The 71,838-nt window shown below is 46.9% G+C and overlaps 2 protein-coding genes and 1 long non-coding RNA gene across 6 annotated transcripts in view; 2 read left to right on the top strand and 1 right to left on the bottom strand.

The window, feature by feature from the left end:
- LOC140732649 (uncharacterized) overlaps positions 1–10,045 on the top strand; it is a 14,164-nt gene extending 4,119 nt beyond the window's left edge. Inside the window, exons 2-6 of the mRNA XM_073055346.1 lie at positions 1,761–1,807; positions 3,952–4,203; positions 6,074–6,220; positions 8,760–8,808; positions 8,975–10,045. Coding sequence (XP_072911447.1) covers positions 1,761–1,807; positions 3,952–4,203; positions 6,074–6,220; positions 8,760–8,808; positions 8,975–9,035 — 556 coding nt within the window. The 3' untranslated portion in view covers positions 9,036–10,045. The remainder of the gene's footprint in view (positions 1–1,760; positions 1,808–3,951; positions 4,204–6,073; positions 6,221–8,759; positions 8,809–8,974) is intronic.
- Positions 10,046–25,544: 15,499 nt separating this feature from the next.
- Positions 25,545–43,982, bottom strand: LOC140732699 (uncharacterized). Of its 2 annotated transcripts, none has more exons than XR_012100113.1 (2): positions 43,865–43,982; positions 25,545–25,800 (listed from the first exon to the last, which is right to left on the bottom strand). It is a non-coding gene; the product is annotated as an uncharacterized lncRNA (long non-coding RNA). The 2 variants fall into 2 exon arrangements; XR_012100116.1 differs by having other exon boundaries at positions 43,805–43,965.
- Positions 43,983–53,043: 9,061 nt separating this feature from the next.
- LOC140732591 (uncharacterized) lies at positions 53,044–58,718 on the top strand. 3 transcript variants are annotated; one of them, XM_073055327.1, is made up of 6 exons: positions 53,044–53,484; positions 54,445–54,987; positions 55,749–55,824; positions 56,114–56,473; positions 57,762–58,160; positions 58,411–58,718. In XM_073055327.1, the coding sequence occupies exons 3-6, from the start codon at positions 55,782–55,784 to the stop codon at positions 58,530–58,532; spliced, it is 924 nt and encodes a 307-aa protein (XP_072911428.1). In that variant the 5' UTR covers positions 53,044–53,484; positions 54,445–54,987; positions 55,749–55,781; the 3' UTR covers positions 58,533–58,718. The 3 variants fall into 3 exon arrangements, with proteins under 3 accessions (XP_072911428.1, XP_072911427.1, XP_072911426.1); XM_073055326.1 differs by lacking the exon at positions 54,445–54,987; XM_073055325.1 differs by lacking the exon at positions 54,445–54,987 and having other exon boundaries at positions 55,674–55,824.
- The last annotated feature ends 13,120 nt before the right edge of the window (positions 58,719–71,838 follow it).

The raw sequence follows: 71,838 nt of genomic DNA, 5'->3' as shown, positions 1-71,838 counted from the left end.
AGGTATTAGACTGTTTCACCTGGTCGGATCCTTGCGGAACACCGCTGTGGGATCAGAAGCACCGGCGCTCCGGTTGCTAGTTCAAAGCGAATGTCCAATGGGTCCAGCCACAGACTCCCGGTCCGGAGTCTAACGCACGTGGCTTCCTTCAGAAGGGCGTCCCGCTCCGACGGGACGCACTTTCGTGTCGTCTCTGGGTGTCTCCTTGGTGCGTCTGAGGCCCCGCCTCGGCAGCCCACCTTTATACGTCCTCGCAGGATCGCTGGTGTCAATCTCCCTCTCAACCAGCCCACTTTGCCCGAGGGCTTTACACGTGGTCTCCATGAGACAATGGTCAGAGTCACTTTATTCTGCTTCTCGAGAGGACGTGGTCTCCTGCACGTCTCTCCCCCTCTCCCGGTCAGTTGACCCCCCCTTGACTAAGGCTCTTGCGATTCTCACAAAGGAGGGGGCTGAGCCCATAACACTTCTGAATCAGGTTTATTATCATCGGCACGTGTCGTGACATTTGGCAACTTAGCAGCAGCAGTTCAATGCCAATAATGAATAATAAGTAAATACGGTATACCTATGTTGAATTGATTAAAAATCATGCAAACAACAAAAGCAATATACATGTTAAAAAGTGAGGTACTGTAGTGTTCAAGGGTTCAATGTCCATTTAGGAATCGGATGGCGGAGGGGAAGAAGCTGTTCCTGAATCGCTGAGTGTGTGCCTTCAGGCTTCTGTATCTCCTACCTGAAGGTAACAGTGAGAAAAGGGCATGCCCTGGGTGCTGCAGAGCCTTTACAATCGACACCACCTTTCTGAGACACCGCTCCCTGAAGACGTCCTGTGTAATTTGTAGACTAGTACCCAAGATGATGCCAACTAAATTTACAACCCTCTGCTTCTTACAGTCCTGTGCAGTAGCCCCCCCCCCCCGATAGCAGACAGTGGTGCAACCCATCTTTCTCCCCACCCTGGAGAAAAGACTGTGGCTTAGCAACGCCCCTCATTATTAAAAAAAAACTGAGGTACCTCTCAGCCCCTTGGCTCAAGAGAAAACACTCTCATCCTGTCCTTATCCATAACTAAAACCCTCCAGTCCCAGTAACAGCTTCATAAATCTTTCCTGTACCCTCTCCAGCTTAATGACATCCTTCCTATAACTGGGTAAACAGAACTTCATAGAATTCTCCCAGTGTGGTCTCAGCAATGTCTTGTACAACTGTAATATGACATCCCAACTCCTGTGCTCATTTCAGTCATACATGATGCCCAGTGTGCCAAACACCTTCTCACCACCCTGTTTACCTGTGTGACCCCATCAGTGAATTACTCTCCTATAACGCTGGGTATCTCTGTCTACAACTCTCAACTGAGAGTGTGTCAGAGGGCGAAGATGTCCTCAGAGTGATCTCCAGGCCCATGAGACATCTTGTGAGGGCAGGGATCCGGATGACAGTCTAGACTGAGGCAGTGTGGCTGAGTGCTCGCCCGCATCACTGAGCCACTGTCTGACCAGCCACTGCCAGCCGAGCTGCCTCGCCGAACCGTTAGCTGACTGACTGTGTTCTCTCAAGAATTTTACGTCTTTTGCTCCTATCTGTTTGCTGTGTCTGTTTCCTGTGTTTTCCACATGTGCAGTGGGTGAGGGACGGGAGTGTTCAAATATCCCAGGAGTCCAGACTGGCACCTGTTGCCCTGTCCCTGCACCTGGACAGGTGTGGTCCAATTCCATAACTCACTCCTGACCTCAAACTTTCTCCCTCCTCAGATTCCTCGCAGTCTGTGTCTGGGTGATGACAGTCGGATCTGTTCTTGGTAAGTTTACCCCAGTGTGGAGGAAGCTTCATTTGGTCTGAGCCCGGGAGTATGTGATGGGATGGTGGGGAGCTTCACTCTGTGTCCCACCCTTGGAGTGTTATGGTCCGGTCCGGAGCCCGCATTCCAGGTCTTGATCCGGTCTGCGGACACCGGACTCCGGGTCTTGTAGCTGTCCTCTTTTCACCCTTGAGCGCAATTAGTCACACCTGTGGGTCATTGTGGCTTGTTGGGGCTCAAGGAGGTGCACCTGATGCCCATCATCTGGCAGTGTATATAGGGGGCTCCGGGACTGAGTGCAGTTGGGGGTTGTCCTGCCTATCATGTTCCTCTGGTTGCCCTGGCTTGGAGGACCCCTCATTAAAGATGAGTTCTTTGAGTAAGTCTGGCAGTCACCCTGGACCTAGTTCCCTTCCTATCTCTTGCCTCCGTTGGGCAACACCTGGCTGGACAGCTGTTGCCCGGTGGGGGACTCTGCCCCTTTCCATCCCTTTCCATCCCTCGCTGCTGACGGGTTGTGCCCCGCAACCTACCCAGGTGCCCTGTGACCTGCTCAGGGCCCCATGTTCCTGCCTGGGAGGTCCAGGCCCTGCCTAGGAGTTATACAGCCTGCCCAGTAAACTCCTAGACTCTGCCTGAACTCCAAGATCTGGCCTTGCCTGTACTCTGGGATCCTCCTTGCCTGAACTCTAAGACTCTCCCGGAACCCCAGAATCACATTGAACGTCACGTCCCTCAGGCACACCATGGTCTCCACATCTTGTCTATCGTTTAGTTGTTCCCGTCCTGCCCCTAGTACTTCAGTGCCTGCATCCTGCACTTGGGTCCAGCCTCCTGTCCCCTTATGACAGGGAGTGGGCATTGGGACAGTGTGAAAGGGACTTCACTCTGTGTCTGACCCCAGGAGTGTGTGATGGGACGGTGTGGAGGGAGCTTCACTCTGTGTCTGACCCCGGGAGTTTGTGACGGGACGGTGCGGAGGGAGCTTCACTCTGTGTCTGATCCCGGGAGTGTGTGATGGGACAGTGTGGAGGGAGTTTCACTCTGTGCCCGACCCAGGGAGTGTGTGATGGGACGGTGCGGAGAGAGCTTCACAGTGTGTCTGACCCAGGGAGTGTGAGATGGGAGTGTGTAGAGGGAGTTTCACTCTGTGTCTGACCCCGTGAGTGTGTGATGGAATGGTGTGGAGGGAGCTTCACTCTGTGTCTGACCCCAGGAGTGTGTGATGGGACGGAGTGGAGGGAGCTTCACTCTGTGTCTGACCCTGGGAGTGTGTGACGGGACGGTGCGGAGGGAGCTTCACTCTGTGTCTGACCCCGGGAGTGTGTGATGGGACGGTGCGGAGAGAGCTTCACTCTGTGCCCGACCCCGGGAGCGTGTGATGGGACAGTGCGGAGAGAGCTTCGCTCTGTGTCTGACCCTGGGAGTGTGTGATGGGAGTGTGTAGAGGGAGTTTCACTCTGTGTCTGACCCCGGGAGTGTGTGATGGGACGGTGCGGAGAGAGCTTCACTCTGTGTCTGACCCAGGGAGCATGTGATGGGACGGTGCAGAGAGAGCTTCACTCTGTCTCTGACCCAGGGAGTGTGAGATGGGAGTGTGTAGAGGGAGTTTCACTCTGTGTCTGACCCCGAGAGTGTGTGATGGGACGGTGCGGAGAGAGCTTCACTCTGTGTCTGACCCAGGGAGCGTGTGATGGGACGGTGCAGAGAGAGCTTCACTCTGTGTCTGACCCAGGGAGTGTGAGATGGGAGTGTGTAGAGGGAGTTTCACTCTGTGTCTGACCCCAGGAGTGTGTGATGGAATGGTGTGGAGGGAGCTTCACTCTGTGTCTGACCCCGGGAGTGTGTGACGGGACGGTGCGGAGGGAGCTTCACTCTGTGTCTGACCCCGGGAGTGTGTGATGGGACAGTGTGGAGGGAGTTTCACTCTGTGTCCGACCCCGGGAGTGTGTGATGGGAGAGGGTGAAAGGGTCTTCACTCTGTGTCTGACCCTGGGAGTGTGTGATGGGAGAGGGTGAAAGGGTCTTCACTCTGTGTCTGACCCCGGGAGTGTGTGATATGACGGTGGGGTGCTGAAGGTGGGAACGTAAGGGTGATGACCTCCCCCCGGCCCCAATGACCAGGAACACACTTTTCTCGACAGGTCAGCGTGGCATCTGCCATTTCTTTCCAGACACCAGCTCCTTCAGCTGCCCCTGTTTTCCGACTGCTGCACAGAGCCTGCACCTTCACAACATTGCAGGACCCTTCAGAGATGTCTGCATCAGGGGGGAGTGGAACGGACTATGCTGTCGAAACGCCACCCTGGCCAGAGTGGATGCTGACCGTGTTATCCTGAACTACAGCCGGGTTATCCCCCGCACCATCTACTGTGAGATCGGCCCCGGCACGACAGGTAGGTGCTGGGGGAGAGGGTCCGATACTCTGTGATCCCACTATTCCGATTGTTTAATATCCGTGTTTCCCCTGTCTCCCATCTGCATATCCACGTAAGCCAGTTTGTTCTCCCTCTTGAACTTAGAACTGTTAATTAAACGCCTAACTAACCTAATCCTGTCATAAGGTGGGCGTTGGGACCGGACCCAAATGCAAGGCACAGACACTGAACTACCAGGAACAGGACTTGGCGTGAGAAGGAAACGAGGAAAGTGGGGAAGAAAGGACACTGGACACGACACAGGCCCCAGATGAGACAAGGACTCTGGGCCTGGGCTGGGACTTGACGAGGATAGCGGAACCAGGACATGGAACTGGGAACTAGGAGTCTGGGCTTGGACTCCGAGCCAGAGACTGGACAAGGACCCAGAACCTGGGTCTTGATTTGGGCTCGGATTCCAGAACTAGGCAAGAACAAGACGTGGCTACAGGACAAGGAGAGGCAACAGGACTGGACGTGAGACTCCTGGACAGGACAAGGGAACCCCAGCTCAGGACAAGGGAACCCCAGCACTGGGCTGGGTGAGACACATGGACAAAATGAAAAGACAAAGCTGTTGCTTGGACAGGACAAGATTCTTGGACGTGACTAGGACTGGACGAGAACCCGAAGCCTTAACTTGGTCGAGGAAGAGACAGGAATACAGAGCCACGGTTGAGGAAGAGAGAGGATCATGGAACATAGAGCCGAGACCCCTCCTTGGGTACACGATGTAGGGCTGGGACTCATTACACAGAATGCAGAATACGACAAGATGGTTCCCAACATTAGGTAGCGGCAAACGGCTGGACCTACCTAACAAAGGCGTGGACACAAAGATAGTTCCCAACGCTAGGTAGCGGCAAACAGCTGGACGAACCTAGCGGAGGCATGGACACAGAGACAGTTCCTCATCTTACTCCGGTGGTTGAACTTGACAGCAGTGAAGGCGGGGGTTACAGGTAAGGTGAGGCTCCAGGCGGAAGGGGAAGGGAAGGGGAAGGGAAGGGAAGGTGAAGGGAAGGGATTTGGACAGGAACAATCCAGCAGCCAGAGGCTGAATCCTGAAGCTATTTATGAAGCCAGACCAAATGAGAATCAGTTGCCTCAACAGAAACTGGGGGAAACCGGAAAATCTGGAATAAGGGCTATCGACCGGACCGTGAACTGGAATGCGGATTTCACAGACCAGACCATGACAAATCCCTGCTGTCTACACAATGTCCACATCCATCCATTCTCTATACATTCATGTGTCTCTCTACAAATGTTGTAAGAACATCTGAACTCTGGTATCCGCTTCCCCCATCATCCTTGTTGGCTCATTCAGCAGTCCATCACTCACGGTGATTTCCAAAACATTAACAGTAAAAATCAAATAAAGTTACCAATTTTGGTTAAATGTCTACCCTCTAGTGTTAAGCATCTCGACAATGGGGGGATGATGTGGCTGTCTTCTATCTATCGAGACGAGGGGCATGGATGGGGTGAATAAGGTTATGCAGAGGTTTAAGCAGCACTTTCACCCGGCAGAAGGTCCATACCTGGAATAAGCAGCCAAAATATGGTCTTTATGCAGGTTCATTAACAAGAAATAAGTCACTCAGAAAGGGACATGGATTGGAAAGGTTTTGGAATAAATGCAGGCCAATAGGACTGGCTCTGTTGGTTTGTGCCCCAAATGGCCTGTTTCTCTGGTTATGATTATGTCGCTGTCCTGGGACAGGCTCATCCCTTGCTCCCTTTGCACCGAGCTTACAGCTCCTCCCCACAGGACTCGTCCGACCTCGGAGAAGTGCGGATCTAAGGTAGCAGCTCGGTTCTGAGGTGTACCCGCCGTGTTTTGCAGGTGTGGAGTGTCCCAGCCAGAGGATACAAGCAGACCGGTTGTCTATACCACCACAGATGACATCTCAGAAGCCAGTGACCACCGGGACAGACGGAAGAGAGGTGGAGGACACCACTACGAGTGCAAATGTGTGGATAGTAATTCCAGGTGAGCCTTCCCCTTCCGTACCTGAAGACTGAAGTGAGCTGTTCTAGGATGTAGCAACAGAATGAGGCCATTCAGCCAATTGAGTCCATTGCTCCATTCTGGCATGGGTGATTTTTCTCAGTCCTATCCTCCCACCTTCTCCATGAGAGTCAAGAATAAATGTTGGACCATGGAAAATTAGGCTGGAGAAGTAGTAATGTGTGACATAGAAATTTGCAATCAAATCAATAAGTATTTTGCATCTAACTTCACTGTGTAAGACACCAGCAGTATGCCAAAAATCCAAGAGTGTCAGTGCAGAAGTGAGTGTCGTTGCTATTTCTAATGAGAATGTGATTGGGAAGCTGGAAGGTCTGCAGGTAGATACGTCACCTGGACCATGGACGATACACCAGGGTTCTGAAGACATTGAGGCATTGGAAATGATCGTTCAGTTAGCCCGACTTCACTGGTTGGGAAGGTTGAGGATGAGGTTTCTGGATACTTGCAGGCACATGATTAAATAGGCCAAAGTCAGCATGGGTTCCTTCAGAGGAAATCTTGCCTGACAAATCTTGATGGAATTCTTTGGGAAATAACAGGCAGGTTGGACAAAGGAGAGCCAGTGGGTGTTGTTTACTTGGAATTTCAGAAGGCCTTTGATAAGCTGCCACACATGAGACTGCTAAAGATGATAAGAGCTCATGGTATTACAGGAAAGATTCTGTTATGGATAGAAGATTGGCTGAAGGGCAAGAGGATAAGAGTTGGAGGGGTGGAAAAAGGAGACATTTCTGCTTGGCTGCCAGTGAGTAGTGGTGTTCCACAAGTTTTAGTGTTGGGACCACTTCTTTTCTCGTTGCATATCATTGGTTTGCTTCAGGGAATTGATTGCTTTGTGGCCAGGTATGTTGAGTTACGTACCCCGTAACTGGGTGTCTGACCAGCAGAGAAAGAAGAATCCGTTGGAGTCTGGTGGTACTATATATCAAAAGTGTTTATTAGTAAAATAAGCAAAACAATACCAATAATGCAATTATACATATAACACAAGTTAGCAGTAATAAACCTAAAAGTGTAGAAAGAATAATCAATAATAAACAAACTCCATCGATGTCTAGGGGTAAATGAATTGTCATAGAAAAGTACAAAGTTTCTTTCAGTTCATGAGTGCTGATGTAGTTATCGTTGTTGTATTGAAATCGCTTTGTGGCCAGGTATGTTGATTACACAAATAGAAGTGGAGGAGTAGGTAGCGTTGAGGAAACAAGAAGTGTCTTGGAAAGGTCTTGGACAGATTCAGAGAATGTGCAAAGAGGTTGCAGATGGAACACGGTGTAGGGAAGTGTACGGTCATGCACTTTGGTAGAAAGTGTGGACTGATTGTTGCCAGACAGGGTGTTTGAGTATCTCAGAAACTGCTGATCTCCTGGCATTTTCACACACAACAGTCTCCAGGGTTTACACAGAATATGTGAAAACAAAACAAAACAAAATCCAGTCAGCAACAGTTCTGTGGGTGAAAATGCTTTGTTAATGAGGGAGGTCAGAAGAGTACGGCCAGACTGGTTCAAGCGCACAGGAGGGCGGCAGTAAGTCACAGTGAGACAGTGGTGTGTAGCAGAGCATCTTTGAACGCATGAGATGTCAATCCTTGAAGTGGATGAGTGACAGCAGCAGAGACCATGTACATACACTCAAGTGGCTACTTTGTCCATCTAAAGACTTGGCCTCAATCTGCAGATCCAACACGTTCGGAATGACAAATTTCCTCATCTTATTTCCAAAGTGACTTCCCTTTATCCTGTCACAAACAAGAGAAAAACTACAGATGCTGGAATTCAAACTACACACACAAAATGTTGGAGGAACTCGGCAGGCCAGGCAGCATCTATGGAAAACAGTAAACTATTCCCAATGAAGGGTCTCGGCATGAAACGTTGACTGTTTACTCTTTTCCATAAATGTTGCCTGGCTTGCTGAGTTCCTCCAGTATTTTGTATATGTTCCTTTATCCTGTTACTGTTTCCTCAGATCCTGATAGAAAAGTCCCCCCTTCCCTCATCATTCAGAACTCCAGCGAACACAGGCCCAGAAACATCAAACACTTCCCAGCAGTTATTGTGAACTTCTGGACTGCCCATCCCCCCAAATGCCACCTTTCATTCAAAGTAACTAGAAACACACTGACCAACACAATATTCCAAATGAGCCCTCACCAGTGTCTTGTACAACTGCAATGTAATGTTCTAGTTTCTGTACTCTGTGCCTTGACTGATGAAGGCCAGTGTGCCAAACACCTTCTTCACCATCCTGTCTACAGGTGACACCATGTTTACAGAACCCTGTACCTGTGATTTATAAACGGGATGGAGAGATACAAAAGGCAGTGAAGATGGGGAGTAAGTGGGACTATGGGATGGATGGAGGTATGGCTGGGATGGGTGTGGATGGTGATGCAGCCATGGGAGTGGGGAGGAGGTTGGGTATCAGATCTTTTCATATCAATCGAGTTTGTTTCTGGTGAAACCAGTCTAATTGTAACATTTCCATTCTACAGTGGTGCTGCTGGGAGTCATTATGCTTGCTGTCCCGGTTCTCAATCTGTGGTAAGTGACCTTGTTATTTCCTGGGGAATCCTAGTGTTCAGTTCTCTCAACTACGACATCCTCGCTCACGGCCTGTCCGATGCCCTACATCGCGCACCGCCTCTGACCCATCTCTGTTGCTCGGTGAACAGACTCTCAGTGACCTTCCCCTCTGTTGTACCTCCAGGAGACAACGTCAGGAAATGTGTCCAAGAATGATGGCCTATCTGGAGATGCGCATGGGGTAGGGGGGCGGGATGTATACCGCTGAACAAGTGTATGTAAATATGGAATAACAGAGTGCCACGTGGGTGGCGAAAAGTGTGAAAATGTAAAGACAGCAATGGAAACAGTTGTAAAGGATTGAAAGTCATTGCATGGTTTATTGTATATAATTTATTTTTGAAAAAGTATATTTTGTTTAATAAAAAAAACTCAGTTGGTAACAAATCACAGATTTGGCACCCTGTGGTCCAACATCAATCAGAAAAGTATCTTCCCACCACTACCTTCGATTTCTGATCACCAGCCAATGTTGGATCCAATTATCTGGCTCACCTTGGACTCCAAGTGCCTTCCAGACCAGTCCTCCATATCCAAGATCTTACAAAAGTGTATGCAGATAACATCTACCTCACTGCCCTTATAAATCATTTTATTTACCACCTTAAAAAGACTCAGGCAAATTAGATGGACAGGAATTAACTCTACAAAGATGAGCTAAAGTGCCTGTATCTGGAAAACTCTGTGACTTTCCCAGCCAAAAGCCAGTCAGATCCACAGTTGTCCCTTGTAGATTGCACATCTCCCAGGATGTACCATGTATAAGGGAATCTACAGACCCCTGTGTGGGCATGCACCTCTGGGTCAGCTCTGCAAGCCCAGGTGTGGGATTTGAATGCATTCCAGGATCTCCTGGAAGTAATTCCTGCCTCTTTCCCAAATATATGTGAATGACAGAGGTAATTTTATTGGCTGTGAACAAAACTGACCCCTGGTGTGAGAGGGATCAGTGTTATGATATGAATTTTAGTACTTATGGGTTATAAATTATTCTTGTATTTATGACAATACAGTATTAAATTAAAGTATTCAACTGGATTGAGGGACTGTGGAAAGAGATTAGGAATAATATCTTTTATAATTTTTTGATCACGTGTGCCGAAATAGGCAACAATCTTCTAAAGTGAACTCTCTTGTGTGCCATTGTAATTTTGAGCAGAGTTTATGATTAATTTGTAACAATAAATATGTACTTTTTCCTTAAAGAATGTTGTGTTCGTTATGGACATGTATTCACTGTTTTACTATTAATACAAGTATAACAGGCAGATTGCCATCGACATTCTGTCCCGTCTTGTAATCAGAAGGAGGTTGTCCCAATGCCGTTTGTGCACTGCTGCCGGTTTAGAATAAATCAGAGTGTGACACAGCACCGTGCACTTTCAGTTCCAACAATTCTTGAAGTACAACAGGAGGAATGCATGAAGTGTCAGGCAGTGAACAAGGGGAGCATCTACAAAACAGGGAAGGAGATTGACCAAACAGTTGTATCACACATGCACACAGTCACACTCACACTCACACGCACACACATACACTCTACTTTCTTACATTTGGACCATAATAGATAGGGACAGGATTAGGCCACTCGGCCCATTGAGTCCACTCTCCCATTCCATCATGGCAGAACACATCGCATTGCCCTCCTTTGTATTAAACTCCATCTGCCCCTCTCTGCACAACCCTCCATCCGATCTGTATCCAAGCCAACTTTCCTCCCATCCACAAGACCATCAACTTGTCTTTGACACAAACCTACCAATTATATCTTCACCGTTCACACACAACTGATTTATTATCATATCACACAAGTTACCCTTTGATACATCACAGAGTAACACACATCAATCAGATAAGCAACCTCCCAACTCTACCTTCAACTGGTCACCAATTAACCAGTTTACCTTGGACCTCAAGAGCCCCTGGACCAGCTCTCCCTATCAAAGATCTAACCAAAGTATATGTCGATAACATCCACCTTACTGTTGTTGTCAATCCTTGTCCTTGTCAATCCAAAAATTAATGGGAGGGGGTTGAATTCTCCTGTGCAAGGAGGATCTGAAGGGCCTGTATAGTTCTGTGACATTCCAGGCCAACCAATTCCCATATGGAATTGATGATTGTTTGTCTACCAGGCGTCCGATGTATGGGGGAAACTCTGGACCCCTGGGTGCATGTGCACCCCTGGGTCAGTTATGTAAAACCGGGTTTCCAGGCATTCAACTGCAGATACTAAGCATGGGCTTTTCACGCAGTCCACAATCTCATGGGAGTAATTCCTGCACTAGTGAAACAGGTTCAATTCCCACCACTGCCAGTAAGGAGTTTGTATTCTCTCCCCATGACCATGTGGGTTTCATCCGGGTGATCCAGTTTCCTCCCACAGACAGCTGGTAGGTTAATTGGTGATTGTAAACTGTCCCGTGATTAGGCTAGGATTAAATCAGGGTGTTACTGGGTGGTGTGTCTCCAAGCACCAGAAGGGGCCGTTCCGTGCTGTATCTCAATAAATAAACAAACTCATCAACATTAAAAGTTACACGTAGAGTTGGCAACTGTAAACATCGTTAAAGCTATGAGGAGATTTCACATTGACTTTGTCAACAGTAAAAGTTTTTCACGATACATGTATAATCACACGCTCAGATCCTTAACAATCATGTATGCAATTCCAATCAACAAACTCAAAAAGCAAACTGTACCTCCCTCTGCAACTGGACCCTTGACTCCCTCATCGGGGCACCACAGTCAGTGTGGATCAGAAAGAACATCTCTACCTCGTTGACACCCAACACTGTCACACCTCAGGGGTGTGTGCTTAGCCCACTGCTCTGCTCTCTCTACACCCATGACTGTGCGGCTAGGCACAGCTCAAATGCCAGCCATAAATTTGCTGATGACACAACTATTACATTCCTGATTGTATGTGAGGATTACATTCCTGGACTTCTCTAGTGCCTTTAACACCATCCAGCCCAGGATCTTAAGGCACAAACTAACGGAGATGGGAGTAGACTCTCACATGGTGGCTTGGATAGTGGACTACTTGACAGATAGACCTCAGTATGTGCGATTGGGAGACTGTAGGTCTGACACGGTGGTCAGCAGCACAGGAGCGCCGCAGGGGACCGTGCTCTCTCCGGTCCTGTTCACCCTGTACACATCAGACTTCCAATATAACTCGGAGTCCTGCCATGTGCAGAAGTTCACTGATGACACGGCCATAGTGGGGTGTGTCAGGAATGGACAGGAGGAAGAGTATAGGAAACTGATACAGGACTTTGTGATATGGTGCAACTCAAACTACCTGCGTCTCAATATCACCAAGACCAAGGAGATGGTGGTGGACTTTAGGAGATCTAGGACTCATATGGAGCCAGTGATCATTAATGGAGAATGTGTGGAGCAGGTTAAGACCTACAAGTATCTGGGAGTGCAGTTAGACAAGAAGCTAGACTGGACTGCCAACACAGATGCCTTGTGCAGGAAGGCACAGAGTCGAATGTACTTCCTTAGAAGGCTGGCGTCATTCAATGTTTGTAGTGAGATGCTGAAGATGTTCTATAGGTCAGTTGTGGAGAGCGCCCTCTTCTTTGTGGTGGTGTGTTGGGGAGGCAGCATTAAGAAGAGGGACGCCTCACGTCTTAATAAGCTGGTAAGGAAGGCAGGCTCTGTCGTGGGCACAGAACTGGAGAGTATGACATCGGTAGCAGAGCGAAGGGCGCTGAGTAGGCTACGGTCAATCATGGAAAACCCTGAACATCCTCTACATAGCACCATCCAGAGACAGAGAAGCAGCTTCAGCGGCAGGTTGCTATCGATGCAATGCTCCTCAGACAGGATGAAGAGATCATTACTCCCCAATGCCATTCAGCTTTACAATTCAACCGCCAGGGGAAAGATATGTTAAAGTGCCGGGGTTATGACTGAGCTTAAGTTACCATTCAATGTATTTTAGTAAACTATTTAAGAGCTTTTTAAAAGCTATTTATTAATGCTTTTTTTGAGAGGGTGATTTTAGATGCATATCATATTTATACTGAGTTAAGTATTGTATGTAATTAGTTTTTGATACAATAAGTGTATGGGACATTGGAAAAATGTTGAATTTCCCCATGGGGCTGAATAAAGTATCTATCTATCTATCTATTATTGGCAGAGTATCAGATGGTGACAAGGAGGCATTCAAAAGTGAGATAAATCAGCTGGATAAGTGGTGTCACAACAACAACCTTCATTGCTACCATCAAGGAGGACGTTCAGAGCCTAAGGGTACACACCTAAGTTTCAGGAACAGCTCCCCCTTCATCATTAGATTTCTGAATCGACAATCAACCCATGTACACTTCCTCATCATTGTTTTGCTCTCTGTTTGAGCTATTTTTATATATATTCTTATTGCAATTTATAGTATTTTTATTATTATGTATTGTAATGGACAGCTGCCACAAAACAAGGTCAGATAGGGGCAGACCAACAGAAACTGAGGGGCAGGTTCTCGTTCTGAACCTGGGCCTTGGAGTGAACTACTGGAGGAGTTGGGTTCAGAAGGGGTTAAATGACCCCAGCAGTGAGTGGGGCTCTCCCCTACTCACTGGATCCCATCTACTCTCCCAGTCTTTTCCCCTATCCCTGTGTACAAGACACAAAGCAACATGTTACAGGAAAAGTTTACTTGTGCATTGTGGCGCCAAAATCTTTTTCACACCCTGAAGTTTGTTGATAACCCTGATGTTTAGATGACCTGAATCGTGAGTGACAACAAGCTGTACTCGGGGCGGGGTCTGCTAGGAAGCCTCAAATGTGGGTGTGTCTAGCAGTAGAGCTGGTGCTTCCCCACAGGCAGTGATGGAGATTGGAGGATTTGTCCCCTCCCCCAGGTGCACAGCATCATCCCACAGCTGAATACCCTCAGGTAAAGTTCTGGGATCATGACGGTGGGGTTCTACTGTCAGACCCTACCGGACCGTTATTGCCGAAACAGTTGTGATGAGTCGGGTTGGCGAAGGGGGTCAGATATCAGTACTGGCGACACATCCCGTGATGGGAGCCAGTCCCGAAGGAAACACACACGGTCACAAGGAGGACGTACCGGCCTCGGTGGGAATTGAACCCATGAGCCTGTACTGTAAAGCGTTGTGCTACCACTACACTACGGTACCACCCCTGTGTCTTATGCTCTTGTCTCACAGCTTCCCCAGTGCACCCAGTAGTAACTTGGGACAGTAGTTTGGAAGGGACTGGGGAGTCTACTCAAAATAATGAAGGTACAATCATTCTGTTGTCGTGGGTGATTCCAATTGCTCCAATATAGACAGACCTTAGTGGAAGAGATTAAAGAGGACAGCGTTTGTTAGTTGCATCCAGAAGGATTGATACTGGACCTGGGGTTGTGTAATAAGCCTGGCCAGGTGACTGACATTCCCATCAGAGAATTGTCAGGGAACAGTAACCACAAGTTTTAAGATAGCTATAGATAAAGGCAAGTTCAGATCATGCTATACTATTAAATTACAACACAGCCAGTTACAAGACATTGAGGCAGGAACTAGGGAGAGTCAACTGGGAACAGTAGTCTTTAGGCAAGTCCACGTCCGAGGACAGGTATCAAGTTCACTGATGACACGACCGTGGTGGGTCTCATCAGCAAGAACGACTAGTGAGCTTACAGAGAGGAGGTACAGTGGCTAACGGACTGGTGCAGAGCCAACAACCTGTCTCTGAATGTGAACAAAACAAAAGAGATGGTTGCTGACTTCAGAAGGGCATGGAGCGACCACTCCCCTCTGAAGATCGATGGCTCTTCGGTAGAGATCCTGAAGAGCATCAAAATTCTTCATGTTCATCTGGCAATCTCACCTGATCCCTCAACACCAGCTCCATAGCAAAGAAAGCCCATCAGCATCTCTACTTTCTGCGAAGTCTGAGGAAAGTCCATCTCCCACCCCAAATCCTCATCACATTCCACAGGGGTTGTATTGAGAGCATCCTGAGCAGCTGCATCACTGCCTGGTTTGGAAATTGCACCATCTCAGATCGCAAGACCCTGCAGCGGATAGTGAGGTCAGCTGAGAAGATCATTGGGGTCTCTCTTCATGCCATGACAGACATTTACAGTACACGCTGCATCTGCAAAGGAAACAGCATTATGAAGGACCCCACGCACCCCTCACATAATCTCTTCTCCCTCCTGCCATCTGGGAAAAGGCACCGAAGCATTCGGTCTCTCACGGCCAGACTATGTAACAGTTTCTTCCCCAAGCTATCAGACTCCTCAATACCCAGAGCCTGGACTGACACCAACCTACTGCCCTCCACCGTGCCGATTCTCTTTGTTATTTATTGTACTGCTTGCATTGTTTTGGGCACTTCATGCAGTCCTGTGTAGGTCTGTAGTCTAGTGTACTTTTTTCTGTGTTGTGTTATTACGTAGTTCAGTTCTGAAAAACATTGTCTCATTTTTACTATGTACTGTACCAGCAGTTATGGTCGAAATGACAATAAAAGTGACTTGACTTGACTTGGAGGGTGTGTAAAGACCAACTTCACAGAGTACAGGACAGGTTTGCTCCATGTACAGAGGATAAGGATACCCAAGTCAGGGAACCTGGGACGTTGTGAGAGACCCGTGTGGTAAGTACAGCTCCAACACCATATACAAGTTTGCTGATGACACCAGTGTTGTGGGATCTATCAAAGGGATTGATGAATCTGCATACAGGGAGGAAGCTTGGCTGAGTGGTGTTATAACTACAATCTCTCACTGAATGTGAACAAGGCCAAGGAACTGATTGTAGACTTTTGGAGAGGGAAACCAGAGGTCCATGAACCAGTAATCATCAGAGGATCAGAGGTGGAGAGCGTCAGTAGTTTAAATTCCCTAGGTGTCACTATCTCAGAGGACTTGTCCAGGACCCATCATATAAATATTATTGGGAAAGCACGGCAGTGCCTCTACTTCCTCGGGAGTCTGTGGATGATTGGCAAGTCACCTTAGCAAATGTCTATAGATGTGTGGTGGAAAGTGTGCTGACTGCCTGGTATGGGGGGGAAGTGAATCCAACACACTCTTCACATAGAGTAAGAGCAAGAGGGTAGTGACACTGACGGATTAAGGATGTGACCCATGTTTTGGAGCCGGAGGCTGTGGGCAAGGTCCTAAATGAGTAATTTCCATCAGTATTTGCAAGGAGGACAGTGAGAACAGTGTGAACTGAGATGATTTACTGGGGCATCTCGATATACACTGCTGGTGGGAGTGTTGGGTCTTTTACATAGAATCATAGAAATCCTACAGCACAATACAGGCTTGTCAGCCCACAAAGTTGTGCCGAACATGTCCCTACCTTAGAAATCACTTGCCTTACCTATAGCCCTCTATTTTACTAAGCTCCATGTACCTAACTAAAAGTCTATTGTATCTGCCTCCACCACGGTTGCTGACAGCTCATTCCACACACTCACCCGAATAAAAAACTTACCCCTGACATCTCCTCTGTACCTGCTACTCAGCACCTTAAACCTGTGTCCTCTTGTGGCAACCATTTCAGCCCTAGGAAAAAGCCTCTGACTATCCACACGATCAATTCCTCTCATCATCTAATATACCTCTATCAGGTCACCTCATATCCTCTATCGCTCCAAGGAGAAAAGGCCCTGTTCACTCAACCTATTCTCATAAGACATGCTCCCCAATCCAGGCAACATCCTTGTAAATCTCCTCTGCACCCTTTCTATGGCTTCCACATCCTTCCTGTAGTGAGGCAACCAGAACTGAGCACAGTACTCCAACTGGAGTCTGACCAGGGACCTCCCGGCTCCTAAATTCAATTCCAAGATTGATGAAGGCCAATACACCGTACGCCTTCTTGACCACAGAGTCAACCTGCACGGCTCCTTGAGCGTCCTATGGGCTGGGACCCCAAGATCCCTCCGATCCTCCACACTGCCAAGCATCTTACCAGAAAAACGTGAATGTTGATTCGTCTCCATGGGCTGATGTGGTATACCAAGTTGGTGAGAGAGGCAAGAGAGGAGATTGCTGGGGCTTTGACCAATATCTTCATGTCCTCTCCGGCCACTGGAGTATCGAGAGGCTGCTGTTGTTCTGTTATTTAGGAAGGGATATCAGAACGAACCTGGAAACTATGGACCAATGACCCATGTGTTCTGGTATTCCACAGGGCTCTCTCTGGGACCTACACAGTTGGTGATAATAGAAATGACTTGGAGGAGAATATAACTGGGTGGTTTGTAGACAGCTGACTGGTGTGTGAACAGTGTACAAGTCTGGTAAAGGATAGAGCGGGATGTAGATCAGTTACAGATACGGGCAATGGATCTACAAATGGTATTTGGAGTTTAATTTGGTCAAGTGTGAGGTGCTGCTCTTTGGGAGATCAAAGTGTCCATACACCATTAATGGTGAGACCCTTACATTTGGGAAGATGAATCCCGAGTCCAAGTCAGTTGTTCTCTCCACTTTCCACACAGACTGACAGGGCGGTAAAGTAAAACAAGCTCAGTAAAATGTGTCAGTGATTGAAAATTAACCAGGCGAGTAGAGTTAGAATTAGTTTTTAAATCACCCACATATGTCATGAAATCTGTTAACTTAGCAGCAGGAGTATAATTCAATACACAATATAGACAATTTTAAAAATGAATTACAGTAGGTATATATATATTAGTTACAAATAGCGCAAAAACAGGAATAATAAAAGTGAGATTGCATTCATGAGTTCAATGTCCATTCAGAAATCAGATGGCAAAGGGAAGACGCTAATTCTGTGCTTTCAAGCTTCTGTACCTCCTTACTGTAGTAGTAATGAGAAGGGTGCACGTCCTGGGTCAGGGGTTGGGTGCTTAATAATGGACACTGCCTTTCTGAAATACTGCCCCGCCCATCCCATCTCCTAAATCTGATGCTGGCCTGGCTCTGTCCTGGTACCTGAATTCTGTCCCCCCAATGACGCCCATCCGCTGAAAATGCAGTAAGATACAAATGAATATGTTACAGGTAAATTTTGTTTGTATATTATAGCGCCAAGTCATTTCGGGCGTTGAATGCAAAGTTAATTTAAATTTAATGAATTACGATGACGATGTTGAATAACCAGGCTCTACCAATCAGCGCAAGGCGGCCACTTAGGCAGTCGCATCCAATGTTGAGAAGGTGCGGCTAAAATCAGACAGACAGGCATACTTCATTGATCCCGAGGGAAATTGGGTTTCGTTATAGCCGCACCAACCAAGAATAGTGAAGAAATATAGCAATATAAAACTGTAAATAATTAAATAACAACAAATTAATCATGCCAAGTGGAAATAAGTCCAGGACCAGCCTATTGGCTCAGGGAGTCTGACACTCCGAGGGAGGAGTTGTAAAGTTTGATGGCCACATGTAGGAATGACTTCCTATGACGCTCAGTGTTACATCTTGGTGGAACGAGTCTCTGGCTGAATGTACTCCTGTGCCTAACCAGTACATTATGGGGTGGATGGGAGTCGTTGTCCAAGATGGCATGTAACTTGGCAAGCGTGATTATGTTTGAAATGGCTGTCTGTTAAATACCCTCAGGTAGAGGTCCTGGGATCGTGACGGTGGGATTGTTCTTTCATACAACACCAGGCGGCGATTGCCGAGGTGGGGTTCCAGACGGAGCCGGGTTGGCGACGGAGCCGCACCGGTGACATGCCCGGACCGCAGCGGAAATAGAGGGAAAGAGCGGCCGGGAAGGTGGTGGAGGTGGGAGCAGGGAGAAGGGTCACAGAGAGCGGTAACTGCAAAGTTTGTTGATTAACCACGTTGGTGGGTAGATGGTGAGTACCGATCAGCGCTCAGATCCGTGGTGGGAATGGGATCACAGGAATTGAAACAAACGTTACATGGTCATGTCGGAAAAAAGCCTGTCGTAGGAAGCCAGTCTGCGAAGGCGGGAAGCCACAGGACGCAGTCAGGGGCAGGGAGAGGGGGCGGGCTCAACAAGGCTCCACCAATCAGCGCTGGGAGGTGGGGTCACTTGGAAGCTTCATATTTGGAAGGCGCGGCAAAAAGCGGAAAACCCGCCTGATGTCCAGCGAGAGAGTGTTTAAAATGTCTGTCTGCGCCATCCTACAGTCAAATACCCTCAGGTAGAGGTCTCGGGATCGTGACGGTGGGATTGTTCTTTCATACAGTAGCAGGCGGCGATTGCAGAAGTGGGGTTCTGGGCCGAGTGAGGTTGGTGACGGGAGCCGCACCGGTGACATGCCCGGCCCGCAGCGGGAGAGGGAGAGGGAGAGATCGGCCGGGAAAGAGGGCGGGGATCGCGGAGAGCGGTATCTACAATGTTTGATTACCCACGTTGGTGGGTAGATGGTGGGTTGTCAGTCTGTACCGATCAGCACTCAAATCCACGGTGGAGGTGGGATCATATCAAATGATGGCGGGGGGGCCAGAGGCAGAAAGCCGTTCCTGCACAGCGAGATTGTGTTTGTGTTTGAAATGCTCGTGTGCCCCTGTTGGGGAGTGGGAGGGCAGAGAGATTGTGTTTGAAAAGGCTTTATGCCCCTGTTGGGGGATGAGGAGCAGGGAGAGGGCGGGCACTCTAGAATGTTCTACCAATCAGCGCTAGGGGGTGGGTCACAGCAAGTTTCATTCAATGTTGACAAACAATGAATGATTGGAAGTTCCTGCACAGCGAGATCGTGTTTGAAATGCCTGTGAGAGCGCGCGGATGTTGCCGACATGGATTTTAGCAAGGTCTGGCCATTAGCATGCACTGTCCCTTTAAATATGATCTCACAAACGACCAATAACGCACACTGGCGGGACTGGATTCCACCGACCATCGCATTCAGCTGAGGTCCCAGTATGGATCCCTGCACCACACCGCTGATCAAATACTTCCAGTCAGAACACGTCCCCTCAACCACTACCTTCTGTTTGATGTAGGCAAGCCAATTCTAAATCCAAACAGCCGATTCGCTCTCCATCCCGCGCACCTTAAACTGGATGAACTTCCCATCAGGGACTTTGTCAAAGGCCTTGCTAAATCCATGTCCGAAATATCCACTGATCAGACTTCATCAGTCACCCTCCACCTCGTCAAACAACACAATAGTCAAAAAAACACACAACTGAGCCCGCACAAAGGCAGGTTGACTGATGTCAATTCGGCCCAAGGCGCATTTAAGATCAGGCAGCTGACTGGACCGTTTCATGACTAAACTCCGGCTGTTGTTGACAACTCCTGTCTGAGGTGGGGTCAGGTAACGTAGAGTTCACTCCTCACCTCGACCTATCTTTTTACTCAGGTGCATCGCAATCTGTATCTTGCTGTTCACGGTCGGATCTGCTGCTGGTAAGTACACATAGCGTAGAGAGAGAATCATTCTGTGTCTGATCCCCGTGACGGGACAGTGTGCAGGGAACTGCATTTCATCTGACCCATGGAGTGGGCGATGGGACATTGCAGAGGGAGTTTCACCCTGTATCTGGTTCCAGTATGTTATTATGGGATGGTAGGGAGAGGTGGAGATTCTTTGTTTGTCTGACTCTGGGGCTGGGATGGGGTAGTGTATAGGGAACCACTCAATGAAGGGGGGGATGACATCCCTCTGAACCCACTGACCGTGATACTCCTCTCCCGGCAGGTGATCACGGCCCCTGTAAGTTTATTCCAAACACTGGCTTCCTCAACTGTCCCTGCACAATGTCCAGGTCCCCGCATGCTGAGCAGATCCTGTGGCTTCACAATCTCGGACAGTTCCAGGATAACTGCACCAGAGGCAGAGGCAACGAACTCCGCTGTCAGATCGCCAGGGAAGCCAGGGTGGAAGCTGGTGTTGTCACCCTGAAGCTACAGGGTATCCCTGGCACCGTCTTCTGTGAGATCTCCAACAACACGTCGGGTAAGTGCCGATGGGAGAGGGAGTACCGTGAGGGTCTGATACTCCAGACTGCCGCCATTCTGATGTATATTCTCTCCGTGCCACTAGAGGGAGACTCTGGTTTCTAGACTCAGAACAGCTCAGCACAGGACCAGGCTCTTCGGCCAAATAAACTTTGTCAAATCGATTAAACCAGTAATTAACCCATAATTAAATACCTCTCTTCTGCCTGTACAATGACCCCCATCGCTCCAGACGCTGCCCGCTGGCCCAGATCCCTCCAATCTCTGCCCAATCGCATCAGCTTCTAAGAGGTTCCTGAATGCCTTCATCATATTAGAAATCAGAACTGTTTCATTATGTCACGTGTACCGAGATAGTGAAAAACTTGTCCTGCCCACTGTTCAAACAGATCAGATCATTACACAATAGAACAGGGTAAAATAATGACAGGAAGCAGAAAGAAGTGTCACAGCAACAGAGAAAGTGGAGTGCAGGTAAACGATAAGGTGCATGATGATAATCTATCTGTCATCACGAGGGGCATGGATGGGGTGAATACACATAGCCTTTCTCCCGAGGTTATGCAGCGTTTTAAGCAGCTTTCTCACTCAGAAAAAGGCCCGTACCTGGAATGAGCAGCCAAACTAAGGGTCTGTTGCAGGTACAATAATAACGTTTAAAAGTCACTCGGGGAGGTACAGGGATGGGAAATGTTTCAGAGCGAACACAGGCCAATAGGACTGGCTCTGTTGGTTTGTGCCCCAAAGTGCATGTTTCTCCGGTGTGTGACTGTGTCACTGGGTCCTGGGACAGACCAGCTCTGTGGGACAGGCTCATCTCTTGCTCCTTTTGCACCGAGCTCACCGCTCCTCCCCACGGGACCCATCCGATCTCAGAAGCGTGGATCGAAGGTCAGCCGCCCGACTCTGAGATGTACCCACTGTGTTTTTCAGGCGGGGAGGGTCCCAGCCAGAGGACACAAGTAGACATGCTGTCTATCCCACCACAGATGACATCTGGGAACCCACTGTCCACCGAGACAGACGGAAGACAGGTGCGGGACTCCACTACGAGTGTGCGTATGGAGATAGTAATTCCAGGTGAGGCTTCCCACTCTGTACCTGAAGGTTGAAGTGAGCTGTTCTAGGATGTAGAAGCAGAATGAGGCCAATGTAATGTATAAGAGTTTTGCATCCATCTTCACTGTGTGAGACACCAGCAGTATGCCAAAAATCTGAGTGTCAGGGCAGAAGTGAGTGTTCTTGCTATTACCAATGAGAATGTGATGGGGAAGCCGGAAGGTCTGCAGGTAGATACGTCACCTGGACCATGGACAATACACCAGGGTTCTGAAGACACTGAGGCATTGGAAATGATCGTTCAGTTAGCCCGACTTCACTGGTTGGGAAGGTTGAGGATGAGGTTTCTGGATACTTGCAGGCACATGATAAAATAGGCCAAAGTCAGCATGGGTTCCTTCAGAGGAAATATTGCCTGACAAATCTTGATGGAACTCTTTGAGGAAATAACAGGCAGAATAGACAAAGGAGAGTTAGTGGCTGCTATTTACTTGGATTTTCAGAAGGCATTTGATAAACCGCTCCACACAAGAGGCTGTTAAACATGGTAAGAGCCCATGGTATTAGAGGAAAGATACTGCTATGGGTAGAAGATTGGCTGACTGGCAGGAGGCAAAGAGTTGGGGTGGGGATAAAGGGAGACCTTTTCTGGTTGGCTGCCACTGAGTAGTGATGTTGCACAAGTTTTGGTATTGGGACCACTTCTTTTCTTGTTTATATATCATTCTTCGAGTCAATTGATTGCTTTGTAGATGATGTAAAGAGTAGTAGAGGGATAGGTGGTGTTGAGATAAGTGTGTGGAAGGACTTATACAGATTAGGAGAATGTGCAAAGAGGTTGCAGATGGAACACGGTGTAGGGAAGTGTATGGTCATGCACTTTGGTAGAAAGTGTGGACTGATTGTTGCCAGACAGGGTGTTTGAGTATCTCAGAAACTGCTGATCTCCTGGCATTTTCACACACAACAGTCTCAGAGTTGACACAGAATAGGTGAAAACAACACAAAACCCAAAAAATCCAGTCAGCAAAGTTCTGTGGGTGAAAATGAGAGAGGTCAGAAAAAAATGGCCAGACTGGTTCAAGCCAACAGGAGGGTGACAGTAAGTCAAAGAACCAGACATTACGACAGTGGTGTGTAGAAGAACATCTCTGAACGCATAAGATGTCAAACCTTGAAGTGAATGGGCTACAGCAGCAGAGACCATGTACAAACACTCAGTGGCTACTTTGTCCATCTAATGACTTGGTCTCAATCTGCAGATTCAACACTTTCCACAAGTCCTCATCTTATTTCCAAAGTGAAGTCCCTTTATCCTGTCACAATTGAGAAAACCTGCAGATGCTGGAAATCCAAGCAATGCACACAAAATGTTGGAGGAACTCGGCAGGCCAGGCAGCATCTATGGAAAAGAGTAAACCATTCCCGATGAAGGATCTCAGTCTGAAACATTGACTCTTTACTCTTTTCCATAAATATTGCCTGGCTTGCTGAGTTCCTCCAGTATTTTGTATATGTTCCTTTATCCTGTTACTGTTCCCTCAGATCCTGATAGAAAGGTCCCCCGTTCCCTCATCATTCAGAACTCCAGTGAACACAGGCCCAGAAACATCAAACACTTCCCAGTAGTTATTGTGAACTTCTGGACTGACCGCCCAAATGGCACCTTTCATTCAAAGTAACTAGAAACACACTGACCAACACAATATTCCAAATGAACCCTCACCAGTGTCTTGTACAACTGCAATGTAATGTTCTAGTTTCTGTACTCTGTGCCTTGACTGATGAAGGCCAGTGTGCCAAACACCTTCTTCACCATCCCATCTACCGGTGACACCATGTTTACAGAACCGTGTACTTGTGATTTAGAGACGGGATGGAGAGATACAAAAGGCAGTGAAGATGGGGAGTATGTGGGACTATGGGATGGATGGAGGTATGGCTGAGATGGATGTGGATGCTGATGCAGCCATGGGAGTGGGGAGGAGGATGGGTATCAGACTTTCCCATATCGATCGAGTATGTTTCTGGTGAAACCAGTCTAATTGTAACATTTCCATTCTACAGTGGTGCTGCTGGGAGTCTTTATACTTGGTGTCCTGATTCTCATTCTGTGGTAAGTGACCTTGTTGCTTCCTGGGGAATCCTAGTGTTCAGTTCTCTCAACTGCGGCATCCTCGCTCACCGTCCGTCTGGTGTCCCATCTCGCTCACCGCCTCTGACCCATCTCTGTCACCCGGTGAACTGACGCTCGGTGACCTTCCCCTCTGTTGTACCTCCAGGAGACAATGTCGGAAAAAGTGTCAGAGAATGTCGGTCCAGATGGAGACGCACAGTGAGATCCCACAATCAGCAGTGTCGATACCTCAAGCAGCACATCCATCAAGTCTGCACTCAGCCTCCGACACTCCAGAGGAATCTGCTCCAGCCTGTCCAATCACTCCACATGACTAACCCGATCCCGACAACATCATAGTGTATCTTCTCAGCTCTCCCTCCAATGTGACCCCAGCCTTCCTGTAGTGCAGTCAGCTGATCTGTACACAGTGACCCCAGTGCAGTCTGACCAGTATCTTGTCAAGTGCATGTGCATCCCTGGGTCATCTGTGTAAACCTTGGCATTGGACAGAGTATACCACGCAGTAATATTCCACACAGTTCAAAATCTCATGCGACCAATCCTACCTCTCGGAATGATGAATTTGGTGTGCTGGGATGTGAACACCAAATACCCTGACTGCTGTGAGAGGGGTCAGTGTTGTACGTATTTATTGTACTTGTCTTGTAGTTGTGACAATATGTTATTGTTATATTAAAGTGTTCACCCCAGAGTAAGGGAGTGGGGGATGGAGATTGGAAATGAAATCAGGAAATGATGGAAACTCTCAGTAGGTCAGACAGCATCTGTGGGGGGGGGGGGGGTGGTAGACACAGAATTAAAATTTCCATTTGAAAACACTCTGTCTACACTCCCCCTGCCTCAGGGAAGCTGCCAGCATAATGAAAGACACCTTTCATCCTTGTAATTCTCTTCTACAATGAAGTTGAATTCTTGACAAACTTCCTCACCCTCCACAACGCCACCAACTTGTCTTAGCCACAACCCTGCCAATCGTACCTGCACCCTTTACAAATCAGTTGGTAACAAAATCACACATTTGGTACCCTGTGGTAAACAACAGGTCAGACATCAATCAGAAAAGTATCCTCCCATCACTACCATCGAACTCTGATCACCAGCCGATGTTGGATCCAATTATCTGGCTCACTTTGGACTCCAAATGCCTTCCAGACCAGTCCTCCATATCAAAGATCTTAATAAAGTGTATGTAGATAACATCTACCTCGCTGCCCTTATCAATACTTTTATTTACCACCTTGAAAAAACCCAGGCAAATTAGATGTACAGGAATTAACTCTACAAAGATGAGCTGAAGTGCCTGTATTCGGAAAATTCTGTGACTTTCCCAGTGTTATAAGTGTTTATCAGTGTTGTAAGTATGAATTTTAGTATTTATGGTTATAAATTATTCTTGTATTTATGACAATACATTATTAAATTAAAGTATTCAATCTGGATTGAGGGACTGTGAAAGAGATTAGGAATAATATCTTTCATAATTTTTTGATCACGTGTGCCCAAATGGGCAACAATCTTCCAAAGCGAACTCTCTCATCTGCGATTGTAATTTTGAGCAGAGTTTATGATTAATTTGTAACAATAAATATGTTCCTTGATTTTCCTTAATGAACGTGTTTATTATTGACATGTATTCACTGTTTTACTATTAATACAAGTATAACAGGCAGATTGCCATCGACATTCTGTCCCGTCTCGAAATCAGAAGGATGTCGTCCCAATGCCGTTCGTGCACTGCTGCCGGTTTAGAATAAATCAGAGTGTGACACAGCACCGTGCACTTTCAGTTCCAACAATTCTTGAAGTACAACAGGAGGAATGCATGAAGTGTCAGGCAGTGAACAAGGGGAGCATCTACAAAACAGGGAAGGAGATTGACCAAACAGTTGTATCACACATGCACACACACACTCTACTTTCTTACATTTGGACCATAACAGATAGGGACAGGATTAGGCCATTCGGCCCATTGAGTCCACTCTACCATTCCATCACGCAGAACACATCACCTTGCCCTCCTTTGAATTAAACTCCATCTGCCTCTTCCTGCACAACTTTCCATCCGGTCTGTATCCAAGCCAACTTTCCTCCCATCCACAATACTATCAACTTGTCTTTGCCACAAACCTACCAATTATTTCTTCAACATTCACAACTCAGTTGTTATCATATCACACGAGTTACCCTTTGATACATCACAGAGTAACAGACATCAATCAGAGAAGCAACCTCCCAACTCCACCTTCAGCTTCTCATCACCAGTTAATGTTGGAACCAATTCACCAGCTTGCCTTGGATCTCAGGAGCCCCTGGACCAGCTCTCCCTATCAAAGATCGAACCAAAGTGTAGGGCGATAACATCTACCTCACTGTTGTTGCCAATCATTATAGTCAACTCCTTAAAAAAATTCATGGGAGGGTGTTGAATTCTCCTGTGCAAGGAGGATCTGAAGGGCCTGTATAGTTCTGTGACATTCCAGGCCAACCAATTCCCATTTGGAATTGATGGTTGTTTGTCTACCAGGCGTCCAATGTATGGGGGAAACTCTGGACCCCTGGGTCAGTTATGTAAAACCTGGCATCCCGGCATTCAACTGCAGATACCAAGGCTAGGCTTTTCACGCAATCCACAATCTCATGGGAGTAATTCCTGCCTTTCCACACATCTCTCAAAGGATTGGATGTGGGAATGACAAAGTCTGCTTTCTAGGATGTGAACACCAACTATCCCTCCCTGCTGTGAGAGGGATCAGTGTTGTAAATATTTATTGTAGTTATCTTGTATTTATGGCAATATATTATTGTTATATTGAAGTGTTCGGCCAAGAGTGAGGGAGTGGGGGATGGAGATTGGAAATGTAATCCAGAAATAATGGAAACATTCAGCAGGTCAGGCAACAATTGTGGGAGCTGTTGTACGTCCAATGAGCACATTGTGGCCCTGATTGTTTACCTGCACCTGATTTTCTCTGTAACTCTAACAGTATTGTGTATTCTGTTTCCCATTTGCACTGCACTGAGGTGCTGATGTAGGCATGATCTTTCAGGACAGGACAGCACACAAATTAAAGCTCCTCACTGTTCCTCAGTACAAGTGAGAATAATAAAGCAATTATCAAAATGGAGAAGCAGGTAAATTGTAAATTCTGCTTGTGGAACTGCAGGGGGAGTGGGGGTGGAGGATGTCTCTGATGGGCTAAAACCGGGGTAACCACGGGGAGAAGGTGCAGACCAGCTCACTGAGTGATTGGGAGCAGTTAGGGAGTGAGAACATTTCTGTCGTGCTTTTCCCTGAGAACAGGTATCTGACCTATTTATAGAGATTTGAAGACGTTGCCAGGAAACTTGATGAATGTAAAGCAATGGATGTTGTCCACATGGACATTAGTAAAACCATTGACAAGCCATTTGCCTCCACACGGTTGATCAAGAAAGTTCAATAGCTTGGCATTCAAGGTAAGGTCCTAAATTCAATGAGATATTGGCTCTGTGGGAGAAGCCAGACATGGTTGTCTCTCTGACTGAAGGCATATGACTGGTGGTGTGCCACAGGGATAGGTTCCTGGCTTGCTGTTGCTTGTCCTCTACGCCAACATTTTGGATCATAATGTGGTTAACTGGAATAGCAACTTTGCAGATAATGCCAAAATTAGAGGTGCAGTGGACTGCACAATCATCTGGAGCAGCTGGAAAAACGGCCTGAAACATGGCAGATGGAAATTGATGAAGACAAGTGCAAGGTGTTGCGCCTCGGGAGGTCAAACCTGGGTAGGACCTGCACGGTGAAAGGTACGACACTGAGGGTGTGGCAGAGGCTTCCGGCAATACTGACCCATAAATCCAACGTATTAAGTACAGGAGTTAGGATGTTATGTTGAAGCTGGGTAAGAGATTGATGATGCTGAATTTGGAGTATTGTGTGCAGTTCTACCTACAGGAAAGATGCCAATAAATGCAGTTAAAATTTACAAACATCTACCAGTACTTGAGGACCTGTGAAAGATTGAAACGGTTAGGATTTTAGTCCCTCGCGCATAAGAGAATGAGGGGATATTTGATAGAAAAATATAAAATGATGAGGGCTATAGTTGGGGTAAGTGCAAGCAGGCTCTTCCACTGAGGTTTGGTGAGACTAGAATTAGAGGCCATGAGGTAAGGGTGAAAAGTGAAATGTTTAAGAGGAACATGAGACGGTGATGAGAATGTGGAACGAGCTGCCAGAGGAATTGGCGGATGCAGGTTCAATTTCAACGCTCCAGAAGTATGGATATGTACATGGATAGCAGGGGTATGGGGTGGGGAGGAGTGGGCAGGTGCAGATCAATGCAATCGGGCAAGTTTGGCATGGACTAGATAGGCCAAAGGACCTGTTTCTATGCTGAAGTACCTATTACTCTGATTCTATAAAAGACACGTGTACCACTTGGGGTCACAAGATAGTGTAGTGATTGGCATAACGCTTTGTAGTAACAGCGATCCAGGTTCAATTCCTACCACTGCCAATAAGGAGTTTGCATGCTCTCCCCATGACCATGTGGGTTTCATCCGGGTGATCCAGTTTCTTCCCACAGACAGTTGGTAGGTTAATTGGTGATTGTAAACAGTCCCGTTATTAGGCTAGGATTAAATCGGGGTATTACTGGGAGGGGTGATTCAAAGCGCCAGAATGGCCCGTTCCGTATCTCAATAAATAAACAAACTCATCAACATTAAAAGTTACACGTAGAGTTGTCAACTGTAAACATCGTTAAAGCTACAAGGAGATTTCACATTGACTTTGTCAACAATAAAAGTTGTTCAAGAAACATGTATAATCATACGCTCAGATCCTTAACAATCATGTATGCAATTCCAATCAACAAACACAAAAAGCAAACTGTACCTCCCTCTGCAATTGGACCCTTGACTCCCTCATCAGGGCACCGCAGTCAGTGTGGATCAGAAAGAACATCTCTACCTCGCTGACACCCAACACTGTCACACCTCAGGGGTGTGTGCTTAGTCCACTGCTCTGCTCTCTCTACACCCATGACTGTGTAGCTAGGCACAGCTCAAATGCCAGCCAGAAATTTGATGATTTCACAACTATTATTGGCAGAGTATCAGATGGTGACAAGGAGGCATTCAGGAGTGAGACAGATCGGCTAGATAAGTGGTGTCACAACAACAACCTTCATTGCTACCATCAAGGAGGACGTTCAGAGCCTAAGGGCACACACCTAAATTTCAGGAACAGCTCCCCCTTCCCCATCAGATTTCTGAATGGACAATCAACCCATGTACACGTCCTCATCATTGCTTTGCTCTCTGTTTGCGCTATTTTTATATATATTCTTATTGCAATTTATAGTATTTTTATTTTTATGTATTGTAATGGACAGCTGCCACAAAATAAGGTCAGATAGGGGCAGATCAACAGAAACTAAGGGGCAGGTTCTCGTTCTGAAGTGAACTATTGGAGGAGTTGGGTTCAGAAGGGGTTAAGTGACACCAGCAGTGAGTGGGTCTCTCCCCTATTCACTGGATCCCATGTACTCTCCCAACCTTTACCCCTATCCCCATGTACAAGACACAAATCAACATGTTACAGATCAATTTTGCTTGTGCATTGTGGTGCCAAAATTTTCTTCGCGCCCTGAAGTATATTGATCACCATGATGTTTCGATGACCTGAATCGTGAGTGACTACAAGCTGTACTCGGGGGGGGGGGGGGGGGGGGGGGCTCTGCTAGGAAGCCTCAAATGTGGGTGAGTCTAGCAGTAGAGCTGGTGCTTCCCCACAGGCAGTGATGGAGATTGGAGGATCTGCCCCATTCCCCAGGTGCACGGCATCATCCCACAGCTGAATACCCTCAGGTAAAGTTCTGGGATCATGACAGTGGGGTTGTACTGTCGGACCCTACCGGACCGTTATTGCCGAAACAGGGACGTTGTGATGAGTCAGGTTGGCGAAGGGGGTCAGATATCAGTACTGGTGACACATCCCGCGAAGGGAGCCAGGCCCAAACAAAACCCACACGTTCATGGGGAGGATGTACAGACCTCGGTGGGAATTGAACCCATGAGCCTGTACGGTAAAGCATTGTGCTACTACTACACTACGGTACCACCCCTGTGTCTTACGCTCTTGTCTCACAGCCTCCCCAGTGGCTACATCTGTGGGAAGTGCACCCAGTAGTTACTTGGGACAGTAGTTTGGAAGGGACTGGGGAATCTACTCAAAATAATGAAGGTACAATCATTCTGTTGTCGTGGGTAATTTCAATAGCTCCAATATAGACTGAGAGCTCCTTAGTGGAAGAGATTAAAGAGGACAGCGTTTGTTAGTTGCATCCAGAAGGATTGATACTGGACCTGGGGTTGTGTAATAAGCCTGGCCAGGTGACAGACTTCCCATTGGAGAATTGTCAGGGAACAGTAACCATGAGTTTTAAGATAGCTATAGATAAAGGCAAGTACAGATCGTGCTATAGTATTAAATTACAACACAGCCAATTACAAGACATTGAGGAAGGAACTAGGGAGAGTCAACTGGGAACAGTAGTCTTTAGGTGAACACATCTGAGGACAGGTATGTGTGGAGGGTGTGTAAAGACCAACTTCACAGAGTACAGGACAGGTATGCTCCATGTACAGAGGATAAGGATACCCAAGTCAGGGAACCTGGGACGTTGTGAGAGACCCATGTGGTAAGTACAGTTCCAACACCATATACAAGTTTGCTGATGACACCAGTGTTGTGGGATCTATCAAAGGGATTGATGAATCTGCATACAGGGAGGAAGCTTGGCTGAGTGGTGTTATAACTACAAGCTCTCACTGAATGTGAACAATGTCAAGGAACTGATTGTAGACTGTTGGAGAGGGAAACCAGAGGTCCATGAACCAGTAATCATCGGAGGATCAGAGTTGGAGCGGGTCAGTAATTTTACATTCCCTGGGTGTCACTATCTCAGAGGACTTGTCCAGGACCCATCATATAAATTTTATTGGGAAAGCACGGAAGTGCTTCTAGTTCCTCGGGAATCTGTGGATGATTGACAAGTCACCTTAGCAAGCTTCTATAGATGTGTGGTGGAAAGTGTGTTAACTGCCTGTTATGGGGGGAAAGTGAACCCAACACACTCTTCACATACAGTAAGAGCAAGAGGGTAGTGACACTGACGGATTAAGGATGCAAACCATGTTTGGAGCTGGAGGCTGTGGGCAAGGTCCTACATGAGAAATTTTCATCAGTATTCGAGAAGCTGCTGTTGTTCGGAACAATCCTGGAAACTATGGACCAATGAGTCTCACGTCAGTGGTAGGCAAACTGCTGGAGGGGGTGCTCAAGCCTCAGCACCCTGACTTTGTGCGACAAATCGTGTCTTGCTCTCTTGGTTCAGCTTTTTGATGAGGTGACAAGGGTGATTGAAGGTGGAACTGTGGATATTGTCTGCGTGACTGTTAGTCATGCATTTGACAAGATTCCCCACAAGATTCTTGTCCAGAAGATTAAGATGCATGGGATCCACAGCGAATTTAGCCATTTGGTCTCATAGAAGTCAGAGTGGTGGCAGGAGACCCATGTGTACTGGTATTCCGTAGGGATCTGTCTGGGTCACACACTGTTGGTGATAATAGAAATATCTTGGAGGAGAATATAACTGGGTGGTTTGTAGACAGCTGACTGGTGTTGTGAACAGTGTACAAGTCTGGTAAAGGGTACAGCGGGATGTAGATCAGTTACAGATACGGGCAATGGATCTACAAATGGTATTTGGAGTTTAATTTGGTCAAGTGTGAGGTGCTGCTCTATGGGAGATCAAAGTGTCCGTTCACCATTAATGGTGAGACCCTTACATTTGGGAAGATGAAACCCGAGTCCAAGTCAGTTGCTCTCTCCACTTTCCACGCAGACTGATAGGGCGGTAAAGTAAAACAAGCTCAGTAACATGTGTCAGTGATTGACAGTTAACCAGCCGAGTAAAGGCAGAATCAGTTTTTAAATCACCCACATATGTCGTGAAATCTGTTAACTTAGCAGCAGCAGTACAATACAGAATAGAGAAAAATTAAAAAATGAATTACAGTAAGTATATATGATATTAAATAGTTAAATTAAAAATAGCTCCAAAGCAGAAATAATAAATGTGAGATAGTATTCATGAGTTCAATGTCCATTCAGAAATCAGAAGGCAGAGGGGAAGACGCTAAGTCTGTGCTTTCAGGCTTCTGTACCTCTAACTGTAGTAGCAATGAGAAGAGGGCACGTCCTGGGTCAGGGGGTGGGTCCTTAATAATGGGCACTGACTTTTTTTAACTACTGCCCCGCCCATCCCACTTCCTAAATCTGATGCTGGCCTGGCTCTGTCCCGGTATCTGCCTTCTGTCCATTCGCTGAAAATGCAGTCAGTTACAGGTAAATTTTGTTTGTATATTCTGGCGCCAATTATTTCGCGCGCTGAATGCAAATTACGATGACGGAACTTGATGACAATGACGCAAATATTATTGTAATTCTCACCAATCAGCGCTCGGCGGAGCTTCATTTAAGAAGCCGCATATATAAAAGTCCCGGGAGTCGGAGTCGGAGGAGAAGGAGGAGGAGGAAGAGTTGGAGAAGGAGAAGGAGAAGGAGAAGGAGAAGGAGAAGGAGAAGGAGAAGGAGAAGGAGAAGGAGAAGGAGAAGGAGAAGGAGAAGGAGAAGGAGAAGGAGAAGGAGAAGGAGACGGAGACGGAGAAGGAGACGGAGGAGACGGAGGAGACGGAGACGGAGTGTTTGAAATGGCTGTCTGCAGCATCCTACAGTCAAATGCCCTCAGGTAGAGGTCCCGGGATCGTGACGGTGGGATTGTTCTTTCATACAACACCAGGCGGCGATTGCAGAAGTGGGGTTCTGGACGGTGACGGGAGCCGCAAATGTCCGTTCCTTAGCGGGAGGGAGAGGGGGGAGAGCGACCGGAACCGGGGCAGGGAGAGAGAGGGGGCCGAGGAGAGCATTATCTGCAAAGTTTGTTGATTACCCACGTTGGTGGGTTGTCAGGCTGCACCGATCAGCACTCGGTTCCAAGTTGGGAAGTGGGATCACAGGAGTCGTATCAAACAGTTGGTGTTCAAACTCGTGTTTGGAAGTCGCATTCAATGTTGAGAAGGCGCAGCTAAAATCAGAAAGCCGTTGATGCAAGAGTCATTGCGTACAGAGAGAATGGGCGTGGGCACGGGCAGGGAGATTCTGTTTGAAGTGCCTGTTTGCCCCTGTTGGGAGTGGGTGGAGGACAGGGAGAGAGCGGCGGCTGTAGAAAGTTCTACCAATCAGTGGGTCACAGGAACTTTCACTGAATTTTGACTAGAAGCGGAAAGGCGGTGTTCTGCACAGCGAGATCGTGTTTGAAATGCCTGTGAGAGCGCGCGGATGTTGCCGACATGGATTTTAGCAAGGTCTGGCCATTAGCATGCACTGCCCCTTTAAATATAATCTCACTAACACCCAATACCGCAGACTTGCCTGCACTGGTTTCCACCGGCCATCGTCTCCAAGCATATTTGCATCCATCTGAGTTCCCAGTACGGATCCCTGCTCAACACCACTGGTCAAATACTTCCAGTCAGAACACATCCCCTCAACCACTACCTTCTGTCTGATGTAGGCAAGCCAGTTCTAAGTCCAAACAGCCGATTCACTCTCCATCCCACAGACCTTAAACTGGATGAGCTTCCATATTACCATATAACAATTACAGCACGGAAACAGGCCATCTCGGCCCTTCTAGTCCGGGCCAAATGCTTACTCTCACCTAGTCCCACTGGCCTGCACTCAGCCCATACCCCTCCATTCCTTTCCTGTCCATATACCTATCCAATTTTATTTTAAATGACAATACCGAACCTGCCTCTACCACTTCTACTGGAAGCTGATTCCACACAGCTACCACTCTCTGAGTAAAGAAATTCCCCCTCGTGTTACCCTTAAACATTTGCCCCCTAACTCTCAACTCATGTCCTCTTGTTTGAATCTCCCCTACTCTCAATGGAAAAAGCCTATCCACGTCAACTCTATCTATCCCCCTCATTATTTTAAATACTTCTATCAAGTCCCCCCTCAACCTTCTGCACTCCAAAGAATAAAGATCTAACTTGTTTAATCTTTCCCTGTAACTTAGGTACTAAAACCCAGGTAACATTCTAGTAAATCTTCTCTGTACTCTCTCTATTTTGTTGACATCTTTCCTATAATTTGGTGACCAGAACTGTACACAATACTCCAAATTCGGCCTTACCAATGCCTTGTACAATTTTAACATTACATTCCAACTCTTATACTCAATGCTCTGATTTATAAAGGTCAGCATACCAAAAGCTTTCTTCACCACCCTATCCACATAAGATTCCACCTTCAGGGAACTATGAACCATTATTCCTAGATCACTCTCTTCTACTGCATTCTTCAATACCCTACCATTTACCATGTATGTCCTATTTTGATTATTCCTACCAAAATGTAGCACCTCACACTTATCAGCATTAAACTCCATCTGCCATCATTCAGCCCACTCTTCTAAATCTCTCTGCAAGCTTTGAAAACCTACTTCATTATCCACAACGCCACCTACCTTAATATCATCTGCATACTTACTAATCCAATTTATCCAGATCATTAATGTATATGACAAACAACATTGGACCCAATACAGATCCCTGAGGCACACCACTAGTCAACGGCCTCCAACCTGACAAACAGATATCCACCACTACTCTCTGGCATATCCCATCCAGCCACTGTTGAATCCATTTTACTACTTCAATATTAATACCTAATGATTGAACCTTCCTAACTAACCTTCCATGCGGAACCTTGTCAAAGGCCTTGCTGAAGTCCATATAGACAACATCCACTGCTTTACCTTCGTCAACTTTCCTCGTAACCTCTTCAAAAAATTCAATAAGATTTGTCAAACATGACCTTCCATGCACAAATCCATGCTGACTATTCCTAATCAGACCCTGTCTATCTAGATATCTCTAACAATACTTTTCACTAATTTACCCACCACTGACGTCAAACTGACAGGCCTATAATTGCTAGATTTACTCTTAGAACCCTTTTTAAACAAAGGAACCACATTAGCAATATGCCAATCCTCCGGCACCATCCCCATTTCTAGTGACATTTGAAATATTTCTGTTAGAGCCCCTGCTATTTCTATACTAACTTCCCTCAAGGTCCTAGGGAATATCCTGTCAGGATCCAGAGATTAATCCACTTTTATATTCCTTAAAAGCGCCAGTACTTCCTCCTCTTTAATTGTCATAGTTTCCATAACTTCCCTACTTGTTTCCCTTACCTTACACAATTCAATATCCTTCTCCTTAGTGAATACTGAAGAAAAGAAATTGTTCAAAATCTCCCCTATCTCTTCTGGCTCCACACATAGCTGTCCACTCTGATTCTCTAAGGGAACAATTTTATCCCTGACTATCCTTTTGCTATTAATATAACTGTAGAAAACCTTTGGATTTATTTTCACCATACTTGCCAAAGCAACCTCGTATCTTCTTTTAGCTTTTCTAATTTCTTAAGATTTTTCTTGCATTCTTTATGTTCCTGGAGCACCTCATTTACTCCATGCTGCCTATATTTATTGTAGTTATCTCTCTTTTTCCTAACCAAGTTTCCAATATCCCTTGAAAACCATGGCTCTCTCAAACTTTTAACCTTGCCTTTCAACCTAACAGGACACAAAGATTTTGTACCCTCAAAATTTAACCTTTAAATGACCTCCATTTCTCTATTACATCCTTCCCATAAAACAAATTGTCCCAATCCACTCCTTCTAAATCCTTTCGCATCTCCTCAAAGTTAGCCTTTCACCAATCAAAAATCTCAACCCTGGGTCCAGTCCTATCCTTCTCCATAATTATATTGAAACTAATGGCATTGTGATCACTGGACCCAGTGCTCCCCAACACATACCTCCGTCACCTCACCTATTTCATTCCCTAACAGAAGATCCAACACTGCCGCTTCTCTAGTCAGTTACTTTCCCATCAGGTACTTTGTCCGAGGCCTTGCTAACATCCATGTCGGCAATATTCACTGTCCAGGCTTCATCAATAACCCTCCACCTCGTCAAAAAACACAACAGAGTCAAAAACACACAACTGGCCCCACATAAGAACAGCCTGACTGACCCTGATTTGGCCATGGTTTTCCATTAAATCCAATCCCAAAGAAACATTTAAAATCAGGCTACTGGCTGGACAGTTCCAGCTGTTCATGACTAAACTCTGACTGCTGTTGACAATTCTAGTCTGAGGTGGGATCAGATTCTGCAGAGTTCACTCCTCACCTCAACCTATCTTTCTCCTCAGGTTCATCGCAATCTGTCTGTTGTTGTTCACGGTCGGATCTGCTGCTCGTAAGTACAACGTAGCATAGAGGGAGACTCTGTGTCCAGGGTTGAGTGAGAGTCATTCTGTATCTGATCGCTGTGATGGGACAGTCTGCAGGGAACTGCATTTCATCTGACCCATGGAGTGGGTGATGGGACATTGTAGAGGGAATTTCACCCTATATCTGGTTCCAGTATGGTATTATGAGGTGGTAGGGGGAGGGAGAGATTCATTGTTGGTCTGACCCTGGGGCTGCGATGGGGCAGTGTATAGGGAACCACTCTATGAAGGGGGGGGGTTGACATCCCTCTGAACCCACTGACCCTGATACTCCTCTCCCGACAGGTGATCACGGCCCTTGTAAGTTCATTCGAAAACCCATCTCCCTCAGCTGTCCCTGCACAATGTCCTGGTCCCAGATCCTGCGGCTTCACAACCTCGGACAGTTCCAGGATAACTGCACCAGAGGCAAAGGCACCGAACTCCGCTGTCAGATCGCCAGGGAAGCCAGGGTGGAAGCTGGTGGTGTCACCCTGAACTACACCCGGGGTATCCCTGGCACCGTCTTCTACGAGATCTACAAGACATCGGGTAAGTGCTGATGGGAGAGGGAGGGTCTAATACTCCAGACTTGGAACAGGCACTTTGGCCCAAAAGACTTGGGGAACTGGGGAGAGCAGCTCAGCACTGAGGTGTACCCATCATGTTCGACAGGTTCGGAGAGTCCCAGACAGGAGACAGTGGCAGACGGGACGTCCACCTCCCCACCGGTGACGAATTCTGAGACTGTGTCCAGCAGTACGAAGAGTTCCAAAAGAGCAGAAATGTGGGACATTAATGTGCTGATGGGAATTCGAGGTGAGGTTTGAATGATTCTCAGAAGTGTGTGGGTCTCTCCCCTCCTCCTGCTCTTTTCCCCGTTGCCGTGCTGGGCAGTTTGACAACAGAGGGCACAGGAGCAGAATAAGGCCATTCAGTCCATTGAGTCTGTGCTGCCATTTGAACAGCCGCTGATTTTTCTCAACCCTGTGCTCCATTTTAAATGTTTCCTCTCATCTTAAACCCCTGTCTCCTTGATTCCACAACTCAGGGTTGGGAAGAATGTATTCACCTTATTTACATCCCTCAAATTTAATGCCCCTCTCTCAGTCTCCAACACTACTGTGAATAAAACCCAAACAAGTTCAGACTCTCTCAATAGCTCAGTCCCTTGAGTCTGGGCAACATCGTCAAATCCCCTCGGCTCTCTCTACAGCTGAATGGCAACTGTCCAATAGCAGGGTGATCAATATTGTAAATCTCCTGATTGCTGAAGGCCAGCGGTCCTGTCTACCTGTGCCACTGCGTACAAAACATGTACTTGACATATAAGGGATGGGTATATTTCTTGATGCAAAATGCAGTGGGACAGGGTGGGAGAATTTGTATTCTGTGTTTGTTCCGTGTACATTGAAACATACAGTGAAATGCATCATTTGTGTTAATGACTAACAGCCGAAGGAGGTGCAAGGGGCAGCCTGTGACTGTCAGCACACATTCTGGTGTCTGCAGTAAATATACAAATCAGTACAGAAGGAGCAACAAACAACATCAGCAAGGACCCCCCCCCCCACCCCCGTTCCATAGATCCCAATTCCCAGTGCACAATGGAATAGATGGAACCGCGCAGTGAGGTGTGGGTGTAAACAGACTATTCCACATCTATACTGTACGTTTCTGGTCGATTTGCTCTGATTACAGTATTTCTCTTCCCCAGTGACGGTGGGACTCTGTGTGCCTGTGGCTCTGCTTCTCTTTCTCTGGTAAGTGACCACATCCATTCCTGGAGAATCTCTATGCCAGAGCTCCCCATTGGTGGCTTCACTGTACCCCTTCCGTTCTTCAGTTCCCCTCCAGCTGTGAATCCCCTCCCCATCTCAGCTCCACTCCCTGCCTGTGTCACCCTGTGATCAGACTCTCCTTATGGCCTTCTGTTCTACATGCAGGTGCAGAATGTGTGGCTCCTGATAAGGTTGGACCAGACAGAACTTTATGGGGTGTCTATGCACAGTGAGATCCCACTATCAGCAGAATTCAGGACCCTTGGCACTTGTACATTCTCCGCTCTTCCACTGCCCGTCAGCGGAAGATACAAACAGTTGAAACTGGTCCAACCAGACTCGACGACAACATCTGTCCCGCCATCACCAAATGTCTCGGACCCAAGAAGATGAACGCGTGATCTGTGTCTTGGTATTTGTGACAATCGTAAACCAGTTACCAACACTCCGGAAATAGGCAGCAGATACGAGGTGCTCCTTAAATGGCAAGGGGAGTTGAGTGATAAATTTGCACTTAGTGGCCACTTCTACCTACACCTGATTAATGCAAATATCCAATCTATCTAACTGATTCCTAAGCTCCGGAACTTGGGTCTCAGCACTCAGATCTGCAGCTGGATCTTCAACTTCCTCACAGACAGGACCCAGGCTGTAAAAATAGGGGACAAGCTCTCCTCTACAATCACTCTGAGCACCGGTGCCCCACAAGGCTATTTACTCAGCCCCCTGCTGTACTCACTGTACACCCACGATTGTGTAGCCAAGTTTCCATCGAACTCAATATATAAGTTTGCTGATGACACCGCAATTGTAGGCCGTATCTTGGGTAATGATGAGTCTGAGTACAAAGAGGAAGTTAAGAACCTGGTGGCATGGTGCGAAGACAATAACCTATCCCTCAATGTCAGCAAGACAAAGGAATTGGTTGTTGACTTCAGAAGGAGTAGCGGACTGCACGACCCCATCTACATCGGTGGTGCTCAGGTGGAACAGGTCAAAAGCTTTAAGTTCCTCGGGGTGAATATCACAAATGACCTGACTTGGTCTAACCAAGCAGAGTCCACTGCCAAGAAGGCCCACCAGTGCCTTTACTTCCTGAGAAAGCTGAAGAAATTTGGCCTGTCCCCTGAAACCCTCACTAATTTTTATAGATGCACCGTAGAAAGCATTCTTCTAGGGTGCATCACAACCTGGTATGGAAGTTGTCCTGTCCAAGACCAGAAGAAGCTGCAGAAGATCGTGAACATAGCCCAGCACATCACACAAACCAATCTTCCATCCTTGCACTCACTTTACACCGCACGCTGTTGGAGCAGTGCTGCCCGGATAATCAAGGACACGGCCCACCCAGCCAACACATTTTTTGTCCCTCTTCCCTCTGGGAGAAGGTTCAGGAGCTTGAAGATTCATACGGCCAGATTTGGGAACAGCTTCTTTCCAACTGTGATCAGACTGCTGAACGGATCCTGACCCGGATCTGGGCTGTACCTTCCAAATATCCGGACCTAACTTGCACTACCTTACTTTCCCTTTTCTATTTTTTAATTATGATTTATAATTTAAATTTTTGTTATATTTACTTCGATTTGTACTTCAGTGAGTGATGAATTTGCACTCAGTGGCCACGTTTACCTACACCTGATGAATGCAAATATCTAATCAGACAATCATTTGGCAGCAACTCAATGCATTAAAGCCTGCAAAATCGATGTTCACAGGTTGATCAGAATAAAGTGGCTGCTGTGGCCTTGTTTGCATTTGGACAAAATAAACATTACAACACCAAGTGTATAATTTCATATTAATTTTAAAGAGAAAATGGTTCTTCAGAGCAACATAGACAAAATGCTGCAGGAACTCGACAGGACAGGCAGGATCTATGGAAAAAAGTACAGTCGGCAGTTTGGGCTGAACCTTTGGTAGAACTGGAGGAAAAAATGATGAGTAGATTTAATAGGTGGAGGAGGAGAGGGAAGCTCACGGTGATAGCTGAAACCAGGATGAGGAGGGATAAAGTAAAGAGCTGGGAAGTTGATTGGGAAAAGAGACACAGGGCTTGAGAAGCTGGTGCAGGGGACAGGGCTTCAGGTTCTTGGATATTTGGGATCTCTTCTAGGGGAGGCATGACCTGTTCAAAAGTGACGGGGCTGCACCTGAACCCGAGGGGAACCAATGTTCTCGCAGTCAGGTGTGTTGGAGTTGCTGCTGAGGATGAAACTAATTTTGGCAGGGGGTTGGAAACCAGTGTAAAGGGAGGATACAGAGTCGGAAAATACAGTCTCAAGGTGTTTAATCTAAATGCGTGTAGTATAAGAAATAAGGTGAATCATCTTGTTGCAGTATTACAGATTATCGGATATGACGTTGTGGCCATCACTGAATCATGGCTGAATGATTATTGTAGTTGGGAGCTGAATGTCCAAGGTCACATGTTGCATCGGAGGGATAGGAAATTAGGCATCAAATTCATAGAAAGATGAGAGGTAGGATTGGAAGAAGTTGAATTTTTGTAGGTTGAGTTAAGAAACTGGAACGGTAAAAGAACCCTGGTGCCAGGCCTCCCAAAAGCAGCGAAGTTGTGGATTACAACGGGAAATAGAGAAGGCATCTCAAAGTGGCAATGTTCCGTCAGTCATGCGAGATTTCAACATGCAGGTCAATTAGGAAAATCAGGTTGGAAATGGATCCCAGGAGAGTGTGTTTGTTGAATGCCTATGAGATGGCTTTTTAAACCAGTTTGTCATTGAGCCTACTAGGGGATCAGCTCTCCTGGATTGAGTGTTATGTAACCAACCGGAGGTGATAAGGGAGCTTAAGATATAAGAGCCCTGAGGAGCACAATATCATTGAGTTAAACTTGAAACTTGACAGTGAGAAAGTAAGGTCTGACAGCAGTATTACTGTGGATTAAGGGAAATCACAGGGGCATGAGAGAGGAGTTGGCCAGAGTAAACTGGAAGATGCTGGCGGGGATGACAGCAGAGCCGCAATGGTGCGAGTTTCTAGGGAAAATCAGGAAGGTGTGGGATAGATGTATTCCAAATACTAAGATATACTCAAATGGCAAAATTGTACAACCGTGGCTGACAAGCGAAGTCAAAGTTAATGTAAAAGCAAAAGAAAGCAAGGGCAGACAACAAAGCAAAAATTAGTGGGAAGATAAAAGATTAGAAAGCTTTCAAAACCGTACAGAGAGCAACTAAAATAATCACTAGGAGGGAAAAGATGAAATATGAAAGCAAGCTAGCAAACTACATCAAGGTGGATAGTAAAAGCTGCTTCAATTAGGTAAAAATGGGAGATGAGAGTGAATATAGGACCACTAGAATATGAGGCTGGAGAAATAATACCGGGGGCTAATGAGATGACAGATGAACTAAATGAGTATTTTCTATTAGTCTTCACTGAAAGACACTAGCGGTGTGCAAATATTGAAGGGTGTGAGGGAAGAGAATTGAGGGCAATTAAAAGGTGCTCGAAAAGCTGAAACACCGAAAGGAACACAAGTCATCTGGACCAGATGAACTGTACCCTGGGGTTCTGAAAGAGGTAACAGTATAGATTGTGGAGGCATCATTGGAGCCTCCCTGCCCTCTATTGTGGACCTGTACTCTTCCAGGTTGAAGAAGAGGGCGGGGAACATCATAAAGGACTCCTCCCATCCTGCGCACGGACTGTCTGATCTGCTTCCGTCTGGTAGGTGCTTCAGATCCCTCCAGACTAAGACTAATAGGCACTGGAGAAGTTTTTTCCCTACTGCGGTCACTTTGCTGAACAGTTAACTGTCGGCTAACTATTACTTGGATTGCACTACCTATATGTATAATCTATATTTTCATTTATATTTATCGTTATTATTGTTATGAGCAGAGAGACAACATCTGCCGGAAGTAAATTCCTTGTATGTGCATAGGTACTTGGCGATTAAAGTCTGATTCTGATTAGTAATGATCTTTTAAGAATCATTAGCCTCTGGCATGGTGCCAGGGGACAGGAATGTTGCAAATGTTACTCCATTCTTCACTGAAAGGAGGAAGCTGCAGAAAGGAAATTATAGACCAGTTACTCCGACCTGAGTGATTGGGAAGATGTTGGAATCAATTTTTAAGGGTGAGGTTATGGAGTACTTGGTGAAACGGGGCAAGATCGGACAAATTCAGCATGGTTTCCTTAAGGGAAAATCTTGCCTAACAAACCTGCTTGTATTCTTTGAGGAGATTACACATAGGCTAGATAAAGGGGATAGAGTGGATGCTGCATATTTGGAATTTCAGAAGGGTTTTGACAAGCTGCCTCACATGAGGCTGCAAGTTAGGAGCATGTAGCATTACAGGAAAGTTTCTGGCATAGTTAGAGCATTGGCCGAATGGTAGGACGCAGTGACTGGGAATAAAAAGGTCCTTTTCTGGTTGGATGCCAGGGACTGGTGGTGTTTCACAGGGATCAGTGATTGGACAGCTTTTTATGCTGTATATCCATGATTTAGAATGTGGAATAGATGGCTTTGTTGCCAAGTTTGCAGATGATATGATGATTGATGGAGGGGCAGAGAGTGTTGAGAAAACAAATGAAATCCAATGTTGGAAAATACATGGTCGCGCACTTTGTTAGTGAAAATAAATGTGAAGCCTATTTTCTGAACAGGGAGAAAATCAAATACCAGAGATGCTAAGGGTCTTGGGAGTCCTTGTGCAGAACACTCTAGAAGTTAACTTGCAGGTGGAGTCAGTGGTGAGGAAGGCAAATGCAATGTTAACATTCATTTCAAGAGGTCGGGAATACAAGAGCAGGGATGTAATGCTGAGGATTTTTGAGGTCTCACTGGTGACTGCTCTGGGTCTGTACTCGCTGGATTTGGAAGGGAAATAGGAGAACATAGAATACAAGAAACAGGAGCAGGAGTAGGCCATCCGGCCCATCGACAAGGCTCGGGAAGTTTGCAGACGATATCGAAACAGGAACTGTACAAAGGGAGCTGCATGTTGTAGGCCGAGCATTGACAAATGGCTTTTAAACCAGATAAACGCAAGGTTACATTTTGGGAGACCAGACAAGGGTAGAACTTGTATAGTGAATGGTACGGCCACTGGGGAGTGCAATGGAGCAGAGGGACCTCCAAGTACGAGTATACTTCACTGAAGGCGGTGTCACACGTAGACAGGGTGGGGAAGGACGCTGCTCTGCATTAGCCAGGGCGCTGAGTATAGGAGTTGGGAGGTTATAATGCAGTTTACATACGACGTTGGTGAGGCCGCTGTTACAGGATTGAGTAGTTTTGCCTCCTGTGTTATCGGACAAATATTTCTTCCCCAGCAAAGGGGGTGAAGTAAAGATGCCATAGGGGCGCAGAGAAAGGAGAGGCACGAATAGTCGCGCGAACTGTCAACAAAACCTCGTTCTGCATTGTTATTTAGAGATTTGAAGCCTTTGCATTGCACTGTTCTGCAAAACAACAAATTTCACCTTCATACAGAAACCTGATTCTGATCCGCAGGCAACAAGCAAAACCCTGCGCCTCATACCATCTCTCTGTCTCTCTCACAACCCCCTTCACCCCCACCCCCTGCCGGCCACCGGGGTCCAGTCTATCTTTCTCACTCACACACGGACATCTCTCCCACACCCACACATGTCGTTCAGTCTCGCAATCCTTCATACTGACTCACTGGAAGTGTCCGACTTGGAACATAAGACAGTCCAATCTGCCTCCACAGACATCGCAGTACCTGCTGATTTCCCGCAGCCTCTCCGCAATCCCTGGATACAGATTCCATCTGTTGTCTCCATTCAGCGAGGGGCTGCGGTCCCGTGTCTTCTCTTCCTGACATCAGATGAACTTTTCCCGCGCTCAGAGTTATTTTCGCGCCATATCAATCCCCGCCCCCCCTACTCGGCCTTCCTATTGGTTCCCCACATAATCCCCGCCCATCATTGGATACGTCATGTCCTACCAATGTTTGCGGAGGGAGGGGTTAGCTCGGTCGCAGAATCGAATTTGTTCGTCTCCCCAAAGCAGTTCCCAGTCCTTTACTCGGGCAATGGGATGGGGATGGTTGCGGGACAGAGATGGATTTGAGGGAGGGAGAGGAGACTGGAAAGCAGCAGGGGGAAGGGATGGCGAACGGGGACTGGACCTAGCGTTCCTGATGAAGGGTCTCGGCCCGAAACGTTGGCTACTCTTTTCTCACGGATGCTGCCTGATCTGCTGAGTTCTTCCACCGTTGTGTAGGTATTCTTCAAAATCTCCAGTCCCAGTAACATCCTAATCTGTCCTGCATCATCTCCAGATTAATTACATTCTTCCTATTGCTGGGTCACCAGAACTCACGGAATTCTCCCAGTACGGTCTCAGCAATGTCTTGGACACTGTCACATGACGTCCCAGCTCCTGTACTCAGTTCCCTGACACATGATTGCCGGTGGGCCAAACACCTTCTTCACCGCCCTGTGTATCTGTGAGACCACTGTTAGTGAGTTACATTCCTCTACCGCTAGATGGCTCTGTTCTACAACTTTCACCAGCGCCGCACAGTTCACGTTATAATTCAGAATCAGGTTTATTTTCATCGGGATGTGTCGTGAAATTTGTTAACTTAGCAGCATCCGTTCAATGCAGTATGTAACTTAGAAGAGGAAGAAAGAATAATTAAAACATTATTAAATAAATAAGAAAATCAGTTACAATATACGTATATTAAATATTCTGCAAAAACTGAAATAATATATATTTAAAAAGTGAGGTCGTGTTCACGGGTCCAATTTAGGAATCGGATAGAGGGAAAGAAGCTGTTCCTGAATCGCTGAGTTTGTGCCTTCTCGCTTCTGTACCTGATGGTAACAGTGAGAGAAGAGCATGCCCTGGGTGCTAAAGGTCCTTGATAATGGTCACTGACACTGCTCCTTGAAGATGTCCTGGGTACTTTGTAGGATAGTACCCAAGATGGAGCCGACTAAATTTACAACACTCTGCAGATTCTTTCGGTCCTGTGCAGTAGCTCACCCACCTTGTCATGGTCCGGTCCGTGAAATCCGCATTCCGGTTCGCGGTCCAATCCAGGTCCCTAATTCCAGAATTTCCCGGTTTCCCCAGATTCTGTTGAGGCAGCTGATTCTTGTTTGGGTTGGCCTCATAAATAGCTTCAGGATTCAGCCTCTGGCTGCTGGATTGTTCCTGTCCATATCTCTTGTCTGTATCCCTTCTCTTCATCTTCCTGCCTGGAGCCTTGCCTCAAGTTGCCTGTGTCTGGAGCCTCGCCTCGACTTGCCTCTGCCTGGAGAATTGCCTCGCCTCGCCCCCCCCCCCAATTTATATTTATTTATTTATTTATTAAATTTCAGAAAATTACAAAGAATAAATGTGATGATAAATAGTGAGAAAAATAATATTAACCCTCCCCCCTCCACTTAACCCTTATCTAAAGAAAGAAAGAAAAAGAGAAAGATTGCCTGGATATTGAGGATCCCCACATGCTCCATGGAGTTCAAAATAATTTTAATATTTATTTTTACTTTCCCCAATTACTTTATAATTTTATCTTCAAAGGACCTGTGTGTTTAATCCTACCTTTTGTAGGTATGAGAGCCAAATTTTCAAAAATATATCATATTCATTTCTTAGATTGTATGTAATTTTTTCAAGTGGAATACAACTATGTATTTCATTATTCCAACAATCTATAGTTAAATATAAATCAGATTTCCAAGTAACTGCGATAACTTTTTTGGCTACTGCCAATGCAATTTTTAGAAATTTTTTCTGATACTTATTCAATTTAAGCTTTGGTATTGTCCCTTCAATGTATCCTAATAAAAATAATACTGGACTATGTGGGAGTTGTACTCCAGTAATTTGTTCCAATAAAAGTCTTAGATTTATCCAAAATGGTTGGATTTTAAAACAAGACCAAGTAGAATGTAAAAAAGTACCAATTTCTTGATTACATCGAAAACATTGGTCAGACATATTTGAATTTAATCTATTTATTTTCTGTGGTGTTATATATAATTGATGTAAAAAATTATACTGTATTAATCTAAGTCGAACATTTATTGTATTTCTCATGCTATCAGAACATAATCTTGACCAGTTTTTTCCATCAATTTTAACATTCAAATCAAATTCCCATTTTTGTCTTGATTTATGAATTCCTGATTTAATTGTCTGTTTTTGAATCAAATTATACATACAAGATGTATTTTTTTAATTTTTCCTTTTCGAATTAATATTTCTATTTCACTAGATTTTGCCATCAACATTGTTTGACCCAGCTTTTCTCGTAAATAAGCCTTTAATTGAAAATAACAGAAAAGAGTGTTATTTGATATTTTATATTTATTTTTAAATTGAGCAAACGACATCAATATACCCCCTTCAAAACAATCACCTATATATTTAATCCCCTTTTGGAACCAATTATGTAGAAGTTTATTAACCATTGTAAAAGGAATAAGCCTATTTTGAATTAAAGTTCTTTTTGCTAATAAAGATTCTTTATCTCATCGTCCATATTTACCTTATTCCATAAATCAATCAAGTGTCTTAATATAGGAGATTCTTTTTTTCCCGTATCCATTTAGATTCCCATTTATATATAAAATCTTCTGGTATATTTTCTCCTATCTTATCTAATTCTATTCTAATCCATGCCGGTTTTTCTTCATCAAAAAAAGACACAATAAATCTAAGTTGATTTGCTTTATAATAATTCTTAAAATTTGGAAGTTGTAATCCTCCTAAATCAAATTTACATGTCAATTTTTCCAATGATATTCTTGACATCTTTCCTTTCCAAAGAAATTTCCTTACATATTTATTCAGTTCTTGAAAAAACTTCTGAGGTAATTGTATTGGTAAAGTTTGAAATAAATATTGCAATCTAGGAAATATATTCATTTTTACAGCATTAACTCTACCTATTAATGTTATTGGTAACATCATCCATTTATCAAGATCCTCTTTTATTTTTTTTTTAATAATGGCAAATAATTTTGTTTATATTTATCCCGTTTATTGACCATCGAAATTGAGTTACTAATCGACATTGATTATAATTTCCTTTGGTAAGGGGTAAAATTTCACTTTTACCCCAATGGGGGGGTAATGTTGTGTTCTTTTTATTCGCAACATTAGTGGGGGGGGTACTTTGTTTTTTTTTCTTATATATTAGTTATCTTTCTTCTATATTTCTTCTTTTTTGCCTGAATGGTTGGGGAGAAACTCATAGCAACATGGAGAATTTTAAAGATTTCCCAAGGTATTATGAATGATTAATTTACTTAATTTTTTAAGTTTTAATGTTAATGGAATTAATGGACCTGTGAAAAGAAAAAGAGTTTTAACATATATTAAGAAAATGAAAGGAGATATAGCTTTTTTACAAGAAACACATTTAACAGAAACAGAACATAAGAAATTAAAGAGGGATTGGGTTGGAAATGTCATTGCAGCTTCATTTAATTCAAAATCGAGAGGAGTTGCAATTTTGGTTAATAAATCTTTACCAATTAAAATACAAAATGTAATAATTGATTCTGGGGGGAGATATGTGATTATACATTGTCAATTTTTTTCAGAATTATGGACTTTTATGAACATTTATGCACCAAATGAAAATGATGCAAAATTCATACAAGAAGTTTTTTTGAACTTGCCTGATGCACATGATAAAATATTAATAGGTGGAGATTTTAATTTTTGTTTAGATCCAGTTTTCGATAGGTCAAGAAAAATTGCTACAAAATCAAAAGTAATAAAACTAACTATCATTAATGAAAGATTTAAACCTGATTGATATATGGAGGAAAATTAATCCAAGAGAAAGAGATTATTCATTTTATTCAAATAGACATAAAACTTACTCAAGGATTGATTTTTTTTTATTATCAAAAAATATTCAAGATAGAGTGAAAAGTGTGGAATATAAAGCAAGAATACTGTCAGATCATTCCCCCTTGATAATGACAATGATAATGATGGATAAGGAGGAATCGATTTATAGATGGAGATTTAATTCAATTTTATTAAAACGTCAAGATTTTTGTGATTTTATGAAAAAACAGATTCAATTTTTTTGGGATACAAATTTACATTCAGTTGAGGATAAAATTGTATTATGGGAAGCGATGAAAGCATATTTAAGGGGTCAGATTATAAGTTATACATCTAAAATTAAGAAGGAATACATGGCAGAAATAGATCAATTGGAAAAAGATATCATAAAGTTAGAAAAAGAATCTCAAAGATATATGACAGAAGAAAAACGAAGAGAAGTTGTTAATAAAAAACTACAATATAATACACTCCAGACATATCGTACAGAAAAAGTAATTCTGAGAAGTAAACAGAAATATTACGAATTAGGTGAAAGATCACATAAAATTCTTGCTTGGCAGTTGAGACTTGCCTCGCCTTGCAAGTGTCTGGAGCCTCTCCCTGTTTGGAACTGCCTCTCCATGTCCATGACTTCGCTAGGTAGGACCCGCCATCTTGCCGCTACCTGGCGTTGCGAACTGTCTCGTCGTGTTCAGCGTTCTGTGTAATGAGTCCCGGCCCTACCTCCTGTACCCAGGGAGGGGTCCCGGCTCTGTGTACTGTGTAATGAGTCCTGGCCCTACGTCCTGTACCCAAGGAGGGGTCCCGGCTTGGTGTTCCATGTTCCTGTCCTCTCTCGACCAAGGCCCTGTGCTCCCGTCATGTCCATGTGACTCACCCAGCCCAGGAGTACCTTGCCCAGACCAGTGCTGGGATTCCCTCGTCCTGTGCTGGGGTTCCCTTGTCCCGTCCAGGAGTCTTTCATCCCGTCCTGTGCCTCTCCTCGTCCTGTAGCCACGTCTTGTCCTCGCCGGGTTCTGGAGTCCGAGCCCGCGTCAAGACCCAGGTTCTGGGTCCTTGTCCAGTCTCTGGCTCGGAGTCCAAGCCCACACTCCTAGTTCCCAGTTCTATGTCCTGGTTCCGCTATCCTCGTCAAGTCCTAGCCCAGGCCTGGAACCCTTGTCTGTGTCATGTCCAGCGTAATTTCTTCCCCACTTTCCTTGCTTCCTTCTCACGCCTAATCCTGTTCCAGGTAGTTCAGTGTCTGTGTCTTGCTTTTGGGTCCACTCCCAATGCCCTCCCTATGAAACAACCCCCCATACCAGACAGTGATGCAGCCTGTCAGAATGCTCTCCACTGTACATTTATTGAAGCTTTTGAGTGTATTTGTTGACATACCAAATCTCTTAAAACTCTTACTGAAGTATAGTCGCTGTCTTGCCTTCTTTATAACTACATCGGTATTGGGATCAGATTGGGTACTCAGATCTTGACACCCTGAAACTTATAACTGCTCACTCTCTCCACTTCTCATCCATCTATGAGGATTGGTTTGTGTTTCTTCGTCTTACCCTTCCTGAAGTCCACAATCAGCTCTTTCGTCTTACTGATGTTGAGTGCCAGGTTGTTGCTGTGACACCACTCCACTAGTTGGCATTTCTCACTCCTGTACGCCCTCTCATCACCACCTGAGATTCTACCAACAATGGTTGTATCATCAGCGAATCTATAGATGGTATTTGAGGCCGTCTCCATGTGTCGCCCTGGGAACAGCCCGGAGATGGGAGAGTCCTCTATCGCGTATCTGCTCGGGATGCACAATGAAACACGACTTTTCACCTTTCTCCAAACCCTCTTCGCAAACCCACGGTCCTCAAAGAGCTGAGCTACCGTCTCTCCCCCATGACAGCCGCACAGTGTGGGAGTGACCCCGGGCTGCCAGCCAGAAGCACAACATTGTACATTTCCAGCGAGTCTCGGCTCATCCAGGCCCGCAGAGCCGACGACAACGCAGCTGGTCAGCCGTCGTTTCCCGGAGTTTCATTCCAGTCCAAGGAACAGATAAAATCGCCAGACCCCCCGCTTGCTGTTGTCTAACACCTCTGTGACAGACGACAGGAAGTTCCGGGAGGTTCTGGTGTTCTGGAACTTCCTTTTTGGTGTGTTCCTTCCATCTCACCGGGTCCTGTTTCCCTTTAAATTCCCAGCGCCCAGTTTTATGTTTCCTCAAGGCATTTTGGCTTCGCAGGGTCCCCAACCTCACAGACCTCTCCACATCAATCACTGCAGACCCTGCCGCCACAAGCACCTCCTGTCAATCCGGATATTGATCTCTGATTGGCAGCAGCTGGTGGTTTCTACAGAACGACAGTTACCGGCGAGCAGGTAAAAGTGGGAGTGACACGCAGATTCAGCGGATCAGATGGAGCTCAGTTTGACTGTGGAGAGTCCGCTGATGAGGAAGCGCCTCTGGAACAGGATGGAGCGGCACTGGGAGTGGAGAGAGAGCCCGTTGGTAAGGGAACGCGTCTGGGCCGTGGTGGGACAGCTCAGTGGCGAGGAGCGGGGAGGGAGTGGGGCTGGACCACGTAGTAAGTGGCTCTGGGCCTGGGGAGGTGCCTCAGGTGGTGACGGACCGGGAAGAAAGTGACTCTTAGACAGACAGAGCATCTGCTGGTGAGGAAGCGCCTCTGTTCAAAGGGGAAGAAGCTGGAAGGTTGAGGAATGGGTCTTCAGGCTTGTGCACCTCCTTCCTGACAGCAGCATCGAGAAGGGGACACGGCCTACATGGTGGGAGCGCCCTGATGATGGATATTGCCTTCCTTTGGCAAACCTTCTGAGGATGTCCGCTGGTGGAAGACTTGTACCTGTGATGAAACTGGCTGAGTACCACCGCTCTCTGTAGCCTCTTGTGTTCCTGTGCACTGGCGTGTCCATACCAGGCCGTGATACAACCAGTCAGAATGCTTTCCAACATGCATACAGTTGCAAGAAAATGTGTGCGCCCTTTGCAATTGCCTGGTTTTCTGCATTAATTACTCATAAAATGTGGTCTGATCTTCATCTGGGTCACAATAATAGACAAACACAATCTGCCTAAACTATTAACACACGAACAATTGTACTTTCCATGTCTTTATTGAACACATTTTTAAATCATTCACAGTCCAGGCTGGGAAATGTATGAACCCTTGTATTTAATAACTGGAAAAACCTGCTTCAGCAGCAATAACCTCCACCAGTTGTTTCCTGTAGCTGCTGATCAGACTTGCACAATGAGGAACAGGTGTTTTAGACAATTGCTCCATACAAAACTGTTTCAGTTCATCAATATTTCTGGGATGCTTTGTGTGATCAGCCCTCTTCAGGTCGTGCCACAGCACCCCAATTGGGTTAAGGTCTGGACTCTGACTTGGCCCTTCCAAAACACAATTTTTCTTCTTTTTAAACCATTTATTCCTGTGTTTTGGATCATTGTCTTGTTGCATTGTCCAACTTTAAACCTTTCCTCATTATTTAAAAAAAGCACTACGAGGTACACCCTCCACCCCTCTTCGCTCCAAAGAAAACACTCCCATTCTGTTATAGGTAACTCAACCCCTCCAGTCCTGGTAACACCCTCATGAATATTTCCTACATCATCTCCAGATTAATAATATCCTTCCTATTGCTGGGTCACCAGAACTCACGCAATTCTCCCAGTACGGTCTCAGCAATGTCTTGTACAACTGTAACATGACGTCCCAACTCCTGTACTCAGTTCCCTGACACATGATTGCCGGTGGGCCAAACACCTTCTTCACCGCCCTGTTTATCTGTGTGACCACTGTTAGTGAATTACATTTCTCTACCGTTAGATGTCTCTTTCTAAAGCACTACACAGTTCACACTTTAATATATAACCATATAAACATATAACAATATAGCACGGGAACAGGCCATCTCGGCCCTTATAGTCCGTGCCGAACGCTTACTCTCACCCCGTCCCACCTACCTGCACTCAGCCCATAACCCTCCATTCCTTTTCTGATCAAATGCCTATTCAATTTTTTTAATGACAAAATCGAACCTGCCTCTACCATTTCTACCTGAAACCCATTCCACACAGCCATCACTCCCTGAGCCTGAAGTTCCTCCTCGTGCTACCCCTAAACTTTTTCCCCTCTTGCCATATCCTTCGATGCCCTGACCGATCATGAACTGATCAACTTCCACCTTAAATACACAGACTTGGCTTCCACCGCAGTCTGTGGCAAAGCATTCCACAGATTTACTACTCTGGCTAAAAAAAATCCTCTGTTCTAAAGGGTCACCCTTCAGTTTTGAAGCTGTGCCCTCTCGTTCTGGATACCGTCACCACAGGAAACATCCTCTCCACATCCACCCAATCTAGTCCTTTCAACATTCGATAGGTTTCAATGAGATCCCCCGCATTTTTCTAAATTCCAGTGAGCACAGGCCCAAAGATGACAAACGCTCCTCATATGTTAACCCCTTCAGTCATGGAATAATCCTTGTGAACCTCCTCTGGAGTCTCGCCAATGACAACTCATCCCTTCCGAGATCAGGGGCCTGAAACTGTCGACAATACAGCAAGTGCGGCCTGACTAGCGTCTTATAAAGGCTCAGCATTGTCTACTTGATATTTGGCCTTGTTTCAAACTCCAATTCTCCAGCTGTGTGTGGAACGATTTAAATTTCAAAAATAAACCTTATTCACAATAAAATGTATGTTAAACAAATTTCGTGTCATTTGGTCAATCCAGTAGTTTGAACCATAGCACCATTACCACTGACGATGAGCGGCCACTTTATCAGGAACCCCCTGTACCTAATAAAGTGGCCGCTGACTGTCTGCTCGTGACCTGCGTCACCCACTGCAAGTTTCGATGTGCCGGGAATTTAGCACACACTGTTGTATCGCGTGATTATCTGAGTTACTGTCCCCAACCCGTCAGCATGAACCAGTCTGCCCTCTCATTAACAAGGCGATTTCTCCAATAGAACCGCCATTTACTGGATGTTTTGTGTTTCTCGCACCATTGTCTGTGTGGGTGGGGCAGAATGGGGAGGGTGGAAGAAGTCGGGAGGGGTGAAGGAAGGCTTTGGAGCGATGAGGAATTGGGGGAAGAGGGTCGATGAAAGGGAAGCCGTGTCCGTTGTGCCCCGTCCCTTTCTCACTCCTTGCCGCTCATTCCGTGACTTTGCCTCTTCAAGGCTGCTCCCTCGGTCCGCTTCAGGGCGGCCATTCCACCCGCCCCCGACTTCCGATGGAACAGTGTTATGAGTTTCCGGATGGTCAGATTCAGTCCGGCCCCCGGACTGGAAGTCAGACGCGATAGGAGAACTGACTTTCGCTGCCGCTGCTCCTCTCGTGTCGGGCGTCCGGGGCGCCAGCGCTCGACCCCAACGGGGAAGCAGTTACAATGGGATCGGCTGCTCCCAAACGAAGAGGAGAGCGCGCCTGGCGGGGAAGGGAGCAACAGGTCGGAGGCGGTGACTGAACTCAGTGGCCAGCCTATGAGAAGGGGGCAGGTGAGGAGGTGATGGCGGCCTGGATCTCTATGAGTATCTGCTTGTCTCTCTGTCTCCATTAACCCTAACCACTTCTTTCTGTCTCCCCACATCTCCATGCTCCCATCTCCCTCCCTCTTTCTCCTCATAGCTCTCGCTCTTGCTCTTCCGCTCTCTCCGTTTCTTGTCTCCCTCATCTGAATCACAAAGTTGGCGATTCTCGGTGGAAATCAGTTTGAAGTCCTCGGCTGATGAACCACTGCGGGAGGGGCGGTGAGGAGATAGGGCAAGTGAGGGATCTCACGACCAGTGAGGTAACTGGTCCAGAAAGAGGATCCAGTTCCCGTTTGTATAATTGGCCAGCCATCTGCCGCTGCCCGGGATCAATAAGTGCCGGTGAGACCCCGGTAGCGGTGAAGCAATTCGGGTGGGAGTGTTGTCAGAGTCCGTACCACACAGAGTTACAGCGGAACGGAACTGGCCTGCCAGTGCGGTCTGTGAATTAGTTAAAGCGAAACAGAGGAGAGCTGAACAAGAGGTGAACAGGATGTGGTGTACATGATACCAGGCGGAGGTGGGGGATGTGAGCAGTGAATAGGGGTTCAGGGAAATCGAGGGAGCAGAGAGAGAGGGGCAGTGTGAGGAGGAGAGAAGTGAAGAGGAGGGGGAATGGGGTGAGGAATAGACAGGGAGAGACATAAGGAGGGAGTGTGGGCTGGAAAAATATCTTGGGGTATTAGGAGGGAGAATGCCCGGGATGGGAAACGAAAGAGAAGAACAGGGGGCAGAAAAATGAAAGAAAGAGAGAGAGAGAGAGAGAAAAGAAACGTAGATTGGAAAGGGACAGGTTAAGGAAGGTCTATGGAGGATGCGATCTCAAAGACTCTTCACACGGCCTCAGATCACGTGGACAATAAACATAGCCATGACAGGGTGCTTTTTCTTGACCACAGCTCAGCTTTGAATACAATCTTTCCTCAGTTCTGATCAAAAAGCTCCAGAACCGGGGCCTCTGTACCTCCCTCTGCAACTGGATCCTCGACTTACCAAGCTGGAGACCACAGCCTGTGTGGATCGGAAATAACATCTCCACTTCGCTGACAACACCGGCGCCCCTCCGGGATGTGTGCTTAGCCCACTGCTCTACTCCCTCTACACCCTCGACTGTGTGGCCAGGCACAGCTGAAATGCCATCTATACATTTGCAGATTATTATACAACTGTTGTTAGCAGAATCGCAGATGGTGACGCGAGGGCGTACAGGAGCGAGATGTATCAGCTAGTTGTGTCGCGTCACAGCAACAACCTTGCACTCAATCTCAGAACTGATTGTAGACTTCAGAAAAGGTAAGACGAGGGGACACACATCAGTCCTGACAGAGGGATCAGAAGTAGAAAGAGTAAACAATTTCAAGTTCCTGGGTGTCAATATCTCTGAGGATCTAGACTGGGCCCAGCATATCGATGCAACGGCAAAGAAGACGCGGCGGTCTGAATATTTCATTCGGAGTTTGATGAGATTTGGTAAGTCACCAAAGACAGGGAATTTTGTTCAGATATACATGGAGAACATTCTCACTGGCTGCATCACCGTCTGGTATGGGGGTGGGGGTTGCTACTGCACAGGAACGACACAAGCAGCAGAGAGTTGTTCAGTTAGTCAGCTCCATCATGAGCCCAGCCTGTGTAGTATCCAGGACACCTTCACGGAGTGATGATTCAAAAGTTGTCATCTATCATTAAGCTGAAGCCTAGTTCTCATTGCCGCCACGATGAAGAAAGTACAGAAGCGTGAAGACGCACACTGAACGTCAATGTCGGCGATATCGGTATCGTATTTACTGCCTTGCATTTAACCTGTCGTATTGAGACTAGCCCATTGGACGCAGTTAGAGAGAGGGTGTGTGTGTATAAACGGATAGGGATGAAATGGTGGAGGTGTGAGGGGAAGAGGGAGCTGGGAGGACTGTGTGGTAAATGGAGCCGGCGTGTTTGGCGGTGAGTGTAATGTCATGGCTATGGATGGAAGGTTTGGGTGGGGGATCACGGGGAGAGTTGGGGACGGGTACTGGGCAGAGTTTGCCAGTCTTTGGGCTGTGTCCGCAGCTCCCTGAATGAGACAACGTGTGCATATTGTAGTTGAAACATGTAACTGGTAACTTGGTTTATTATTGTCACAGTGAAAAACTTTGTTCTGCACGTCCATCCAGATCATTTCACTACAGCAAGGTACTGCGTCCCTTCGGCCCAGCAAGACTGTGCTAAATATCTTTTTGCGCCCTCAGAGCTGTTTTCATTGAAAATACTTTGACTGGGCGATGAGGGCGCAGCTTCGGAAACTGATCTTGCTCCTGCTACTGGGTAAGAACTTCTCTTACTGCTCGGAACACGTGTGTGTGTGTGTGTGTGTGTGTGTGTGTGTGTGTGTGTGTGTGTGTGTGTGTGTGTGTGTGTGTGTGTGTGTGTGTGTGTGTGTGTGTGTGTGTGTGTGTGTGTGTGTGTGTGTGTGTGTGTGTGAGAGAGAGAGAGAGAGAGTAAAAGATGGAGCAAATGACAGAAAGAGTCTGTGTCTGTGGGGCCTCACTACATTCCCTCCCTCTCTGAGATACAGACGCACCCTCACCATTCTCCCTCCCTCACTGTGTTACAGACAGCTCCCTCGCCACCCTCTCCGTGTCCCAGTGGCCTCAGAGGTTGGAGGTCCCGAGTGGCTCCAACGTGACGCTGCACTGCGAAGTTCCGGGGCTGACGGAACCCCGGGTGATAATCTACCCCTACTGGGTGATCGGCGGGACGGGGGAGGGGGAAGAGGAACGTGTCGTCTACCCGCCCCCAGAGGAATCCCGGCAGGACGCCGCCCTACCTCAGAGTGAGATCGGCACGGGACTCTCCCTCCAACTCCGGCACCTCCGCCCGAGCCACTCCAACACCTACCGCTGCCTTGCGTCCGTTCATCTTCCCGACCGGCATCTGCTGCTCCGAGGGAACGGGACCGTGCTCCTGGTACGAGGTGAGTCTCCGGTCCCACTCCCCTCGCTCACCGGTAGCTGCCCGCGGATTCCAGCTTCCCTACTGGGATACGATCCCATTTCCTGTCCAGTTTTAATATATAATTTTCCTGACTGCTGGGTTAGATCCCAGTCTCTAACCGGCTCATGGGCAGTACATCTCTGTATATCTTTGGATGAATTGTGCAAGTCTGAGGGGATGAGGGAGCTGGAGAATCGCGGTGGGAGAGAGGGAGGGGGGACGCCTGAGGAGGGGCGGGAAGGGAAATGTCATGGACACGGGTTGAATGGGAGGAAGGACATGGGGCGAAGTGGAAGGGTTAGGCAGAGTTTGCCCGATTTTGGGCTGTGTTTGCCTAACGATAATTGTTTGAAATTTCGTTCCGTGTTCTTTACTGATTCAGCAATGGGCATTCGGGTCTGTATTGACAAACAAAGGGGACAACTGTACACGTGTTAAACTACAACAATTTGTTTTATTAGTGTTGTATAACCATGCAATACAAAAAGGAAAACGAAGGGTTAAGGATGTAGCGAAAACAAAACACTTCCCATCCACTGAACGAGCTGATCTGCAGATGCCGGAAGGAATCACAGATCCCACAAACTTCCATCTCTCTCACTGGACGTATTTGTCTCTATCTCCCCCAACTCTTATCATTATCACTGGTCGTAACGTGGTCTGATAGAAAATTCTCCCGACTTACACAAAGATTTACCCATACTTACACCATTCGATATCCTTCAAAGCTCTAACACAACTCTCACGCTAGAACTCTCCCTAAGGGGTCACAATTTTGTACCTGGACAAAGGCCTCGCATTCCCGACACAAACTTGTATCAATCAGGATCTACTCTCCAGGCTGGAGACTTGTACTCATTCTACTTTCTCAAATCCGTTCCACTCCGGGTTAACACTATGTTGCTGGCAGACTTCCTTTTTTATTTTAGCACATACCAAGAACGAATAATGTTTAACTCTTTCCTTACAGTCTGATAACAATCCACATTTAATCTCTGCCCTCCATTCCTCTTCCTGTGTACAGACAGTCCTTCACTATTTTCTCCCTCCCTCAAAGTGTTACAGACGCACCCTATCTAATCTCTCTACCTATTTGCATGTGTTACAGATGCTCCCTCATTATTCTCCCTCCCTCCTTGTATTACAGACCCTCCCTCACAACTCCCTCTCTACATGTGTTAGACGATTACTCGTCATTCTCCATCCGTCACTGTATTACAGAAACTCACTCATCCACCTCTCTCTCTCCTTCCCTCTATGTGTTACAGACGCACCCTCACCATTCTCCCTCCCTCACGGTGTTACAGACAGCTCCCTCGCCACCCTCTACGTGTCCCAGTGGCCTCAGCGGTTGGAGGTCCCGAGTGGCTCCAACGTGACGCTGCACTGCGAAGTTCTGGGGCTGACGGAGCCCCGGACGATAATCTACCCCTATTGGGTGATCGGCGGGACGGGGGAGGAGGAAGAGGGACGTGTCGTCTACCCGCCCCCCGAGGGATCCCGGCAGGAAGCCGCCCTACCTCAGAGTGAGATCGGCACGGGACTCTCCCTCCAACTCCGGCACCTCCGCCCGAGCCACTCCAACACCTACCGCTGCCTGGCGTCCGTTCATCTTCCCGACCGGCAGCTGCTGCTCCGAGGGAACGGGACCGTGCTCCTGGTACGAGGTGAGTCTCCGGTATCTCTCCCCTCGTTCTCTTTCCACCGCCGCTTCCCTGATTCCTGCTGGGATTGGACCGCATGTCCAGTTCTGTTATTTCATATATATTATCCCGCTGAACGCTCGGATTAGATCCCAGCCTGTAACCCACTCCCAGCAATGTTATTCTATACATAAACCCCTGAACCCTCGGAATACATCCCATCCCTAGCTCGCCTCGGTGAACCGTCTCACTCTGAACTCCGATTTACTCTCAGGTTCTCCCCGGGAGCCACTGCCTCTTTACATCCTGCTCGGCCTGAAGGCGCTCGCACTGCTAGTCCTGACCACCGCGTACCGGCTCCCAAAGAGCAAGAGCGAACCAGCGCACCCAGTTTAGTTCCGTAAAGTGCGGACTCTGAAGCGACGGAGACAGTGGAGAAAAGGCCCGATCACTGCTGGCGGACCCAGGACTCTTCCTTAGTCCGTCCTCCTGCGGCCTGGACTGTGCCAATCACCAACTTTCTCCCACCGACATCTCACTGTCAGGAGAGAGCAACAGATTCCCGACAGAGCAAAGGACGTCCTTCATCGAGCCGATGATCTTCCAGCAGTACTTGTTGCCTGTCTGTGTTTGATCAGGAAATAGTCTGTTTCTCAGAGAATCCTTCGTTTCACAGTTGATGGGGATGAACCGGTACACAGACCCTTGCTTCTGTCTCCACACCCTCCGAGCGAATCCACGGTCTGCGAGGAGGTGGTGACCGTCTGTTCTCGTTCACAGCCGTTCCGAAGGTAACGTGTGGTGCTCACGATGGAGGAAGATTCTTACCGGGAGGGACACTTTCACCGCCAGCCTAGCGATGTCTTTGTGCTTGTTACTGCGATCTGGCGATGAGGCGTTCTGCCGTTTGCTCAGCGATTCACCCCACAGCCGCTGTCCCGCAGTGTCTGCAGAAAGTTCCGCGCAAACTACTGCCCGATGGATTTGTGGTGAGATGTGTTGGCTTAGAAGGATTCCCAAAGGTTTGTCAACGTTTTTATAGTTGAAGAATATCTTTATTCATAATTTAAAAAAACACAAGAACAAGCGGCCTTTCATTCTTAAATTCATAGTCAAAGCTTTCATTAGTGTTCGATTCCATTCCTTAACACCAATAGGATCGTTGTCACTCACGTACACTACTACAATAATTGAGGGGCTTCTTCACCCAACCCGGCCCCTCCCTCTCCAGTAGTGAAGGAACACTGCACTGGGCCCCTTCCTCACCGAGCCCTGCGGTGCCCGAGCCAAGCTTCAGCGCCTCCCTCAGCACGGTCTCTTGTCGCCAGTCGGCGGCTCCCATCCACGGACATCTCGATGACCAGTCGGGTCCGGGCGGACCAAATGGCGCCTTTCACCGAGTTGATGATCTGCCAGCTGCGCTTGGTGTCCGTCTCCTTGTGTGTCCCTGCGAACAGCCCGGCGATGGGAGAGTCCTCTGTCACGCAACTGCTGGGGATGAACAATGAAACACGACTTCTCACCTTTCTCCAGACCTCTCCACATCATTCAATGCAGACCCTGCCGGCACAAACACCTCCGTCAATCAATGCACTGGGGTCTGTCTGATACACCCATCTGATTGGCTATACACCTGTGATTGACAGCAACTGGTTCGTTCCTTGAGAAGTACAGTTACCGGCGAGCTCCGCGCCGTGTTCAGTATAAAAGGGCCTGTACAGGCCGTGGTGGGGAAAGTAGTGAAGGTTACGACAAAGGTTTATGGGTGGTCGTATTCTGATAGGATCACAGCGGTATTAAACTTGGAGGTAATTGGGAAACGATTAAAAATGGTGGTTGATGGGGGACAGATTCCTAGGGCTAATAACATTTCAATATTAATTAAAGAAGGATGTTCAGATTGTTACTGAAATAGTGAAGACTGAGTTACCGGCTTGCTCACTTGCTGCAATTCATAATCAAGATAATTGAAGTGAAGAGGCTAAACAAGATAGAGATAAGATTCTAAGTGAATACCCTGATGTGTTGGAAGTTAGCTGTAGCAATGATAGTATTAGAGATGTGGAGTTTTCTTTGAGTGAATTTATGAAAGCTATATTCAGACGGCTAAAGAATGGGACTCCACAAGGCAGTATTTGTAGCCCTTTATTGTTTAGTCACATTTTGTCCAAAATAGGCACTTTTGGTGGGAAAATCACTTTTTGCAGATGAAGGGAAAATTCAATTTAACTGTATGTAGAATGCAATTAGCAATTAATAAGTTCGAACAGTGGGCAAATAGATAGGGTTTTAAGCTTTCAGTAGGTAAACCACAACTTATACGTTTTACAAAGAGGATCAATAGACCAGGACGTGTGTGTGTGTGTGTGTGTGTGTGTGTGTGTGTGTGTGTGTGTGTGTGTGTGTGTGTGTGTGTGTGTGTGTGTGTGTGTGTGTGTGTGTGTGTGTGTGTGTGTGTGTGTGTGTGTGTGTAATACAGAAAGTGACGGAATGAGTCAGACAGAGGGTGTGTGTGTGTAATACAGAAAGTGACGGAATGAGTCAGACAGAGGGGTGTGTCAATTTGAAATTGGCAAACTCTTGAAGAAGTGTCAGTGATTTCTTGGCATGTGTCTGGATAATAAGCTGGCATTGAAGCAACATATCAGTAAGATAATTGACAAATGTAAAAGGGCATGTGGGTATTTTTGGGATGCTACCCGAAAATGTCTGTTGACTTTATATATTTGTTTGATTATATCGGTACTGGATTATGCCTGTGTGGCTTATGGATCAGCTTCATCTTCAAATTTAAAATGTTTGGATGTGATACATGCTCAGGCTTTAAGACTGTGTTGTGGTGCAGTAAAGCATTTCTTGTTTCAGCTTTACTGGTTGAAATGGGACAATTACCCTTATGGTTGTGGAGAATGAAGTTGTTGTTAAAATACTGGGTTAACTTGAGGGAGCAGAGGAATGATCACCCTGATAAATGTTTGTTGGAAGAAAATTGGGAACATCACGAGAAGAGTGTTTTTATTTCTGGGTGGCTGGGTTCTCATCACGTTAGGAATATGGGTTTGCTAGATTATGTAATTTGTCCCACTGTTGCTGTTTCGTTAACCCACCATGATCTTTTCCAATGCCTTTAGTTGATTTTAGGTTGCATGATTTAATGAAATACAAGGATCCTGATATGCCCAAGATTCTGTTGGTTCATCAGTATGTTAATGCAAATTATTGTGATATGTTAGCCATTTTTACTGATTGATCAAAAGATAATTTAACAGGGAATGTTGGTGTGGCTGTGTTTGTGCCTGAATTACAATAAAGTAACAATAAAGAAATGCCTTACTAACTATTTATCAGTGTATAATGCAGAACTGATTGCCATCGTTTTGAGCTTATAGTGGATGGAGGAAATCTGTCCTTGCAAAGTTATAATTTGTTCAGATTCTTTTTTCGATTTGACTAGTCTTAACACAGGTTGTTCTCGCAGCAGCTTTGATTCAAGTAGCTGTTTCTGTGACCAAATTGCGGACATCAGGTGGCATGTCACTGTAACTTGGAGGGTGAATGCCCCAATTGGGGGGGGGGGGGCAGAACAGATCTATATAAGGGACTGATAAATCACAGTCCTCCCCATCCGCTGAACGGTACTTACTGGGTATGTGGTTACCAGACCTACCCCTGGCTGCTGTACATGTTCCCAGAATATGAAGGATAGTGGAGAGTGTTGTGGCACGGGAAGGGCTGCAGTTATCTTGCCTACTTGGTCCTCCACATGCCATACTTGGACGCACTACCTCACCACCATCTGGTCTGTGGCAACAGACATCCATAACAGAGGCCGAGCGATTCTGGATGATTACCTTTCCGGGATATGGGACTGCAAGCCTGTCCTGGGAATTGATTAATATGGCATTGGATTTGTAGAGAATGACGAATGAAACTATACTTGCCTTTGGTCACATCGAATAAGCATTAACCAAGTTGATGGCAGAACCGATGGCTTGGGATTCTGTTCTTTCAGAGAAAGGGGTCACCTGCGTTGCTGTACTTACAAACTTGAACAATCAGAAAATAGAACTAACTTGGCATACCACATCGGAGAAGCTACCAAAGAGATTAGGAAAGAGCGGGATTAATATCACAACTATTACACTCCGGGTGGTGGGACTTTCAGGACACTGGGAGATGGTGGGCAACCATTCTGTGTTCTAGTATAACTATCGGAATTATAGAAATGGCTGGTATTCTTTTATAATTATCGTGTGAAATAACAGGATGAACGAAAGGAATGGGCACTCATTGAGGTGGATGGATGAAAGGGGAATTTTGGGGTTGGGCTTTGAAATGGCATATTTTCAATTACTATTTGGTGAAATATAGTGTTCTCATAAAATGACAAAAAGGAGGTGATCTGGAAATATACTTTACTTGTCATAACAAAATGGAACCTGAATTGTACCAGAGTGCTTTGCGACATTATGCATATGAATCAAAATCCCGAGTCCCAAAGATGAAGAAGTATTCTAAAGCGAGGACGAGGGAACCGTAGCTGAGAAGGGGGCTTTTAATAGAGCAACAATTAGTGGGAAATTAGATAATTGGGAAGCTTTAAAAACCAACAGAAGGCAGCAAAAAAAAAACATGGGTTCTGAGCAAGATGAAATATGAAGGGAAGCTAGCCAATAATATGTAAGAGGGTACAAACTGTTTTTCCCAATATACAAGAGAGGTGAGAGTTAATATCAGATGTTGGAAAATGTCACTGGAGAGGTAGTAATGGGGACAAAATATGGTGGAAGAACTAAACAGTATTTTCCTTCATTCTTCGCTTTAGAAGACAATAGCAGAATGCCAGAAATGCGAGAGTGTCAGGGGGCAGAATGAGTGACGTTGCCATTACGAGGGAGGTGGTGTTTGGGGATCTGACAGGTCTGAAAGTAGAAAGGTCACCTGCACCCGGATGGACTACCAACACTCCAGGATTCTGAACGAGGCTGTGAAGAGACTGTGGAGGCATTTCAAGAATCACTACATTCTGGAACGGGTCCTCGGGACTGATGTCACTCCACTACTTAAGAAGGGATAGAGGCAGAAGAAAGGAAATTGTAGGCCATTTAGCCTGCTTTAGTAGTTGGGAAGATGTTGGACTCCATTACTAAGGATGAGCTTCAGGGTACTTGGATCCACATGATTAAATAGGCCAAAATCTGCATCACTTCCATCAGAGGAAACCTTGCCTACAAATCCATTGGAATTCCTTGAGGAGATGACTGACGGTATAGATAAAGGAGAGTCAATCCATATTGTTTATTTGGATTTTCAGAAGGCCTTTGACAAGATGTTGCACATGAGACAGTTTAACAAGTTAAGAGCCCATGGTATTACAGGAAGGATACTTGCTTGGATAGGAGATTGGATACATGGCAGGAAGGAAAGAGTGGGAATAAAGGGGCTGACTGTCTAGATTGTCCGTCTGGCGAATGGCATCATTCCACAGCGATATACCCTTAGGTCTCTCTCTCGTCCAGAAGACTAAGATTAGATTAGATTATGAGGACACTCACTCCTCGTTTATTGTCATTTACAAATGCATACATGCATTAAAAACTGATACAATGTTCCTCCGGAGTGATATCACAAAATAAAAAAAGGACAAACCAAGACCCACACTGACAAAACCACATAATTACAGCAGATAGTTACAACAGTGCAAAACAATACCGTAATTCGATAAACGCAGACCATGGATGCGGTTTAAAAGTCTCAGGTCCCGCTCGACTCCAATCGTCCCGATATCAGGTAGCAAACGGGAAACTCTCCCTGCCATAAACCTCCAGGCTCTGACAATTAATGCCTCGGAAGCTCCCGACGACAGCAGATTCGAGTCCGTCCGAAAACTTCGAGCCTCCGACCAGCCTCCGGAGCGCCACCCTCTGCCGAGCGCCTTCGACCTCGTCACGGCCGCCGAAACAAGCAAAGCCGAGGTCTCAGAGGCCTTCTCCTCCGGAGATTCCGGACCGCACAGTAGCAGCGGTAGCGAAGCGGGCATTTCAGAAGTTTCTCCAGATGTCCCTCCACGCTATCATGTCTGCCTCCAACAAATCAGGATTGTGCACGGATCCCCTACTTAACACGGAACAGATATCCATTCGTCGGAGAGGCCGTGCGCGCTGGGTCGCGCCGTCATTTTCTCCGCCTTTAAGATGCATCACAGTGAATTTAGCCATTTGGTCTCATAGAAGTTAGAGTGGTGGCAGGAGACCCATGTGTACCGGTATTCCGTAGGGACCTGTCTGGGTCACACACTGTTGGTGATAATAGAAATATCTTGGAGGAGAATATAACTGGGTGGTTTGTAGACAGCTGACTGGTGTTGTGAACAGTGTACAAGTCTGGTAAAGGATAGAGCGGGATGTAGATACGGGTAGAGAAATGGCATATGGAGACCACTTTCCAGATGATTGATAGGGCGGTAAAGAAGGCAAAGTTAAACAAGCTCAGTAAAATGTGTCAGTGATTGAAAACTAACGAGGAGAGTAAAGTCAGAATCAGGATCAGTTTTAAATTCACCCGCATCCGTCGTGAAATCTGTTAACTTCGCAGCAGAAGTACAAAGTAATACATGTTAAAATATAGAAAAATAAATAAATTAAAGCGACTTCATATATGCATATTGAATATTTACATTTATAAAAAAGCACAAAAACAGAAATAATAAAATTGCATGGGTTCAAAGTCAATTTAGAAATCAGATGGCAGAGGTGAGAAGCAATCCCCGGATTTGTTAAGTGCGGGTCATCAGGTCATCGGTCAATCATGGAAAACCCTGAACATCCTCTACATAGCACCATCCAGAGACAGAGAAGCAGCTTCAGTGACGGGTTGCTATCGATGCAATGCTCCTCAGACAGGATGAAGAGATCATTACTCCCCAATGTCATTCGGCTTTACAATTCAACCGCCAGGGGTAAAATATGTTAAAGTGCCGAGGTCAGGACTGAGCTTAAGTTACCATTCAATGTATTTTAGTAAACTATTTAAGAACCTTTTAAAAGCTATTTATTAATGCTTTTTTTGAGAGGGTGATTTTAGATGCATATATTTATACTGAGTTAAGTATTGTATGTAATTAGTTTTTGATACAATAAGTGTATGGGACATTGGAAAAATGTTGAATTTCCCCATGGGGATGAATAAAGTATCTATCTGTCTATCTATCTCTATCTATTGGCAACGATTCAATTAGTGTTAATTTTTTTTTGAATCAGAACACTAAAGTTGGTGACGTTTCACAAGTTGTTCCAATCAAATTGAGGCAGCACTCACTCGGGTATTTAAATAGAGCAGATCAGCCAGCGAATCTCCAGAGCGGCAGTGATGGGGTTTGGAGCGGCTGCTCCCTTCGGGCGCGGCATCATCCCACAACTGAATACCCTCAGGTAAAGGTCCCGGGATCGTGACGGTGGGGCTGTGTTGGTGGACACTACCGGACCGTTGTTACCGAGACGGGGACGTTGTGATGGGTCGGGTCGGGTCAGGGACGGGGACAGATACCAGTACCGGCGACGCTTCCCACACAGGGATTGCGGGTGGCGGTGGGAGAGAAAGAGTCTGTGTGCCGGGAAACTGTGCTGAGCCAGGGTCGGGGTTTATACGAGAAACGGGACTGTCCAGACTTTCTCTGAAAGTAAAGTCCTTTACTAATCGAAAAAAATCGAAAGATTTGGCAACACAACCTCGCCACCCTCTGGTCCGGCAGCACCAGAGATCGATAAGATGCAGAGAGATTCTGATCTATTACTCCGTATCTCTGTTCATGAAAATATCTCACAGTTCGTGTATCAACCAGAGCGGCTGGGAAGCGGGCTGCTGTACTTGGCGCAGGTGTGGCCAGTCGCCCGCTCCTTCAGCTCGGAAATCACCCGAGCCGACTTCATATTCCTCTGGCGATCCAAGATGGAGCGGGTCAGACGGACCACCACGCACGTCCCTGGACAATGGGGGCAAAACCGTTCCCAATGTCGCCCTCACCCTGATGGCCAGCTTCGTGTGTGGCTGCATCAGGTTGTGTGTGGATCCCAGGTACGTGGGCACCAAGTACCACTATGTGGCCAGATTCTACGAAGGATGGGTCTGGCCCCTTTCCCGCGCAACACCCCTGTCAGCTGGTCGTGCCGCTATACCTGTCCTTCGTAAAGAAGTTCTTTCAGGTCAACGCCTTCGACCACAGGGCCATCAGGCAGTGGTCAGCACGTAAGGTCTTGCAGACACTGCAGGAGAAAGACGTGATGGACACAGTGGGATGGTTCCCTGAGCAGACAGTTCAGTTCATCTGGTAAAATGCCTCATCGCCATACCTCACCAACAGGCACCAAGACCTCGCCTGGCTGGCGGTGAGAGGGGCCCTCCCAGTCCGATCCCTCCCGTACGCCCGGAACGTCACCTCCACACCCCTCTGCCCACGGGAGGACTGCAGTGAGGAGGAGTCGGTGACCCACCTCTTTGCACACTGTGGGTTCGCGGAGAAGGTGTGGAGGAGGATGGAAGGGACAGTGTCGAGGTTCATCCCCAGCAGCTGCGTAACAGAGGACTCTCTGATCTACGGGCTGTTCCCAGGGACGCACACCGAGACCAACATCCGGTGCTGCTGGCAGATCATCCACTCGGTCAAAGACGCTCTTTGGTCGGCCCGAAACTTGATGGTCTACCAGCACATGGAGATGTCCGTGGGGGAATGCTGCCGACTGGCACACTCTCGGCTGCAGGACGTGCTGAGGGACGCACTCAAACTCGGTGCAAGGGTCAGGTGGGGAAGGACCACAGTCTAGGGTTCTTCTCCCGCGGGAGTTGAAGGGTAGGGGGCGGGGTGTATACCCCTCAACAAGTGTATGTAAATGTGAAATAACAGAGTGCCGCCTGGGTGGCAAAGTGTGGGAATGTAAAGATTGTAATGGAAACATTTGTAAAGGACTGAGAGTCATTGAATGGTTTATTGTACATAATTTTATTTTTGAATAAAGTTTATTTTGTTTAATTTTTAAAAAAGAGCTGGAAAGGTGATTCATCAGCCTCCAACCTGATGGCATGAACATTGATTTCTCTAATTTCCGTTAATGCCCCTCCTATCCTTCTTACCCCATCCCTTATTTATTTTCCTTTTTTTTCTCTCTCTCTGCCCCTCTCACAATCACTCCTTGCCTGTTCTCCATCTCCCTCTGGTGCACCCCTTCCCCTTCCTTTCTCCCTAGGCCTCCCGTCCCATGAGATCTCCAACTTCCGTAATTACCTCCCTCTCTTCCCCAACCAAGTTTCACTCTGCCTCTTCCTCCTCCAGCTGCCTATTACCCCTCTCATGATTCTGCCTTCGTCTACTACACATAGGGCTTTCCACTTACATTCCTTCACCTTTCCTACCTACCCCCTCCCGCACCTCTTGATCTTTCCTCTTACTGGGTTTTCACACGGCACTTACCAGCTTCTCCTTCCCACACTCCCCCCAGGGCCCCTGCCCCCTCTCTCTTCCTGACGAAGGGTCTCGGCACGAAACGTTGACTGTTCGTTTCCGGGGATGCTGCCCGACCTGCCGAGTTCCTCCAGCGTGTTGTGCGTTTTGCCATAAACCTTTCCTTCGCCAGCTCTGTATCCCTTTGGCCAATCACCTTTCCAGCTCTTAGCTTCACCCCTCCCCTCCCGTCTTCTCTTATCATTTCAGATTCCTCCTCCCCCTTTCATATCTCTTACTATCTTTCCTTTCAGTTAGTCCTGACGAAGGGTCTCGGCCCGGAACGTCGACAGTGCTTCTCCTTATAGATGCTGCCTGGCCTGCTGTGTTCCACCAGCATTTTGTGTATGTTGCTTGAATTTGCAGCATCTGCAGATTTCCTCGTGTTTGCGTCCTGCCAATGAGGGTGGGGACGCTTGCTCAGTCACGTGCTCCCCACCACCGTCCACGGGGATTGAGAACAGAACAGAGTGAGAGGGCGAGTTATCGATATCTAGTGTTAGGCTGCAGTTTCTTTAGCAACTGTCTGGTTTTTGTTTGGATGGAAAGTGACGGAAGGCGGAGCCGGTCTGATTCAAACCATTATCTCTGGCCTTGAAGTGTGGTGCTCATTCCACGAAACCATGTGAGGGGAGGGAGGAGAAGAAGTGGTAGCACGGGGGGAGGCAGAGAGTCAGTAGACAGGGAGGGGAAAAGGGGCAGGAAATCAGAGTGGTAAAGTAAGGGCAATGCAGGGAAAGGGTGGCAGATTTAAGAAGGACATACAAACGTCTTGCAGACAACGTTGGATTGAACTCTGAATTCTGACGCCCCGAGCTGCCCGCTAAGCTATGGCGATGCCTCGTCTTGTGAGGAGAACAGACAGTGGCATCCTTCTTGGCCACTGGGTGTATGTGGTTCGACCAGGACAAGTGGTGATGTTCACTTCTGGGAACCTAAAACTCTCACCTGGCTCCACCTCAGAGGGACAGGAACGTGTACTCTGCCCACCTCCTAGAGTCCATGGCCATCTCCTTCATCCCCTCCTCCCTGACTGGGCAGGGAGATCAGATCTTTACTGATGAATCACAGTAGTTATTTAATAAGCTGAGTGACCAGTTACAATAAAGGTCATCAGATTATACAGCGCAGAGAACAGGCCCGTCGGCCTAGCTGATCCATGTTGAATGAATTGTGTACCTGGTTTGGTCCCATTTCTCTGCCTTGGGCCCATGCCCCTCTAACCCTTTCCTCTCAATGTACGTGTCCAATTATCTCTTAAATATTGTTATTGTACCTGTCACTATCACTTCCTCTCGTTCCATTTACTCACCACCCTCTGCATGAATTCTTTAACCATCAGTCTCTTTAAATCTTTCACTGGAGTCCCGTGCCCTCTAGTTTTAAACTTCGGAATCAGGTTTATTTTCATCGGCACGTGTCGTGACATTTGGCAACTTAGCAGCAGCAGTTCAATGCCAATAATGAATAATAAGTAAATACAGTATACCTATGTTGAATTGATTAAAAATCGTGCAAACAACAAAACAACAACAAATACATGTTAAAAAGTGAGGTACTGTAGTGTTCACGGGTTCAATGTCCATTTAGGAATCGGATGGCGGAGGGGAAGAAGCTGTTCCTGAATCTCTGAGTGTGTGCCTTCAGGCTTCTGTATCTCCTACCTGAAGGTAACAGTGAGAAAAGGGCATGCCCTGGGTGCTTTAGAGCCTTAACAATGGACACCACCTTTCTGAGACACCGCTCCCTGAAGACGTCCTGTGTAATTTGTAGACTTGTACCCAAGATGGTGCCAACTAAAACCTTCCAGTCCCAGTAACAGCTTCATAAATCTTTCCTGTACCCTCTCCAACTTAATGACATCCTTCCTATGACTGGGTAAACAGAACTTCATAGAATTCTCCCAGTGTGGTCTCAGCAATGTCTTGTACAACTGTAATATGACATCCCAACTCCTGTGCTCATTTCAGTCATACATGATGCCCAGTGTGCCAAACACCTTCTCACCACCCTGTTTACCTGTGTGACCCCATCAGTGAATTACTCTCCTATAACACTGGGTATCTCTGTCTACAACTCTCAACTGACAGTGTGTCAGAGGGCGAAGATGTCCTCAGAGTGATCTCCAGGCCCATGAGACATCTTGTGAGGGCAGGGATCCGGATGACAGTCTAGACTGAGGCAGTGTGGCTGAGTGCTCGCCCGCATCACTGAGCCACTGTCTGACCAGCCACTGCCAGCCGAGCTGCCTCGCCGAACCGTTAGCTGACTGACTGTGTTCTCTCAAGAATTTTATGTCTTTATCTCCTATCTGTTTGCTGTGTCTGTTTCCTGTGTTTTCCACATGTGCAGTGGGTGAGGGACGGGAGCATTCAAATATCCCAGGAGGGATCCAGACTGGCACCTGTTGCCCTGTCCCTGCACCTGGACAGGTGTGGTCCGATTCCATAGCTCACTCCTGACCTCAGTCTTTCTCCTTCCTCAGATTCCTCGCAGTCTGTGTCTGGGTGATAACTGTCGGATCTGTTCTTGGTAAGTTTACCCCAGTGTGGAGGAAGCTTCACTCTGTCTGAGCCCGAGAGTATGTGACGGGATGGTGGGGAGCTTCACTCTGTGTCTGACCCCGGGAGTGTGTGATGGGACGGTGTGGAGGGAGTTTCACTCAGTGTCCTACCCCGGGAGTGGGTATTGGAACGGTGGGGAGTTTCACTCTATCTGTCCCCAGGAGTGTGTGATGGGACGGTGTGGAGGGAGTTTCACTCTGTTTCTGACCCCGGGAGTGTGTGATGGGACAGTGTGGAGGGAGCTACACTCTGTGTCTGTCCCTGGGAGTGTGTGACGGGATGTTGGAGAGTTTTACTCTGTGTCCTACCCCGGGAGTGAGTATTGGAAAGGTGGGGAGCTTCATTCTATCTGACCCCAGGAGATTGTGATGGGACGGTGTGGAGGGAGCTTCACTCTGTGTCTGACCCCAGGAGTGTGTGATGGGACAGTGTGGAGGGAGCTTCACTCTGTGTCTGAGCCCGGGAGTGTGTGATGGGACAGTGTGGAAGGAGCTTCACTGTGTGTCTGACCCCGGGAGTGTGTGATGGGACGGTGGGGAGGGAGCTTCACTCTGTGTCTGACCCCGGGAGTGTGTGATGGGACGGTGGGGAGGGAGCTTCACTCTGTGTCTGACCCCGGGAGTGTGTGATGGGACGGTGTGGAAGGAGCTTCACTGTGTGTCTGACCCCGGGAGTGTGTGATGGGACGGTGGGGAGGGAGCTTCACTCTGTGTCTGACACCAGGAGTGTGTGATGGGACGGTGGGGAGGGAGCTTCACTCTGTGTCTGACCCCGGGAGTGTGTGATGGGATGGTGTGGAGGGAGCTTCACTCTGTGTCTGACCCCGGGAGTGTGATGGGACGGTGTGGAAGGAGCTTCACTGTGTGTCTGACCCCGGGAGTGTGTGATGGGACGGTGGGGAGGGAGCTTCACTCTGTGTCTGACACCGGGAGTGTGTGATGGGACGGTGTGGAAGGAGCTTCACTGTGTGTCTGACCCCGGGAGTGTGTGATGGGACGGTGTGGAAGGAGCTTCACTGTGTGTCTGACCCCGGGAGTGTGTGATGGGACGGTGGGGAGGGAGCTTCACTCTGTGTCTGACACCGGGAGTGTGTGATGGGACGGTGGGGAGGGAGCTTCACTCTGTGTCTGACACCGGGAGTGTGTGATGGGACGGTGGGGAGGGAGCTTCACTCTGTGTCTGACCCCGGGAGTGTGTGATGGGATGGTGTGGAGGGAGCTTCACTCTGTGTCTGACCCCGGGAGTGTGTGATGGGACGGTGCGGAGGGAGCTTCACTCTGTGTCTGACCCCGGGAGTGTGTGATGGGATGGTGGCGTGCTAAAGGTGGGAACATAATGGTAATGACCTCCCCCGAACCCCATTGACCACGAACATAATTCTCCCAACAGATCAGCAGGGCACCTGCGATCTCATTCCCAACACCAGCTCCTTCAGCTGCCCCTGTTTTCCGACTGCTGCACAGAGCCTGCACCTTCACAACATTGCAGGACCCTTCAGAGATGTCTGCACCAGGGGGGAGGGGAACGGACTCTGCTGTCAAAACGCCACCCTGGCCAGAGTGGATGCTGACCGTGTTATCCTGATCTACAGCTGGGTTATCTCCCGCACCATCTACTGTGAGATCGGCCTCGGCACAACAGGTAG

This window comes from Hemitrygon akajei, chromosome 1, assembly GCF_048418815.1.
Source record: "Hemitrygon akajei chromosome 1, sHemAka1.3, whole genome shotgun sequence".
Lineage (NCBI taxonomy): Eukaryota > Metazoa > Chordata > Chondrichthyes > Myliobatiformes > Dasyatidae > Hemitrygon > Hemitrygon akajei.
The sequence above is the reverse complement of the archived record's forward strand: the minus strand, read 5'-3'. Positions and strand labels throughout refer to the sequence as shown.

Bases quoted from the DNA above. Each gene is read 5' to 3' on its own strand.
- LOC140732591 (XM_073055326.1), top strand. From the start codon at position 55,782: ATGAGGGCGCAGCTTCGGAAACTGATCTTGCTCCTGCTACTGG. The intron at 55,825-56,113 runs GTAAGAACTTCT...ACTGTGTTACAG, and splicing joins GATCTTGCTCCTGCTACTGG to ACAGCTCCCTCGCCACCCTC. The intron at 56,474-57,761 runs GTGAGTCTCCGG...TATGTGTTACAG, and splicing joins GACCGTGCTCCTGGTACGAG to ACGCACCCTCACCATTCTCC.